General features: G+C 31.8%; 2 protein-coding genes across 3 annotated transcripts in view; both read right to left on the bottom strand.

The window, feature by feature from the left end:
- Positions 1–39,329: 39,329 nt before the first annotated feature.
- On the bottom strand, positions 39,330–40,706 carry LOC114759604 (phospholipase A(1) DAD1, chloroplastic-like). The gene has a single exon (XM_028948810.1). It carries the CDS (start codon positions 40,704–40,706, stop codon positions 39,330–39,332), a length of 1,377 nt encoding a protein of 458 aa, XP_028804643.1.
- Positions 40,707–63,783: 23,077 nt separating this feature from the next.
- Positions 63,784–72,089, bottom strand: part of LOC114759653 (transcription factor UNE10) — a 9,255-nt gene continuing 949 nt past the window's right edge. The window contains exons 2-6 of one of the 2 annotated variants that reach the window (XM_028948863.1): positions 71,836–72,089; positions 71,102–71,203; positions 70,559–70,624; positions 66,667–67,071; positions 63,784–64,129 (exon numbers count right to left, since the gene is read on the bottom strand). The exon at positions 71,836–72,089 is cut by the window's right edge and continues 506 nt beyond it. In XM_028948863.1, the coding sequence (XP_028804696.1) occupies positions 64,046–64,129; positions 66,667–67,071; positions 70,559–70,624; positions 71,102–71,203; positions 71,836–72,089 (911 nt within the window). In that variant the 3' untranslated portion in view covers positions 63,784–64,045. The remainder of the gene's footprint in view (positions 64,130–66,666; positions 67,072–70,558; positions 70,625–71,101; positions 71,204–71,835) is intronic. The other variant, XM_028948864.1, reaches the window with a different exon arrangement.

Here is a 72,089-nt window from a genome sequence, read left to right as displayed (position 1 = left end):
GACTGACTTTCTTAAGTTTATGGTTCTTAATATAAGACTCAATTAATTAATTTGTGAAAATTAAAAAAATGACTAAATTACTTAATTGTAACATATGTTACATAATATCTCTAAAATGCATATGTGTATTATTAGATTATATATCAATTTATAAGTGAGATAAATTAGTTTGAAGAAAAATGATAAATATAAATACTTAGAGTGATTTAGTAATTTCTTCAATCTACTCAAATTAATTAATTAGGTCTTATAAATAGTATTATCTCCACACACATTGAGACAAATTAAGAATGTTGATAGAATTGATTTTTAAGCATATACTTCAAGGAGAAATTAGTCAATAAGTTTGGTATCAATGATTGTAAAGGTTTGTATAATGGCAAAATATATATATATATATATATCTCTCTCTCTCTCTCTCACAAATGTGTTGGATAGCCGCAATTTCTTTGCTTTCTTGTGGGGAGCAACATGACAAATACTGTAATCTATTTTATTTTGTTTCATTTTATTTCACTGTTCATTTCTTCTTTTCTGATTTTTCCCTCTTTCTCTCTATTTGTATTGTCAATTCTAATTAACAGAAACTTGATAAATATTTCCACTAGGTTGTGAGTTTTATGTTTCATTTAGTTTTAATTTGTAACATTTCGGGTCCGCCTTTGATGGATCAGAATATTTAATGAGAGATTAAATATAATTTATATTAAATTCCTTATTTAATTTACACTATCTGACTAATATAATTATCCTATATATAATTTACTTTAACGTGTTTGCACTTAAATCATATTTATGAGTTAAATTGGGATTTAACCCATCATCCAATATCATTAATATATATGATAAAAGTTTAAATATGTTTAAATTCAAATCATATATATTGTCTCACCAATTGAGATAATGGAGAAATAATCATGATAATTCTATTAATTGATAAATATCTTAGGATATTTTGGCTTTCGACAATATTCTCCACCTACCTCTATATATATAGACTCGGTCATAACCCTTGAATTTTCAGTTTGTCTCTCATTCTTTTTCTTTTCTTTCTATACCTTGTCTGGTGCATTTGCATTATCGGTAACTCGAACCGGATCCAAACCCAGCAAATTTCAATTTAACAAACAAATCCATGCCATATAATTATGCTCTTGTCATCATATTTATAAGTTATTTTTAACATATTTCACACATATTATAAAAATTTTAAACTTTATTAGCTCTTCTTTAAAATCCAATATAACTTTTGAGCTTTGTCCCTATTTAATATATATTATACTTCATGAAAACAAAATCAATACAATAATAAATAAAAGGTAAAATTATATATTTATATGAAAAAGTTTTCTCTTGGCCATGTAAATAAAGAAAAAAATTCTCTTCTCTTTGCCCTATAAATAGGATAAAAAGGGAGGACTATATATTTGCTCTTGTGATTCGTGAACTATTTAACATTTAAGAAAATGATACTTGATTCAATAAATTCCACGAATTGAAGCACGATATAAATATAAATTAACATAAACTTATGTCATTGAGCCCATCTTGCATATGGCTGTTGGCTAGGGGGATGTATTGGGTGTCAAATCAGAGTGAGAAATTGCAAACTCAACTACAAAAATTTGTTTGGTGTATATGGACCCATGCATGACCCGTAAATTAAATGCCAACCTCAACTTTTTTGAATGTTGTGAAATAATACTATATTGTGTTGTTCAATAAGAACACCCTGTGAATCCTTCCAAGTTCCAATATTTTTCTTTTTGCATTTGACTGATTTCTACTCAACTCCTTAATCATCAGTAAACCACCGACTTGAGGACCAGCTGAACCATTAAAACATGTGTTTCAAGGAAAACACCCCACGGTCCCAAATTTTATGTTCATTTACTCACATATTATTGTTAGCATCAAATCAAACTTTCATGATAATAGACAGAACTGAAACAATTTATTTATTTACACATTTATGAGCACTTTTGTACTTCTAAAAAAACATATGGTGTTTGATGTACTTTAGTTAAATATCTATGTTTCATTAAAAAAAAATTTCATACTTTATGGGTATTTTTGCTTTTTTATTTTTTTATTTTTTTAAGTAATTGAGGTTATTTTAATAGTTTCATAATATTAGCATGGATCCTATCGCAAAAAGTAACTGCCATCAAATAAATTTAATAGTTATGTTATTTTTGCTCTTATATATGTTGCACTTTACGAGTATTTTGATACCTCTGAAAAGAATATTGTGCTGAGTGCACTTTAGATAAAAATTTATGAATATTTTACATCTTTGTCCTAAAATATAATCATCACGCTAGTATTTAACAGATAATGGATATTCCTTATAAAAAGCATGTCATTTTTCCCCCTAAAAAAAATCTAGATTTATCAAGATCATGTAAATTTTTTAAAAATTACATGTTGACAAAGATTTATACTCAATGTGTTCCACTATTCTTGCAAAAAAAAAAATCTTAGGTTAATTTAGTTTCAAATATATGTAATTCAAATTATGATTATGATTAGTCGAAGTCTTTAAAAACTTTTGTGATTAAACACTTGCGATGAAATATATAGCGCAAAAACAATTAATTTAGAAATTTTGTTGCCTTTATTAGGAACAGTGAAATTTGAATAATTAATTGCTACCAAATTGACATTCTGACCAAAAGAAATAGGGTGATTTTGTGGCAGTTGTGACATCCCAATCTTTGATGCTAGAAGCCCAAGAGTAAGATTGAATCAAATAGTTGATTAGAAGTTTTAGCAGTGCCCAAAAAACTAGAGTATAATGGCTCTCAAGGACAAAATTCAAATTAAAAAAATTTTTTAGGCCAGAGTGTAAATGTATTTAGAATGGAGCAATGCCCACTAATAGATAACAAGCCGCTTAAAGTATGCATATCCAAGATAGGCCACGAGGAATAAGTAAGGCTTATAAGAGCTGCAGTAGCATCTAATTAAGGGGTCTTGGAAAATTCATCAATACAATTACCACTTGGAATAGAGATAAAGTTGTTTGTAGATAAGAATTACCACTTGACAACTTTATAGTGGTTAGAACTCGAGATTGCAGTAGATCTCATGGTCGTAATAAAGTGAGTAAAAGGTTACTGAGCCAGAGCATAACAAGTTTTTGGGAAGATAATGACTGATGATATGATGAGTTTATAATATGCCTTGGAGAGCCTTGGAAAAGGAAAGTGTGCATGTTGCATATATCAAAATCATACAAGACGTACATGAGGAGGTAACAACTAGTGTTAAAACATTAGAAGGTGAGACAAAAGACTTCTATAAAGATTGGCCTATATCAAGGATTATTTTTGTGCTCTTATTTGTTTAACCTAATTCTAGGTGTTCTAACTAATTATTAGAGGAAAAATTTCTAAGAGCTTTTTTTTTTTTTTTTTGCAGAAAATATACTTTTTTTTGGTTAAATCAAGAGAAAAGATTAACTCTAAACTTGAGTTATAAAGAAAGACCCTAGAGTCAAAAGATTGTCACTTAAGTAGGAGCAAATAAAATATATGCATTGCAATATTAATAATCGACAAGTTAGAAGTAATTTTAAGGTTAAGTTGGGAGATCAAATCATTTAACAAATGGTAAAGTTTAGATATTTGGGATTAATTATACAAAAAGATGGTGATGAAATTCTTGGAGATGTTAATCAAAGAATTCAAGTTTGTTGGTTTAAATGGATAACAACTGCCAAAGTTATTTGTGATTGGAAAGCACATAATAAGTAATAAGGAAGTTTTATTGCATTGCAATAAGACTAGTAATATAATGCTATTAGGGGTGGTAATATGGGCCAACTCATGGGTTGCGAGTTTGCTCGTGACAGTTTAAAATTATATGGTACGGGCTGAAAATGCCTCATGGAATGGTGAATTGGTTTTTAACTAACTCTAACCCGCTATGGTGAAATTGACGAGTTGGCCTGTCATTGGTGAGCTTTAATTTTTGTGTTTCAGACTTTCAGGCAAGAACATGTAAGGGAATTCAGAATTTGAATAAAGAGATGGTATAATAAATTACTTTCTACATCCGTTAGGTAAATGATTGACGTAAAAATCTAGTAAAATTTAGTAATAAAAAAGCATTTCTGTTAACCGGTGAAGAAGGCAGATAAAAAATTTATTTTAATTTAAATATGAAAACCTTTCTTCATTGTCACCAAAATTAATTAATTCAACAAAAATAAACACCGGATTTTTCCCATAGGGATCACGCGGGAGGAGTGGGGGACATGGATATATAAATTGTGCACACCGACCATGTATCAATCATCATTTAAAGTCTGGAGTTTTTCAAACCTATTCCAATTCTCAACCAATCATTGCTCTTTGATATGATATTAATAAATCAGGCCAAAATTGATGTCACTTCTGCTTTTGGAAGATATAACAGGTCCCTAGCTTCTCTACCTCGCCCTAGCTAATGCGCGTGCATTTCCAGTCTATCCTGGTGTGGGCATTCCTTAAACTAGCTTGCCCGGTTGCCCAGCGGGACCATTTTCATCTTTATATAATACATATTTTTATATACTTAGGTGTTCAACTACGTCCTATGGCGCTGGTTAAAAAAAAAAAAAAAAAAACCTACGTCCTATGGCTATCTCAGCGTCTCATTTTAATCCCAGTCATTTTCATGCGAGGAGAAATAGTGCCGAAAATTTTTAGGGCTAAATGAAAGTAGGATAAGACAACTGTTTCCAGATAGGACAAGAAGCAGCAGAGGAGTATCCTATCGCAATGTATTATCTTCCTCATTTTTAATTTTATAATTTTATTTTACTTATCATTATAATAATATAATTTGCACACTACAAAAAAATATGACATTAGTGACAGAAATTCTGTCACTAATCCGTGGCAAATTTTGTTGTTAAATTTAACAACGGAATTTAGTGACAGAAAATTTCTGTTGCTATGTTAGCGACGAATTAGTTGTAAAATTTTATTCCATCACTAAATTAGTGATGAATTAGTGACAAAATTTTACTTATTATTATAATAATATAATTTGTACACTACAAAAAAAAGGTATTAGTGACAAAATTTAGCGACGAAATTTGATGATAGAAAAATTTTATTACTAAATTATCGATGAATTAGTTACAAAATTTTATTCCATCGCTAAATTAGTGACAAATTAGTGAATGAAATTTATTTTATCCCTAAATTCTGGTACTAATCCATCGCTGATTTTGTTGTATAAGGATTAATGATAGAATTTTTTGTCACCAATTTCTGTTATTAATCCATCACTAATTCTCCTTCACAAAACATTTTGTGACCGAATTAGTGACAAAAAAATTTCGTTACTAATTTTTGTCATTATTCCGTCACAAGTCCATCACAAAAAATTATAATATAAATATATTACAATTGTTGTTTAATATTTATTATTAAAATAAAAATATACTATATTATATAAATAAAAATACATATATTATAAAAAAATATAATCTACTTATTATTTCATTTAATATTCGAATAAAAATATTAATGGTTAGTTATTTTTCATAAAATACAAAAATTAAATTGAAGTAAATAATATATTAAATTATATATAATATTTATTATATATATTTGTATTTGTAATTAGAAATATTAGAAATATTTATTTTTGTGTAAAAATTTTCCATGTGCTTCTTAGCTCAACTAGCAAAGGTTTCAGAATGGGAGTAGGAGGTCCTAAGTTCAAATTATGATGTGGTGATGATATGGACAATGAGATGATGTGGCAACTCATAATGATGGACACATGATGGCGACGTGGACAAGGAGATGCCATGTCGGCATGGGAGATAGAAGGTGATGACGTCATGATATGGGGGAGAGAATGGGTGTGAGGTGGAGGCTGGTAATAACGTGGTGGCTGCTATGTGATATTTTAGATCTACAGAATAAAAAAATTTAGCGAAAAAAATTAGTGACGGAAAAGTTTCGTCAATAATTTATAATAAAATTTTCATTACAAATCTGTCACTATTTTGTAACAGAATTTTCATCAAATATGCGTCTCTAACTTGTGACAAATTAGTGACAAAAATTTTCCGTCACTAATTTTTATCACTAATTTATTAGTAATTAGTAACGATAGAATTAACGATGAGAAAAATTCCATTGCTAACTAAATTTTATCACTAATTTGTCACTAGTTTTTTTCCAGTGGTACTTATCAATCGTCACTTTAGTTTTTGTTGATTTTCAAATAAAAAAAGTCAAAAATTCAAAAAAAAATGAGATGTCTTTATCTTGTCATGTCCCGTTCTAATTTGGACAAGGCGGCATGCAAGATAGAAAGACTATCTCATCCCAATTATCAATTTAGTTGGGATGGGATCAAGATAGGATTATTCCAATTACGTTTCATCCCTTGAACACCCTTATTTAGCTTTAACTCATTTAAACACTTTGAAATTTTAGTTCAATATAACTAATTATCTTTTAAAAATTCTGAAAAATAGAAACTCAGCCTCTTTGTATTATGTGAAATATAAGTCACTTGGTTGTGTGTTTTAGTGATATTGTTAATTTATACAAATGTTTCACAGAACAAATTTATATGCACATTAGAGTGAAAGATGAATCTACATGTACAAATATGTATACATTCAATATTAACTTTTTTTTGGGGGAAAAAATCATATCAAATTGGACTTTATCAATAACTGTTTGGAAAGAATTTTATCAAGTGTACATCAAGATATGATGATTCAATAAAAGGATAACAAATATCCAGGAGAAGATATTTTGCAAATCATCGTTATTCATTGCGAATTTTGATGTTTACATCGCAACTACTCATTGCATTTTTTCTAGAACGTCAACGTACGTAAACTTCAAATAACGTGTTGCCAGCTACATGTGCATATAAAGTGTAGGTATAAATGGAAGAACGTGCAGCCTAATAAAACATGAGTATAGTACTTATCGAATAGAGGAATCCAGTTCGCTGCAACTAGCTGGCTAGTTAACGCATGTCAATGTCCAATGCTTTGGCCTGGGGTCTTAGTCAATATCGAGCCGTCAAGTACCATGTGACGCATGTTTACATAAATTTAAGTGTTTCAAAATGATACATTAGATGGTTCACACTAAACAATGCAAGAACTATGCAACAAAAACAAGACTTAACCAAGGTCTCATTTGATGAGAAGAATTGAAAATGAAAAGTGATGCTTGGGATTGAGATTAAAAAAAACATATTAAAAAAATATTTAATATAAAGGATTGCTTACTATTTTGAATAGGACAAACTCATGTATACGGGGTTATAGAGAATACAACTTCCTTCTATGGTATTTTTCAATTCCACCTATATGGATTTGTTCCATTTCAAGTAGCAAACAATCTCTCAGATTAAATACTCTTTTGATGTGTTTTCCTAATCTTAATCCTGATACTCATATTGTTCCATTTCAAGTAGCAAACAATCTCTCAGATTAAATACTCTTTTGATGTGTTTTCCTAATCTTAATCCTGATACTCATATCTCATTTTCAATGCTTCATATCAAATAAGACTTTGAAAGTGAAGATTACAAGTCCAAATTTCTAATTCTGATATAAGAATATGCATTACTCATTATGCAAAGTCCCAGACTCTTCAATCCGACCATTTTGAGGCTAGTGGTTATATATATATATATATATATATATATATATATCCTAATATCAAATTGGATTAACCGATTCAATCTCGCTTTAGTCAAATATAGGACTATGTTTATCTCCCTACATCCTAAGTTCAATTAAAATTCTGAAGTCTACCATAATATTTGGCCAAACAATAAGAAAGCATTAATCACATAATCAAGCTAACAAAATCACAAGCAAACTAATCAGCTGGAGATAATGTTATCTTTTTCACTCAATAATTTGTATAGTTATATGCTGAAATGATTTTAATGCATCAGATCTAGTCAAGCTTCCCAACCAATGGTATTTTACATTTTTGTTGCATTTAAAAGCGGGCATGTCAAACTTTCCGAAAGAATCTTTAATTGCTATATTTTTAGGCCTATAACTCGACATATGGGGATCTGAAGTTGAATCTTGCAATCAGAATTTTTCTTGGGCAGAGTGCTTTGGGCGGCAACCAATAAAGTTTTGGCTGTGTAGCCAACTCACAAAAATCGAGCACAAAGGAAAATGCATATATAAGATTGAAAGTTTAGACGGTTTCTAATTTTTTGAGAATTTCCATGTGAATTTCCTTAGGTGACTTTGGGAATTAACATTGATTGTAAATAATTGGCTTGGAAAAGTAGATTAATTGCCGTGAATAATCTTGAAATACTTGTTGGAACTTGAATAAGGGTATAATTTGCAAGTTGTAACAGTTTTTATTTTTGAGGTGTTTATTGCGAATTTTTGGGAGATTTTTGGTTTGAACAATTGGATCATTGCTTAGCAAAAGAGTTTTTATTGTTTACAATCTTATATGTTTATAATGTAGAAATGGTACATAGGGTCTAGGTTACATAGGGTTTTGAATCAATGTAATAACTTTTGCAATTAAATTTGAAATCAAAGCACAATAGAATCTTAAGAGGCGAGAGTACTAATCATTTAAAATCATATATAGAATAATTTTACGTTTAGAGTTGTCACGTATTAGTTAATGTTTTCTCTTACTAAAATATGTCAAAAAATAATTAAGTGACAATTTGATATGTTAATCATCACTTATTTGTTACAAATTCATGATGATTCATTTGGTAACCAATATATATTGGTTTGTGTGATATCATCTCATTAAATGTGACGACGCTTTGCTCTAACTTTCATGTATTGAGCATTATATATTTGAAAATTCATAGTATATAGTTATTGACAAATATGTTAAGTCAGTAAGTCCACATGTTATTCATTTGATTTTTGCTTAGATTAAAGTTTAAATTTATCCTGAAAGTTTTCAATAAGAAACGATGGGTATCCAAAAGTTCTTGCGGGTTCAATGTTACTGTGGAAGTTTTCAAATCGTGGGAATATCACCTTGGCTATTATTCAAGTCTAATCATTATTTGACCAAATATGTTGACTGAGTTGGCTGATTAAATAGCGAAAAAGAATAATTATTTGAACCAGTTAATTATCAAATAAAGTTAGAGAGTATACCACTAGAACTAACTCAAGTTCAAGGCAAAAATTGATAGATAAAGCGCGCACGAGTTTATCCCAGTTTGGCCTAATCCTCAATAATCTATGCTAGTTTATTTGCCAAAAACCTCCTAAGATTTTAATTCCATTGATCTTCCTCAATTTTAAATCAGACGCCCAGGTTTAATTCCACCGATATTTTATTTAGGAATCATTAAGGTAAACTTACAACAATTATCAAGCTTCATCGAACAAAAAAAAACTGGGAAAGAGGGAGTAAGCTAGTATCGCCATCTTGAATGATCAAAGAAAGAGAGAAAGATGTGAACCATTAACGAATGAAAGAGTTGATTTTTTTTTTTTTTGCATTTTTTTGGCCTGAAGATTTTTTGCATGAATGACTGGATATGAAAATTAGGGTTGTGGCTAAGTTAATAATTTTGTAAATAATTTATAAAAGTAATTTATATTATATTATACATAATATTTTTTTGATAGGTTAGGCTTGTAAGCTAGCCTTATGAAAATAAGACCAGCCTATTTGTCTAAATAAGCTCGGCAATAAACCTGAATCTGAGGTCAACTTATTTGTTAAATAGGTTAGGTTATGTTTAAAATAAGCTATGTGGTGAATTCTTGATAGAGGCCTATTCTGCTTCTGTGATTCTATTCCCCCCACACAAGATGCAGTAATAGCGAATCAAGTTTCAAAAGCAAAACAAATAAGAGGCAGTAAAAAATTGGACGGATTTTAGGCTGGTGGGGCCTAAAGAGATAAAGACCATACCAATAATTAGACGGGCGGCAATGATGGGTACTGAAATTTTCAAAGTATTTGACTCCGAAAAAGGAGGAGGAAAAACCAAAGAAAAGATATATGGCTCATCCAAGATTTGGTTACGCTCACTTCTCTCTCTATATATATACACGGTTTTAATAGTTTAAATTTAAAATTTTTAATTAGTAATTTTTAAATAAAAAAATTATTTTTAAAAAACTTACAATTAAGAGATTATATTTATTTTGGATTATATACCTATTACAAAATATTTTTTAAGAAACCAAAAGAAAAGATATATGGCCCATCTTAGATTTGGTTATGCTCACTTCTCTCTCTCTCTATATGTATACATATTGTGTGTGTTTGGTAATAATTAAATCATGTCTTACTTATGAGTTACTTTGGCACTTTTAATTCTTATGGTTTATGGCTGGTATTCAATTTCCGACCAAGATAATCTCCACCAATATAATCCCCACCCTGTTCCTCCCTTGAATTTTTGTCTTTGCTAAAGGAAGCTAGCTTGTGTGCCATGAAGCTTTAATTCATATTTAAAGTACTAGTAGTAAAACATACAAATTAATGATTAAAGTACTAGTTGTAAAACATACAATTAATAGGTGGTATTAAATGAATTAAAGTCACCAAAGATAGGGGACTTTACTTTCTATTAATTGCATATAGTAGCGGAATTTCTATCAAAGACAATTACAATACTTATGATTAGAAAATGTATTCTGGGACCAATATATACTTGTTACAAATAACTATTAGTTTTTTTTTTTTAAAGGCTATGATACAAATTTATCCCCAAAGTTTTTATTTAGAAGTGTTGGATACCCCAGAAATATTTTTGGAAGTAAATCTGCTGGAAGTTTAAAATTGTAACAATATTGTTTCCTAGCATTAAAAGTACTAATAGTCAATGTGACTGTATTAACTATCAATATTAGTTTTTTTGACAGTGTAGATAATATTATCACAATTTTCAACTTTTGGGATAGATTTGCTTACAAAAAATTTTAGATACTCAACATTCCTGAATAAAAATTTTTAGAACAAATTTATATTTTAAATTTTTTGTCAATATGTTCAAATTAATTAAGCAGCTTTAATTTTGAACCAATGGATACTCACTTACTGACACAGGTTTTCCTTTTCGACACGCAAACGCGCATTCACGCACAACCCGTCAATCACAACAAGCCAAAGGCCTAGAGCCTGTTTGTTTTGTTTTGTTTTTTTTTTCCCTCCTGAAAACAATTTTATAAAATTAATTTTAGAATAATTTTTTTAAAAAAAATTTGTTTGGATAATAATTTTAAAAATTATGTGTTAAAAAATCATAAAAAATCATACTTGACAAGTAATAATTATCACTGATAGTGATAGGTAGTGAATTACAAGTAAAAAGAGAAAAAGATTTTTTTAAATTTTTTAAAATAAGAAATAAAAAGCTCAAAAAAATAAAAAAAATGTAAAATTTGTTTTATTTTTTAGTTTTTAAAAACATGTTACCGTTTTTTATTTTTTAAAACAATCAACTAAAAACAAATTACCAAACAAGTTTTTTTAGTTTTTCTATTTTAAAAACAAAAAATTGTTTTCAAAATAAGAAAAGCCCTTAATGTTTTAAAAACCAAAGAGTTGTGCTTTCTCACAAAAAACTCAAGAATAAATTTGATGGAAATTTCTACATTGAGTATAACAAATTTCACAATTTATTTATAATTTTAATTCAAAATATTTTAATTTCAATCATATTCAAATGAATTCGATGTCATATATATTTAATTTTTATTTATAAAGGAAAGCTCTTACGATTTTAAAATTCAATTATAAGTTTATGTTCCCATTTTGAGTTTTAGTTTAAATCTTGACTTTAACAATTTGTTTTAAAGAATGTTTTTTATCCTTAACAGCGTACATTAAACTTTTCTTATAGAAGCATTAAATACTAAATGTACCAAACTTTGTATATGATCCTCAAGTTGTTAATGGACTTAGCTTTGACACGCTTTCCATATCTCTTGCCATAAACATTTAAAGAATCAATTTAAAGTCCAGCTTGGCCCCCGGAAGCGCACTTGTTGGGAGAAAATTTTAACCTTAATACCTGCAATCTAACAAATATTAGTTTCAAGTTCAAAATAACTTTGGGAGACTTTAAACTTGCATTAAAAAGGGGGTAATACAATTTTGGTCTCTCAAGCTTATCTTTGTTTTGGTTTTGGTTCCTTAAATTTTAAACCATAGGTTTTGGTCTCTCAAATTTCTTTTTATTTATAAAATTAGTCCTTCTAATCTAATAAAAACTCAAACCATTCTGTCCCTTCAGGAATTAAAACCTATTGTTTAAAATTTGAGGAATTAAAACCAAAATGAGAGCAAATTTAAAAGATCAAAGATTATATTAATCCAAAAAAAAGTTCAGCTTGACCTACTTATAATAGGTTCTTGTTGTGATCAGAATTTTACCCACAGCTTCGCAATTGATTTGATTTTGTTTCTGGGCATTTTAGAGGGTTTCGTTTTGTGAAACATGCAAGTTTACAAAGAAATTATTAAATTATTAATTATTAGTAATTTTATATTTAAATTTCTAAATGACATATGGAAAGCTTATTATTATTTCTTAACATGCATTAGTAAATTAATCAAATCAGGGAATGACAACTAAGTCCTTTGTGACAAAGTTAATCCCAAAGAACCCCCCCCCCAATTTTGCATAATAACAAGTAGGTGGTAGGTAATAAGGAGATAATAGCCTTTTTAGACCCCATACATTACATTTTTTATATCTAACTCTTGTCAAAGTGAGTACATTACTGTCACATGACCGGATGAACCTATCGTCTTTTCATATTAGAATAGCCTTTTTAGAATATTGACAAATTCACTAAAATTTTTACTATCATTTATCAATTAAAATAGCCTCTAAATAGATCCTCTCGTATTTTCTTTAATTTTTTTCTTATTTTATTATCATTATTCGCCACACAAAAGAGGCTATTTTAAATTTTAATTCATAAATGATAGTAAAAACCTTAGTGAATTTATTGAGATTGTAAAAGAAGATGATAAGATTTTTTAAAATTTATTTTAATATGTGAAGGAGACGATTGGATCATCCAATCACGTGAAAGTAATGAGCTCATTTTGATAGACATATGATAGGATTAAAAAAAAAAAAGTAAAGACATGAATTTAATGTTAACAATTAAAAATTTAGAGATTTTGAATTAAAATTCTGAAATGTTAGGAAGTCATATGCAATTGGCTTAAAATTTAGGTGGTTTTGTAAAATTATCTTACATATATAGGACGTCATGTAGTGTGCTATGTGTGTTCAATTGATTTGATGAGACAATTTTTGTTAGTAAGATAATGATAAATTAACGTCAACGGGTCCATGATGAAAATTGTAATTGATCCAAAGTTCAAGAGAGCTTGTATAATTCTTGGTTAAAAAAAAAAAACAGAGAGCTTGTATAATTTAACATAGGTCAAATTTTTATTATAATCAAGTAATTATAATACTACCTTTAGTTCTAATTATAAGACCCAATTAAATAATTTGAAAAAATTAAAGAACTTAGTTAAGTTAGTTAATAGTTAAAAAATAGCACATGTTTTCCAAAAATACCCTCATCAAATTTTAAAAAATATCCTGCACGATCATGAGCTATTTTTCCGACCACACCAAACCCCAGCTTTACAGCACCTAATCAGATCTCTCTCTATGCTTCGATTTCCAATTTCTGGTTCGTAATTTCAGATTTTCCTCGATCTACAGTCATGAGGCACCAGTTTATAAATGCCCAGGATTTCATTTTTCTATTATTTTCTTTCTTAGTTTTTTTTTCAGATATAAATTAATGTTTTAAATATTTTTCATTGCGTTTTAAACAGGGGCGGTTAAAATTTAACAATTTGAGTCATCTATATATTTATTTTAATAATTTAAAAGTGTATTAATATATTTATAAAATATTTAAACTAACCTAATCAAATTTTAATTCAAAAATGAGAAGTGGAGAGAGGATTTGGGAAAAAATGGATAAAGATAAGAGACAAATTAAGTATTTGATTATACTTAATGTAATACAAGTAAGGGTAATTTGGAAAAAAATGGATAAAGATAAGAGGCAAAGTAGATTGGGGTCTTATATTTAGGACTAAACTAAAAGTCAAACAGGGTCTTATAATTAAGACCGGAGGTAGTATATCGTTTTTGATAAGTTATTGATATAAACCATTTAATCTATCTTATATGATAGTTAATCTCAAATAGGATTTAATTAATTTTGAACTTGTTTACAATGACAACTATTACAAATATTTTCAATATATTTTACAAGCAAATACACGCATTCGAAAAACAGCATACTTTTGACCCCAAAAAAATTAGGAAAAAGAACATACTTCTTTAATATTGTTTAATATTTTCATCGAAGTATTAATATCTGTTAACCTTTTTCTTAGTATGTTCAATTATGAAAATAAATTAAGACCATTACTCAAAAACATCTCAATATTGACATAAAATTTAAATCTCAGGACCGGAGGTAGTGTGTGTGTGTGTCTGTGGCATGAACCTGCCTTTCTAATAGACTTGGAGTATGATGAACGGGTCTGGAATACTCTTAATAAATTTTCATATTTTTTGCGCAGATGTTTTAGTATCGCCAACTTCCATTAAAAAATAATTTGAATATTCGTTAAGATTAAATTAATATTAATTTTAACAAATAATGCGACTAATTATATATACATGAGGTGGAAAAGAAATTATTTCATCTACTAAGGATCTATTTGGTATGAGGGAAATAGAACTATAGAAGGGAGGAGGAGGAGGAGAAGAAATTTTTTTATGAATTCAATATAAAAACCTGGAGCAAGAGGATTATAATTTTAATTAATTTTTTTATTTAGCAACTTTACTTTTTTAATTTTTTTAAATCAAACTCATTAAAATTTTTCTTCCCACCCTCACCTCCATTACTTTCATACCAAACGCCCCCCACCCAAAAACAATATTACTATGGTTTCTAAATGGATAGCTACATCAATCTCAGAATAATACACTATATATATTTATAGAGAGAAACATTGTATGATTTTAAGGAGGAGGTCCAAATCCAATAGTGGGATATCCAAGATCTTGACTTTGAAAAAGACCTGAAAACAAGAAAAATATGTGAAACGATGTCATCATGCAACATTTTACGTGTGGATATGATTCTAGGTATTACTGTTCAAGATATCTAAAATAAAACTATATCATCATTCTACACTTTACATGTAGAACTATTAATTGACCTGCAATGCATGTATTAATTGTCATATATTCGTTGGCATAAAAAATAATTATTGTAGATTCATGAATGAATTCTATATACATGTATCAAATCCATGCAAATATCTATTAACAACACAAACAGAAAGTTCAGGTACCTAATTTATTTCATAGTATTAGAATTTAGGTGTAATTACATCTATATCCTAAAGTATATTGTGATGCATCTAGTATCTTGAAGTATTTTTTTAAGTACGTACAATATCCTGAAATGTTATTTTTTAAGTGAGTCCAGCACCTCAGATTATTTGTTAGTGCATCTAACACCATAAATTGTCAAGCGTAAAATTACACTAAAAAATACTTTAAAGTCGTAAATGTATTACAAAATATTTTAGGATACTGAATGCAGTTGGAAAAATATATTGGGGTGCTGAATCCACCTTGATCGTAGAATTTATCCAGGCAAAATTCAAGATTGATGACAATACCAATATGTATAATTTATTTTTTAATTTTTAATTACAATATAAATTTATTTTAGCAAACCCCTTTCCTCCCTCTCACACAAAGACACACATCATGTTCACTCACGTGTGGATCACATCACTTTTTCTCTTGATGTCACCTTCTCTTAGTGCTTGCTAGAGAGGCACAATATGAGTGGCAATCAAAGTTCAAAATTGTGTGTTATAACACCTCATATTCAAGAGAAAGGCTTAGGCGAAGAGGGAATATTTTTTATTCTTGATGACTCATAAAGCTTTATTTGAAAATGGGATGAAATTTAAACCAATGTGAACCTCAAAGCAGTTGTACACAAACACCGTTCCCAAAGTTAAAGTTAAAATTGCCAATTCTTAAAAGCTCAAACGAAACCATATTGGAGACGACAATAACCCAAAATAAGATACTACTCGTGGAGATCAAGAATTGGTCTAGACCTTAGCTCTGACAAAAGTTGCTCTATATCGCACTTTCGCAATACCCAAGAGGCCATTTGTCCTGGCAACACCGGGTCGATAGCAACAGATGAAAACAGCTTCGAACGACGAAATTCTGATGACCATGACTCAAGTCACAGATGGACCTCAAATCTGAGTGATTCAAAAGCGTACAGATATGTTTATTACCCATTTGAGTTAGTTCAATGTATTTTTTCTCTTAAATTTATAATCTTTCTCAGTTCTCCTTATTAATTGTATATATACTAAGGAAATTTTTCATTAAAAGAATACCAATGCATATTTTTTTGTAAATAATTAAATAATTTTCTTATTTCTCAAATTAATTATTTAATTTTTATATTTAGGACTAAAACAAGTAAGATCAAACAATACAGCCCTAAATCATATGATCACAAGCCAATATCATATGACCAGGATGGAAACCAAAAAGCAATGTCCCCAAAATTTGAAATTTAAAAGAATTCAAACCATTCATATATTGGGGGAAAAAAAGAATTCAAGCTGATCTAAAACAAACCAAAACCTTACAAGAGCTTACCAAAACAAATTTCAAATGCTAAAACAAACCAAAATGATTCTTTACGGGTCTAGAGCCATATGGATCAAAATTTGATACTCTAAGATCAAACTTTCTAAAATGTAATGACACCCAACTAAAACAAACCTCAAAAATTCAAAAACATCAATATCAAGCCAATACTCTTGAGTGAGACTCCCCAACCATCATAACATGCATCCAAAAACTTTCCCACATGCAAAAACCACCACAAAGAAACGTGCTCAACCTCAAGGGACCACTAAAACATATTAAACTTATAGGGTTCATTGTATGCACACAAAAAAAAGCTCACGCCAACTCATTGCTAGCAATTTTCAAGTAACAATTACTAAATTTTGTTTTAGTAGCTAATTTGATTAGGCTTGTGTAAAAACCTGAAGGTCTAGGTATATCGGTCAAGTCAAGACAGCTTGGCCCATTCTGCTCTAGGAAAAATCAATTCAAGAAGGAAATCAGACCAGACCAGATTGACTACTTAGGCTGGATTGGGTGTCAAACCTAGTCTAGCATGCGTAAGCAACAAGCTTGAAGAAACCCCAGTAATGGTAGCTGATCTCCTCCTTCCATCACTCAGTCTCTCAAACTCTATCATCTCTTTCTCTTCTAGGCATCACTCCCTTTGGTTCTTTATCGCCGTCGCTCTCTCTACACTACAAAAAAATATGTATTTTGTAGTGGTTAAAATAAGACAATTCTAGCGGTTTTAATCACAACAAATAATATTTGTAGTGGTTACAAAAACCGCTAGAAAATCAAGTGCAAGAAAAAATTTCTAGCGGTTATGGCAACCGCTACACAGTATGGTCAAAACGCCAGAAACTTTTTAGCGGTTAATTAACCGTTAGAAAAATCTAGTAGTAGGAGACGAAATTTCTAGCGGATAGAAACTGCTGGAAAAAGCAAAAAATTTTGTAGCGGTTATATAACAGCTAGAAAGTTCTGAACCAAATCAAATTTTGTCGGGAAATTAAATTTTTGAATCGGTGCCAAAATATTTCTGGCGGTTTGAACCGCTAGAAATTTGGCGCAAAATTTAAATTTCACAAAATTTGTCCCGCTATTTTTTTTATTTCAAGCAGTTTTGAACCGCTAGAAATGTTTTTCCAGGCACAAAAAATTTGTGATTTTTTATTATTAGAAAATATAATATTATAAATTTAAAAACCATTAAATAGATTATATTGGAGAATTTTTGTTAATTTGTATAATTAGTTATGTATTACTTTTTACATATTTGAATTTTGTAATAAACAATATGTAATTAAATTATGAGTGTGTCAAAAGAAGTGAATTTAATTTAATAAGATAATTGAATTGAAGATTTAATAAGATAGTTGAATTGAAGATGAGATAGTTTGTAATATTGAACCTAAACTGTTATGTTGAGAAGTATTTGAATCAGTTGAGGAGGGCATAACAAGTGTGAAGAAGAAAAATCTAAAAGAAAAAAGAGAAATAAATATGTTAGTAAATTATAAGTAAAGACAAATAAAAGATATAAGGACTTATAAAATAAAATTCACTTACCATATAGTGAAGAGAAAGAAACCACCATATGAGAGAGTAAGAAAAAAAGAGAGAATTATGAGGAAGAATAGGAGAGGAAAGAAAAGATATGAGGTAAATGAATGTAGAGGTGATATGATATTTATAGAGATCAGCGATACATTTGTAGCGGTTTTTTTGTAGCATTTTGGTGCATTTTGTAGCTGTTTGTCCATTTTCTAGCGTATAAGTAACCGCTAGTATTTGTAGCGGATTGAAATTTATAGCGGTTACCTAACTGCTACAAATTATAATTTTTTATTTTTTAAAAATCTAAACCAATTTTAATTTATACATATGTATTTATGGGAGGAAAATTTTTTTAATAATAAATTTGTAGCGGTTATGTAACCGCTACAAATTATAATTTTTTTATTTTTTAAAAAACTAAACCAATTTTAATTTATACATATGTATTTATGGAAGAAGGAAAAAAATTTTTAATAATAAAATTTTTTGATGCTGCTATTCTTCATCATCATCTAGCCTAATAGGACATATTTAAAAAAATTATGTTAGAATTATAATGTATTTAGAAGAAATTAGTAATTAGTAGTTAATTATTTAAATAATTTAAGAAAAGATGTATACCTGATAATTGGCAAATTATCGTCTCCTTGAGGAAAGAAGTCTTCAAAATTCAGGGGTTGGAAGGGTTCGCTGTCGTAAATAATGTCACCATCACCTATATCATAAAGATCCCGTGGCTTGAGGTGAATGACCATATTCCAATCTTTATGTTTCTCGTCTTCGACATAATAAACCTGGTGTGCCTCGAAAGCAAGGATATATGGCTCATCATCTTCAGATTCCCCCGTATGAATGAGTCTAGAGAAATTAACTGAGGTGATGCCCAAGTGGTCAGTAGCGAGTCCCCGTGAAGTTGTCGTATTTGCCCAGGAGCACTTGAACAGTGTCACGGTGAAAAGCTGGTAACTCAACTCAATAATGTCAATTAGCTTTCCATAGTAAGTAACGCCTTCAAAGCGCATATCGCCATCACTGCTGCTAGCATAACATCTCGTCCCGAATGTCCCGTAAACTCCAGAGTTTTGTGTGAGCAATCCCTGATCACGTCTAACTGTACAGAACTTGAAGCCGTTGACATTATACGCTGTAAACCTTCGTGCATGGTCTAACAGACCGAGGGAAAGAGCTTTGAATTCATCTGTGTATGGGCTGTTGTCATTACGTATTCGACGTGTAAACCAACTAGGAAACTCTTTGTGGACTATTTTATCAATGTCAGCAGAACGTGCACGCCCCAGTAGCTAACGCCTAAGGTAACTTCTAAACTCACTACAGTAAAGTATAATTTGTTAGAAGAGTCAGTGAGAAACAAATATAAAGTGTAAAAGTTAGTGAGCTTATATGATATACTTACTGCATGAAGGGTTCAACTTGGCTGCAATTTATCAAAGCATGTCTGTGTGCCTGGAGTTTCTATGTAGGAGTGAGTCTGAAGAATTCATATCTCCAACTGGTTTCCCGACATGAGGAATTAAAGTTGACATGGCAGGACCAGGAGGAGAATCATCTACGTGACGTGGGCAGTTAAAAGATGTCTCTATATCATCAAAGTACCTTGAACAGAAAGTTAGGACCTCATCTCCGGAATAACCTTCTGCTATTGACCCCTCAGGCCACGCCTTATTCCTAACATATGATTTTAATTTTCCCAAGTACTTGCAAGTTAATATTGCATTAATAATTGCGAGCAAATGAAACAATAATGTGAAATTTAAAGAGGCGGGGATAAAAGATAATCTAGTACCTCTCTACAGGGTACATCCATCGATAGTGAACTGGGTCAGCAACCTTTGCTTCTCGAACAAGGTGGACAGTCAAGTGAACCATAACAGTGAAGAATGATGGAGGAAATATCATCTCCAAGTGACAAAGTGTAAGAATAATTTTATTTTGCAGCTGATCAAGCTCTTCCGCTATCAAGACCTTTGCACACAACTTCTTGAAAAATGAACACAATTCCATCAAAACCACTGATACATCGGTAGGAAGTGTGTTTTTCAAGGCCAATGGAAGTAACTGTTGCATAAGAACATGAGAGTCATGACTTTTTAACCCAGTAACCTTTCGAGCCTGTAGATCGATACACCTTGAGATGTTGCTAGAATATCCATTTGGTACTTTTATGTTCTTTAGTGTCGAGAGGAAGAAATCCTTGTTCTGCTTCGTCAAGGTGAATTTAGCTGGTTGAAACTTGTCGTTTTCATCAGGCCAAGCCTCTTCACAAATTCCCCAGGCCCGTAAATCTTTTCTAGCTGCGAGATGGTCTTTAGACTTTCCAGCTTCGTTGATCAACGTATATAGCACATTATCGCACACATTTTTTTCAATATGCATAACATCCAAACTATGTCGTAGCAAATTAGATTTCCAATAAGGAAGAGTGAAAAATATGCTTCCCTTCCGCCATTGCATAGGTTGCGTATCAGATGTCCTACGAGATCGTTGTCCCAATCGTTCGAGATATACACTCTTACCAAACTCGACATTAACATATTCTAACTACCGCAAAATATCCACACTAGACAAAGTAACAGGAGGATCTCTCTTCTCCTGTTCCTGTTTCCCATCAAAGCGAATCCGTTGCAATCTAAGTCTGTGCTTGGAATCGAGGAACCATCGATGTCCTATGAAGCACCACTTACGACTGTGTGGAAGGCAACATGGCATGGAATCAAAATTGCACTCAGGACAAGCCAACCCAGTATGCACGTTCCAGCTGGACAAAGTTCCCAAATCGGGAAAATCACTTATTGTCCACATCAAGGCTACATGGAGATTGAATAGTCGCTTGTCATATGAGTCATATGCCTCAACACCATTCGTCCACAAGTCGATCAATTCGTGTATCAACGGTTGCAGGTATACGTCTATATCATTTCCCGGTGCTTTCTTGCCAGGAATGATCATGGAAAGCAAAAAGGAGCTCTGCTTCATGCACATCCAAGGTTGTAGATTGTATGGAATTAACACCACCGGCCAGATACTGTAACTTGTGCTCATGTTTCTGAAAGAACTAAAACCATCGGTTGCCAACACAAGATGTACATTTCTAGGATCACTGGCAAAGTGTGGAAATTTCCCATCAAATGCTTTCCACGCCTCCGAATCTCGTGGGTGCCTTAACCTGCCTGGATTTTCCTCAGTCGCATGCCACCTCATATGCTGAGCCATTTTTGATGACATATACATTCTTTGCAACCGTGGTTTCAAAGGAAAGTATCTAAGAAAATAATGTATTAAAAATTTCAAATACCAAATATTTAAAGACTGAACAAGTAACACATCATAATCAATTGCATTGAGAATTTCAAATATCAAATATTTATAGATGGAACAAGTAGCACATTGTAATAAATTGTACCTAAGAATTTTAGCTGGTTTCTTCTTTTGCTTTTTCCCCTTCTGTACCGACTTATAACGTGACGTCTTGCATCTCGTACAAATCTCCTTGTTTGCATCATCTTCCCAGTATAAGATACAGTCGTTTGGGCATGCATCTATCTTCTTGTAGTTCAAGCCAAGCTTGTTAATAATCTTCTTTGCTTCATAAAAAGATGGAGGAAATTCAGCTTGGGGGAAAGCATCTCCCAGTAATTCCAACAACATGGACTTTGCCTTATCATTCATACCACACAAGCATTTGATATGATACAACCTCACCAAGAATGACAACTTCGAATACTTTATGCACCCAGAATAAAGAGGCTTGTCAGTTTTGCTCATGAGGTCAAAAAATTCCCAAGCAATTTCGTTTCTAAGAAACTCCGGTTGAGGCCCCTCTACTTCATCTTCGTTGGGATTCGGGCTTTCGTGAATGCCAAAAGCATCACACACAGCATCGTTCACGGCATCGGCTTCATCCACTCGAACTCCCATCCGTGAAACTACTGGAACTGACTTAGCAACCGTATCTGGCTGTTCCTTATGTAGTTGCCAAAATACGTACTGTCGCGGGAAGGGCTTAAAGATCAAATGTTCTCTAACAATATCTCTGAGATGCTACTTCTTGAAATTACATTTAGGACATGGACACTGAATCTTAACATTTACGACGGCATTGGCAAAAGCAAAATCTAAAAAATAGCTTAGACCAGCTAGGTATTGCGGAGACAACCGGTGTAAGTTGATCCATGACCGATCCATCACTAATATTGCTCAAATTTTGTGAACATATGACACAGGAAGCTCAAAGAGAAGTTAAAATGAATTTCAGTTGAAGTGTTTTAGCTTATAAAGGAGGTTGCCAACGGTTATGTAATGGTCAATTTTTTGTAGCGGTTATTAATCACTAGAAATTTCTAGCAGTTTCAACTAATAGAAATTTTTGTAGCGGTTCATAACCGCTAGAAAATTCACGCCATGACGAAATTTGAATGTGACAACGGTTATATAATTTCCAGCGGTTTAGAATCGCTACAAATTTTATTGATTTTCTAGCGGTTATAAACCGCTAGAAACTCGAATTTGGCTTGAATTTTCTAGCGGTTCAAGTAGAAATAATATAATATTTTTAAAAATTAAATATTCCAAAAGTACTTTAAATACTCCGCAATAAATTATTAACATTTTTAGTATAATGTATTAATTAATACTTGATATAAACAAAATTATTAATATTTATAAATATTTATCAAATTAATAAATTATATGATTTGTTAAATGTTAAAATACATGTTTCAAGAATAAATTTTAATGTTAAAAGAATATATGTTTAACATGTTTTATATAGTAATTAATAAATTATAGAAATACTTTAATTATACAAATAAATAATTAATAAATTTAATTAATAAATTAATAAATAATTATAGAAATATTTAAATTATAGAAATAAATTGTAGAAATATTCTAATTAATTAACATGTTTAATAAATTTTAATGTTTCTATAGTAATAAATTAATAAATATTTTAATGTTAATTAATACTTGACATAAATAAAATTATAGAAATAAATAATTAAAGTAAACAAATAAACATAAAATTTAAATAAATATCTAAATAGAATATAAAATCATAAAATCAAAATTCAAATAAAATCCTATAGGAAATCAAGGGTAGGGGCAGAAGCAGCATCATCGTGATCATCCTCCGCTGGATCCTCCTGCTGGGGTGGGCAGGCTGCTAAACGTGCTGGGACTGGATTGGCTGATGGGGGGGCAGGGGCGAGACTGGTGGCAGGCGTATGTCGGGATCTCAGGAATGAGGATGTTTGGAGCCATACTAATCATCACACCATGCATAGCCGTAGTAGCTGCCTTGAACTAGTCAAGTTGCGACTGGAACTGAGCATCACGCTCCTGCAACTGACGATCACGCTCCCCGATCCTGGCCTCCACCCTAGCCTTGATGCTAGCCTCCAACTCTTGTCTGAGCTCTTCTCGCAACTCCTTTGAGGATGAGGAACCCGGTCGCTTCGCTCCCGCGCTCGCCCGAGAGCTCCCCGCAGTATATGAAGGGCCAGCGCCACCTGAGCAGGGCAACCTGTAACATCCTAAGTTTTTATCGGGTTTTAATAGCCTCTTTTGGGTTGATTTTGAGGATAGATTAGTGATTTAATTTTGATCTGGGTGTTTGGGTTGAATTTGAGGTTTGTTGGAAGAATGGGTGAACGTACCCCTCTCAGGGTATGTTCGCCGCGGCGCACCGGGAGTTTCAGAGGGGAGTGTCTTCTTGGGAAGGTTTGGCCGCGGCGAAGTCTAGGGGACGCCGCGGCGAAGTTGTTCAGGTGAGCGAGGCTTCCCTTTCGGGAAGGTTTCGCCGCGGCGAAGGTAGGGGTATGCCGCGGCGAATGTTTTCTGGGCGAGCGAGAGTTTCCTCTCAGGAAGCTTTCGCCGCGGCGAAGATTGGGGTTTGCCGCGGCGAAGTCGGGTTTTCAGGCGAGTAATTCTTCTCAGGATTAGTTCGCCGCGGCGAAAGGTCGCGAATCTATATAGTCGCGGGAGGGTTCAGCGTGCGAAAATAAGAAAAATCTGAAGGAGGAGAGAGGAGCTCTGCTAGGGTTTCGAACTTTTGGCTTGGAGGAGACATTTCTAAGGATCCATTACCTCAAGTAAGTGATTTTAACCTCTAATCTATCTTCTTGATTGGAATTTCTGAGGATTTTTGGTGGAACCCTAGGATTTTCTAAGTTGTGATGAAACTGAGGTTTTTGACCGATTGTTTTGAGTTTAATTGATTGCATTGGGTTAGTTTAAGTATTTAATTGGTGTAGTTTTCTTGGATTTAAAGAATCTTGAATTTTTGGAGCTAGGGTTTATGGAATTGGATGATTTGGGATTGAGGATGACAATGTAGAGGTTGATTCTGAGTTTTGTGAATTGGGTTATGTTAAGGAGGGTTAAAATGGATGTTTAATCGGTTTAGATTTGTTGTTGGAACCTTAATTGCTCAAATGGGATGTTTGGGTGTAGAATTCCATAGTGGGTCCTTGAGGTTGTGAATCTTAATTGATGTTTGGAAAGGAATTAAGGTTTTTATGGATTGGTATGACTTTGGAGTGTTGCCTTGATAGTTATACCCTTTGAGTTGGGTAGAGTTCGGTGGGAGATAGGAATTTTGTGTCCCCAAGTGTTGTTTTGGCCACATTATTAGTTTGAAAGCTAATATATGATGGTTGTGTGTTTGTGTGCTTGTGTAGACCGGTTGTGAGTTTTGGTGGTGCACGGGGCCACATCGTTGGTTTGTTGTTCCTTGCTCAGGCGAGAGGTAACCACTTTCCAATCCTTAGTACTTGCTTCTGTGGTATTGTGAGTAGATTTGTGTTTTGTGCTCCAAGTAGTAATTGTGTTCAAACTATATGTTGTGTATAAAAAGGAAAACCGTCTTGTGGGGTTTTGATTGATGATGAATGAAATCTTGAAGTTGTGAAAGATATGCCACTAAATGAGGTTAATTGTGAAATGATTATTACTCTTGATTATGATTTGAGAATGATGCATGATTTGGGATTTGGTGAGAGTTTGATAGTTACCACCACGTGGTAAGGCCTCCATTAATGCATGATGGTTGGCTTAGTACGTCCCCCATAGTGAGGGATAGGCCTTTTGGCTCCTTACGTCCCCCAGAGTGAGGGATAGGCCTTTTATGGCTCCTTACGTCCCCCATAGTGAGGGATAGGCCGGCTTCGGCTCTTGAAAATCCCCCAAAGTGAGGGATTTGGTTGATGGGATTGCATCATTGCACTTGCATGAATTGTTGTGGCTATCGTTTTATATTATTTGTGAACTGCCCCACTTGACACCTCACGAGCACCTATTTAGTAGTACCTAGTATTGGAAAGGTTGGTTACTGGGACTTTGTCTCACCCCGTGGTTTACAATGTTTTCAGGAGAAGGTTCTAGGCGTGCGCCTTCGGGAAGAGACGCAGAGGCTTGAGCTTGGTTAGCTGTAGGCCTCTTGCTTTTGTATATGTATGATCTGTTGTATATTGCCACAGTTAGGGTCTTTTGTGATATTTTGATTGTTGATCTATCGTAAATTGGAGGATACGTTATCTCCTTGTTTAGTTGGCCGGAGGCCATTGCCATTGTTTTATGGAATTTGTTTTACTTGGTGGAAAACTAATTGGATGGGCTGATTTTTGATGTATGTGTTACCCGGGCCGGAGGCTCGGAGGCCCAGTAGATATGAATGGATTATTTTAGTTGCATGCAACGTCTATCGGGTTGACCCGAGTTTGAAAGTCAATTTCTAAAAATATGAAATTTTCCTTCTACTATGGTAGCTCATTTTAACAGCTTTTCTTTTCTACCATAGTAGTGGACTTTATGATGATTTATGATGTTTTTAAGGTTAAGGGTTTTACACAACCTAGTCAGTATAGGTCCAAGTTCGAGCCCGCTAACTCGACTAGGGTGCTGCGCCTGGCCACAACCCGCTAAATGTGAGGCGGTGGGATCCAAGGCAGACCCCTGAGACTCACATAGCTCGGTATCAACCTGAGTCATCCATGCCTATCAAAATTAATATAAAGAGGCTAATTAGTATGAAATGATATTTATATTGTGATATTATATTAATATTTAATTCATTACTTACCGCTATCTCCTCAACCTCATCCGACGCACGCCCTCTCGAGGTCTATACAAAATCGGCCACATCTCGCCATAAGTGGGCGTGTATCCCCGCTCCTGTTGTGTCTTTTCCCTCTGTAAATGAAATGAAAGAAATAAATAGTTACAAATTAAATACATATACATATTTAACAAATTTATTTCAAGTACTCACAATCTCGTCATAGGTGATCGCAAAGCTCCTGGATCCAGCCTTATGACATATCGTGTGATACCTGATGCTCCCAGCATTTCTCGCAGAAAGAGCCTGAAGTAAAATGTAAAAAAATTAAATTAAATTAGTCAAATTGGACAAAAAAATAAAGAAATTATAATTAATACAATATTATCATACCATCTGGTCAGCCGACATCATAAAATAGATGTAACTAGACAAGTCTTGCTTCGGGACTCCACTAGGTACATCTGCCAGTATCTCCTGCAGGGGTCTCGTCCCGTCACCTTTCTTCTCCCCCCACAGGTCGGCCCTCTTGTTCTTCCATGCCACCCTAAGCCTCTTGATCATGTCGGCCCTCAACTCCTCCCCTAGTATAAATTTACTCTGTGATTAAAACAATAAATTAAGTAAATAAAAAATTATAAACAAACAATTAAGCAATTTCAATAAAAATATATATTCATTTAACTAATTTAAAAATATTATAAATAAAATATAAATTATATCAATAACAAATCATAATTAAACAATTAAGTAATTTAAATGAAAATATATTTTTACTCAACTAATTTAAAATTATTATAAGTAATAAATTAATGAAATCAATAACAAATTATTTTCAAAAAATAAAGCAATTTAAATAAAATATATATATTCATTTAACTACTTTAAAAATATTATAAATAACAAATAAATTAAATAAATAAAAAATTACAATCAAACAATTAAATAATTTGAAAACAAAATATATAATCATTTATTTAAATTAAAAAATTATAAATAATAATTTTATATTACCTTTATCATTTCCCAACCTTGCTGCTTCTTCTCTGAGGTGATCTTCTTCCAGTTCTGCACATAGATGGGGAACAACATCCACTACTAACCAAGGAGGCGCACGTACTTGTTGTACAGCTGGCCACCTTTCTTCGTCGGTTAACCCAACTCATTGAGCGGCACAACCACCCGTTCGCTCGTCATCATAGACAGCTCTTTGGCTGTCAGCTCCTATAGGACCTGTTCCCCTTAGATTCTCCAAAATTTAATTAAGAAATAAATTATATATCAATGAATTAAAATAATTTCTATATAAATTTAATAGTTGTCAAATTTAAAAAAGTTAAATAAATACTTACCCTCAAAGTCCACCTCAAAACCGGCCTGACGTCTAGGAGCAGGATGCTGCTCAGTATGGGGATTCTCATTCCCCTGAACCTGCTGCTGCTGCTGCTCCTCCTCCTCCTCCTCCTCAGCAGTATCAACATCAGAAGGGGTTGGTCATCCCCAGTAAAATGAGTCTCCTCAGTCTGCTCGATATCATCCTGCTCCGTAAAGCTGAGGAGATCCTCCTCGTTGAGATCGTAGTCATGAATGCTGGGGAATGGCTCACCAACATCATGACCACCATCACGACGATCCTCACTGGGTCCTGCCCTCTCAGGATCAACTGGCGCCTTCCCTGGCCGACGAATCATCCTAATAACAACAAATAGTAATTATTTATAAATAAAATAAAAAGAGAAATTATTTATAAACAAAAATATAATAAATTAAATAAAAAAATAAGAATAGAAATTATTTATAAATAAATTACTATTTCTACCTGAAAATAGGGATCTGCAACTGAATCCGAACTTGGATATGTTTCGTGGAGAGAATTCGGCAGAGCTTCGCTTCATAAACGAACAAAACAGTGAAAATGATCGTGGGGGGTATATATAAGTAGTGAATTTCTAGCTGTTTTACCCAAACTGCTAGAAATTTCTAGCAGTTGTCGCTAAAATGCTAGAAATGTCTAACGGTTGGCCGCCGCATTTAAGACACCTTAGGAAATATACAAATTTTCTAGTGGTTTCTGAGTTAACTGCTAGAAATTTCTAGTGGTTTTGGCGACAACCGCTAGAAACTGCTAACGGTTATTAAAACCACCTCAGGAAAATTAAATATTTTCTAGCGGTTTTCGATAAAACAGCTAGAAAAATATATGATTTACTAGCGGTTCACTGAACTGCTAGAAAATTGGACGACTCTTTGCATTCTCTAGCGCTTTGGTCACCCAAACCGCTAGAAAATAAATGCTAGAATTTTGGCGCCAAGTTCACGCCAAAACCCGGGAAGAGTTCTAACTGTGATTTTCTAGCAGTTGGCATATAATTGTTAGAAAATTGCGGGGCCCACAGTCTTTATGGTCAAAGCGATGCAAATTTCTAGCGGTTTGTCACAAAACCGCTAGAAATACGTAAATTTGTAGCGGTTTGTTTGAACCGCTAGAAATGTTTCGCTGCTAACTTGCTATTTTCTTGTAATGCTAGTACTTATTGTCCTTTTCCATCTTCTCTAGTCTCATCTTTCTTCTTGTTTTTTTTTTCTTTGTAAGGGTGTGCATAACAACTTGCGACTCTACCTATTTTGTTTGTTGCTGTATTTGAGAAGGGATCACTCTCATTTTAATCTCTTTTCTAAACCCAACTACTTACAATCTCTTCCATCGCACGAGTGAGGAACTATTCGTTTCCTTTCTTCCAATGAAAAGTTTTGCATTCATTCCCCTCTTGAACGCAACTATTCAATCTTTTCTGAATGTTTGGCCATATGATTGCAATTCCTTTTCTGTATGTTTTAGAAATCAAGGAATTTTAACAAATTAAATTAGAAGCTGATAACTAGAAAATGCAGTAATTATGGTTACTATAGCTTGAATTCTTGAGTTGAGTTTATATGATTGAAGATGTTTTTTGATGTGTTAATTGAGTTGATGAGGTTAAAATCTCTCCTCCATAGAACAAGAAAAAATCAAGATGAAGTCATGGATTGCCAAGACCAATATAGGCAGTCTACCAGACCAAGTCTAGTCTAGCCCGACCTCAGGTTGGTGCTAGACCAAACTAGACTATGGGCTAACTTGTGTAGCCTAAAGTCTTCACCATACTAAACCTTGGGCTGATGCTAAATGCGGTCTGATCTGGTCCATGCGCACTCCTAATTTTGATTAAACCACAACAAAAAGAAGACTTTCACCAACAGTTCCTAAGTCATCACTGAATGTCGACCTTTCAATTGTGACAACAGAAGTTACCATTGAAAGGGAGACTTTTAGAGAGCCACTAACAAAAGTTTGTCTTTTAGTGACACTGATATAAAAAAAAAAAGCTTTTACGATGCTAATTTACGTGGTTATTTGACAAAACACTATACAAAAAGACAGTAAGGTTTTTGTAATTATATGAAAATAAAATTTACTTTTTACGGTGGTTATCTAGAAAAATACCATGAAAAGTTCTTTTTACAGTGGTTGAAAAGTCTTTTTTAAACTTCCTTAAATAGTTGATTAGAATTTTAAAATCCTATCCATCGTGTGATAGTTTTTTACTTTTTACAATCAAAGCTTATGGTTCCCTACTGTTGTCCCCACTCGATTTTCTACCTCTGCCCACCTTTGCTGGTGTTTATCTCTTGCTTCTATTGTCTCTGTCATGTTCTTCCATCATCATTACATCGCATCATCTTTTTCATCATTATTTGTGAGCTTTTCATCCTGTTTGCTCCATTCTTTTCTTTGATTTCATAGTTTTTATGGTCCAATTGTTTGAAAAGATGTGGGTAATGTTTTCTTTGATTAAAAATATGATGCTTATTCAAAGTTTGAATATATCAAATTTTTGTTCCTTCTTTGCTTAAACATATTTTGATAATAGATCTAATATGTGTTCCCCTCATCTTATAGATCTGAGTTTGACAGGCTGAAATTCACATATTTGATTAGATCTAGGTCTTTGATTTTACCTTCATCAAATCTTAATGGTTTCGATCTGGTGGTTGAAGGCAAAGGTAGGTGGTGCTATTATGGCAAGAGAAGGGTTTACTTTTGTTCTATCATAATGAATTTTGATGACAGGTTATTGATCAATTAATTCTCACATCCCATCCCTAGGGACTTTGTTCTCCTATTCCATCTTGATCAATAGGACGAGAGGGAAGCTAAAAAAAAGAAAATAAACTTTCCAATGTGATTATTTGAATAATCTCCATAAAAAGTCATAAACCATAGCGGTTTAAGAAATTCTCTATTTTTTTACATCGATGGTATAGATGTTGCTCTCAAAGTTGCTATGAAAAGCTCATCTTAGCCATCGTAAAATGTCTTTTTTTCAATAGTGTGGTGACTTTAGCTATCACTATTGAAAGTTTCGCTTTTAACAGTGACTTTCTAGAATTGATGTTGGAAGTCTAACTCGAAGTTAGACTTCTAATGGTGAATTCACTTCTAAAAGGTAGATTTTTAGTGGTGACTTTCTAAGGTTACCACTAAAAGTGTCGCTCAAAAATAGAATTCTAGTGATGATTTTCTAGAGTTATTACTAAAAGTCTCACTTTCAATTGCATCTTTTAGAGCCACTTCTAAAAGGTAGACTTTTAGTGGCAATTTTCTTATGATTTATAGGATAACAAGCGAGTAACACAACTAACTTAATCATAAAGTTATATTAAACCTATGTTGTGCTCTTAGTCCAAAAGAATATTTTAGAGTTTTTGTTAGCTATAAGACTATGTTAACATATGATTTAACCCAAGAGGGCGTGAATTAGGTGAGGATAAATTTTTAAAGTGAACTTGAAATAAAAAACTAGAATGATAAAGAGATAGAGTTAGAGATTGTATTACCAACATGAAGGCCAAATCAAAGGGTAAAGAAGAATGTACAGTGATCTTATCATGGTTCAATCTATCCATTGACTTACATCCAATCCTCAAGTAAATGTTGAGATTTCAATCCACCATCTGACTCAAATTTAACAAAGGTACTTGAAAACCGCTATAACACACAAGTTTACCTCAGACACGCCTTACAAAACACAAGTTTACAATGGGCAATTGTGAAGCCTTACAACACACAAGAATCATCAAGTCTATGAATACCTTTTTACTCCTTGTAAGGTTATCTCTTAGTCTAAAAAATGCTTGCAATCAATGTACTCTCTGTGTCAAACAATGTGTAATGATAAACACTAAAGTATTAAAGAGCATAAGTGTCGAGGCTTTGAATATCCAATTCGATGAATTGAAGTTTTTGTTGTTCGTTTACTCCATTATTTGTCTTGAATGGCTTTCAATTATATTTGATGGTAGTTGAATGGTTATTAGACTTATTAATCTTCTCATTTGAGTTTAGGCTTGTGAACATTGAAGCGTATTAAATGTGTTTGACTAAAAGAACTTTGTTGCACAACATACACTACAAAAAAAAAAAGTTGATTAGCGATAGAATTTGCGACAGAAAAAAATTCCGTCGCTAATTTGTGACAGAATTTGTGACGGAAACATATTCCGCCTCTAATTTCTGACAGAATTGCGACAGAACTTCCGTCGCTAATTTTTTCGACGAACTAGCGACGGAATTTCTATCCGTCGCTAAATTCCGTCGCTAATCCATTAGAAAATCTGTCAATAAATGTTTAGTGACGAAATTAGCAACAAAATTTTTTCTATCAGAAATTTCCGTCGCTAATTTCGTCGCTCAATTGTTTGTCGCAGAAGTTTTTGTCGCTAATTCTATTCCGTCGTAATTCTGTCACTAATCCGTCGCTAATTTTAAATTTTGTTATTTTAAATTATGATCTTACAAAAATTCATATAATAACAATTAAGAATATAATGATTTAAAAACATTTTTAATTATAAAATAAATTGATATATTTGTGGAGTTGGTGTTAATGAAGATATCGTCATCATTCATGTCATCATTATGTATATACTAAAAATAGAAAGACAATTTCTTAGAAAAATTGTTTATGTTTTGTTAAAATAAATTCCTCTTGATTATTAATAATAATTAAAAAAATATAATAAGAATATTAATAACTTTCTTATACAAACTGATTTAAGAAAGAAATAATTTTATCATATGTAAAATATATTGAAATATATAATATATGATAGAAATTCAAAACCAAAAAATGAATTTATATGAATGCAAATTAATATTGAAGTGAATTTTGAATTTCAATCATTAAACAATAAAATTTAATCACGATATAATTAATACCCATGATATATATATTGATTTTAGTCTTCAATACAAAAACAAATGGTATATACAAAGAATTTTAAGAAAATAAATTACATAGGATATATATACAAGTAGGAGAATACTATTTATCATAATCTATTCAAATCATTTAATTTTTTATATAGAATAATTTATTATACTTTATTATAGTAGTTATTTTTTGAATAACAAGATTTTTTGACTAATTGTAAATGATTTTCTTCAAATATATAAAACACATATAGATAATATAATATAATGTAATATAATACATATATAATTAAATTGTATATCTTATCAATGTTAATTAAAAAATAAATTTAAAAAAATATTTATAAAAAATATTTATGATTTAAAATTCAAAATTAGTGTCGTTAGAAATTAAAATTATATTAAAAATATTTTTTAAAAAAATAAAAAATTATAAAAAATAGTAAAACAAATATTTAAAAATTATTTTTTCATTAAAATAGTTATGATTAAAATTATCATATAGTATATTTTTAGTTTTTAATAATATATATATGTATATATAATTGTTTGTGTAAAATAATATTATATATATAAATAATTTTACATAATAAGTCAACAGGTTCATTGCAGCTCAACTAGTAAAGCCGCACACGCGCACAGAGGAGGTCCTGGTTCAAGCTATGGAGAAGTCACTTTGAGAATGGAATTATGTAGTGGCGACATGTGGCGCACACGTGGCAGGCAGAGGTAAGGTGGCAACACATGTGGCAGTAGAGGTGAGATGGCAGCGACACATGGATGTGGTCCCCAGTGATGACGTGGCAATTGGTAGAGATGCCACGTGACATTTTATTTTATTTTTTAAAAAATCGGGTTAGTGATGGATTAGCGACGGAATTTTTTCATCGCTAATTTGCGACGGAAATTTCTGTCAAGAATTAGCGACTGAAAATTTTCGTCGGCAATTAGCGATGGAACAAATTATGTCGCTAATCCGTTTTCGTCACTAATCCGTTGCTAATTCTGTCACTAAATAAAAAATCATGTCGCTAAAAGCATGTTTTTTTGTAGTGATAGTTGTTGAGCTTCAATCCTTGCTTAAATGCCTATGAAGTGTGTTCTAATATATTCTTTCATGTTATACAATACTTAGAGACATTTACAAAGAGTTAGTACAAAATTTAATAAGACCGGATGACATTTGAAAATTTTGAGATGTTGTTATGAGATATACAGCATTCTAACTCGAGTTGGCTATGAATAATGACAGTAAATCTTATTATTCCCTAATAATACAATCAAGTAATGACGTCAAGAATAAGTGCATTAAACATGTGAGAATCATAGCCGCAATATTTGGTCAACAATAATAAATATCTAAAGTTACTTTCTGAGTAACTTCAAGTTGGCATGAATCAGAAGTCCTAACTTAAGGTTGGTTATTCATAACTTGAGTTTACAGACTAAGTGATGAGTTTAACTAGGGTGAAGCACAAAGTAACTTGAGGCTAAGAAGGTCAAGTGACAGAATAATAAGAATTAACTCGGGTTGAGAGTTGACTTGACTCAAGTTGAAAGACAAGATAGACAATGCATGTGCACGCATAACTTCCAGTTACCTCTCAAATGCCATAAGGTCAGATGGTGAGTTAAGTTAATTAATCTCTTGACTTGAGTTAAGAGCATATAATATTAAGAACATATTTGAGAATTATTTATCCTGCAAGATACTCTTTCTTTAGTTTTCCTTGTCATCAAACTATTAGATCTAATAGACCACAAAGACTATGTGGTAAGCATTAGAACTACCCCCAAAGGAAATAGTTTCTCATGTTTGATTAATCATCTCATGCGCTTGGCAAGAAATAAACCTAAAAAGATCAAGTCAAAAAGATCTTTAGCATCCTCATGGAGGATTGACGACCTAAAGTAACTGTCATTGAAGAAACGAAATTAAAATCAAAGAGGTCTATAGCAACCTTATTTAAGCATGCTTTGCGAGTTCAAATTATTATTATAAAATCCTAGATTAGTTTATTTCTTTCAAACATGCTTGTATGTGCTGTGATCATTGTATATGCATGACATGCACTATAGTGATGTCTTGAAGAGATAATGATCTTGATATTTACATGATACAGTAACCATGTGCTGTAACCATGCTGTGATTGACTTTGAGTTACCTTTTTTTTTTTTTCACTCTATGTTTCATTATCACACCCATTTATTATTTTTAAAACTTTTTTATGTTTTAAGAACTTCAAAAAATACCAAATCCATCCTTTTCTTGGATGATTATCCATCTTTTAATTCAAATCTCAAGTAGGAGTCTTTATAAAACTTTTTTGACAGTTGTGATCTTAATTATTTAGAAATATATACCAAACTGTTATCAATATGCCCATCGCAAAATGAGAGATAAAATCTTATATTCACTTTTGTAACAGTTTAAATCCTCTTAAGTGTAGTTGAGTGCAGTAAAAATTTGTGAAAGATATTGAAATTAAAAAAAAAAAAAAGAAGTCTAAAGGAAAGCGCTTCTTAGCTTGCAAACAGCACGATCTTTTATCAACTTTATATTTTATATTGTCTACCAAAAAAAAACACTTTATATTTTATATTAATATTAATATTATTAAATGTGAGTATAACAAAATTACATGGCAAAAAAAAAACAAAACAAAATTAGACGCATTCACATAAAATTAAAAGTAAAACTTTAAAAATCAGAAAAGCAAAATATCAATATTTAATTAGTGTCATAATGTTCATGTGATTCATATGTTACATTCAGGATGTATTAGATTTTGACCATCCATTCAATTTTCTTAGACCAAAAAAATGACGGAAATAAAAAAAAATAATAGTCACTTGTTAGCATTGACAAGAAAATTTTAACGAACGATATCTATGTAATTACAAAGTTTATAACAAATAAATGATTAAAAACCAACCCTAAAATTACAAGTTACATAATCTCCTTTCTATTGTAATTGTATGATTAAACTTTCATCTACCTAATTTTAATTTACTATTAACACATATTTTGGATTAAATAAAATTAATTTTTGGTAACCGAAAATAATTTTAATCGATATGTATTTACTTTTTAATATATTTTATTTTTTATATATAATTATTTAGTTAGATTTTTTAACATTTAAATATACATAAGCTGGCTATAAGTAATATTTCAAACATGTATATTTAAAGAAACTTAATTAATTGAGGATTGCATTTAAAAGCGATCCATTAATCAATATAATTTATTTTTATTTTACCATAATTATTTGAAAAATTTTATTTAAATATTAACATAATTACTATTTAAAATTATTTAAATTGATCAAAGAGAGAAGACGATTAGATTGTGAGGGAAAATTAATATTTTTAATTTTTAACATAATTTCACTTAATAAAGTTAAATATTTTAAAGTATTAAAAGATATTCTTAAAACTGATAAAAATTGAATTAAAATGTAGGTTTTGAAAGAAACTGGGGAGGTCTTCAATTTTAGCAAGCAAAACAGAGGATAAATTAGGCTTCTCTTGGATGTACTATAATCTTATTTTATTTAGTATCTAATAATATGTAGTATTGTTCTCCATTAAAAAATTTAACAAATTAAATCAAAATTCTAGGGATGTTAGTTAATCTATTTTATCTTTTGTCGGGGGAAAAAACTCGGTAGATTTTTCACAACACATCTTGTATAATTTTAAATTTTAAAACTAACTCAAGAAACATAAATACTCCATCCCGTTCTTAATATAAGAGCTACTTAATTAATTTAAGTATATTAAAAAAATTAATTAAATTAGTTATTTGTAACAAATATGAGTTGATTTTCCTAAAGTATTTTTTTTTATCATAACCACCCTTAAATAGAAACCCTTTGACAGTATAATTAAGAGGGATATTCTAAAAAATAAATTACAAATTTAGAAAACGAAGTGAGTTGAAATTTTATATTTAAGACTAAAGCTAATTCTCAACTAGCTCTTATATTAAGTACTAGAAGTAGTATTTCCCTTGGGTATTCTAATTTAGCTAAAAAGTCATGAGAAAAGGGAGGCCAAGAGACTATACATGATCTTAAGACTTCAACATATACATGAATGAAGCCATATTCTTGGAGTTCAACATTACTAACATGATCACGCCCCAGGTGAGTTTGGCCGTCGCAAATACAAGAACAAGAAGAATAAATGCATCAAGCATCGACTATTTAAAAAAGTCAAGGTTATTTTGGTCATTTTGCATGAAACCGACGTCCGTGTGAGGTTTGGTATGGACGGCGCGCTGTTAGGTAAGTGTTGCCTTAGTAGAATAACGAGAGGCGAGGAAGGAAGAATAATGATGAAGAAGAAGATTACTTGTAGCAGAAAGTGTTCTTATTTTAACACTTTTTAGGGTCGGTGCTGTATATATTTGTACTGAGGGAAATTTCAAATTATTATAATCTTTTTTCTTTTGACCAAAAAATTATTACAATCTCAGAATATATGATAAACCCATGATTACTATTACTGGTCAATAAGATCTTAGACAGTTCATATTATATTCTTACCGGAGCACGCCCAAACAAGTTTTGCCTTTTTAAGATCATCACTCCAATAATATGGCTAACGTTAGCGTACGACCCGCCAGCTGTGCCACCAACCCTTTTTTTTTTTTGGCATGGGTTAGATTATTAAACAAATAATCATAAACACCTTTTTGGATTTATGGATTTTGTTTATTGGAGCTATTTTATTTTTTTTCAAAAAAAGTTAAGTTTGAACTGTCAAACATTATCGCCACTCTAGACATATATAGAACAAGATTTTTATAGCATACAGCAAAGTATACATTTTACTTTTAATTTTATATAAGATTTCAATTTGATCTCTTAATTTTAACAAGTTTATTTTTAGATCTTTAATGTAAAACTATTAGTGCTAAATGATAATTTTTATAACAATCATAATTGTTTTGCAAATTAAACTTAATATAATAACATTTAAAAATGATTTATCAACATTCAAAATCTCAATATCATCATTTTTTAACTGTTTTAAGGTCAAACAACTAAAAATAAATTTTTTAAAGTTAATGGACCAAATTAAAATCTTATATTAAGTTAAAAAACTAAAAGTATACTTTACTTTATAACATAATTTGGATAACATTTTTTTATTTTAAATGATAAATTATATAGTAACGATATTTTGTTAACTTTTCAAACTTGAAAATGAACCTAGATATTTTATATGGCTAAACTAAGTTAGCCCCATATTTGAGGACGAATAATTTGTTATTGACTACTTTTGAGGTATGGAATATAGATTTTTATATTTTATATTAATAATATCTCTATCATTAACTAATTTTTACTTTTCTAAGAGTGTTGGTGCAGAAAAGAGAAAAATTAAAGTTAAGATAATATACCCATAAAATTATACACCTTTCAGTTATATATATCTGTGCGTGTGTGTGTGTCAGAAATAACCGAAATATATAGATACAAAAATTTTAAAAATTGGTTAAAGGCAATAAATTAGGTGTAGAAAATGGATTTTTTCTTAAATATACCCTTATTTACAGATATGGTTAATTAAGAGAGAAAATGAGTATGAAAAAGATATAAGAAATAATGAATGGGAATAAAAGGAAATGTAATGGACATAAAATTGATTGGGGTAAAAGTAAAAAGATAATTAAATTTTCATATAAGTATAAAGTGTAATCTATAATAAGCGCCAACCCTATTTCAAAAATTGTAACTTATAGGACCAGATGGAGTATATTTACAGATATACTGTCGTAATGATATTTTGCAAAATGCATATTATTCAAACAAATCTTAATAAAGGGTGCATTAGGAAAAAGTATCATTGCAAATTTTATCATTGAAAATGACTTCAGTCAAAATAATGGTATGATTTGTGCGGACAAAATTTGCAGAGTATCCATATTTTTTCGTGTATAAAAATTTATCAACGCTTCTCACCTATAAAACTTTTAATGGTGAAAATTTTCCCTAATTTCCCCATAATAAATAAATAAATAATGAAAAATCCGGCTAATTCTAATGAGTGGATCGTTAGGACAAGAAATGGGCCTGGCATTTTAGTTATACCTAAATGCTGTAAGAAACTTTCTCTGGTTTTAAAAGCAATATGCTTACGGATAAGAACAACGTGATCATGGACAATCTGCTAATGTTGCGGATAAGAAACCTTTTAGCACTCAGTTGGCAAGTTATATTGCAGTACATCCCGCGAGAGAGAAACAGAGTAGCGGATTTATTGGCGAAGGAAGGACTAAACAAGTCTGCTTTTTTGCATTTTTGTCCCCCTCATCTAAGCACTTTAGTTGCTACTGAATGTATGGGATTTAATCCCCTCATGAGTAATCTAATGTAGTTTTCTGGGCTTTGCCCTCTTTCGTATCAAAAAAAAAAAAACAATATGCTTACGGCATGCTCTGACGCTTGCCAGGTTATATAGTCTCCAATTATTGCCATTGAAAATTCTCACTTTTGCTTTTCCCATCATCAAAGAATGTCTCTGATTTACTTACACATAATAATAATAATAATTAAAAAAATTACATTTAACCAACTTTCTGCCTTTTCTTTTATTTCTTTCTTTTTACATTCTATTTTCCTCAAGGTTAGGCCTGGGGTACCACCCACACACTTTTAATTTGTATGGTAAAGGTCCCTCCTCACTCCTATGTTATTTACATATATAACATAATATAAATATATACAGGAAAAAGTTTTAGCTTCACCGGCGGAGGAACCTCTTTGCTGTGGCTCGGAAGGGACACCTAGAGCTGACGAAACCGTCGACGAGATGGAGATAGGTGTCGAGATCGTGACACGTGGCAACGTTAAAACCTCTTAGGTACGGAGAATCCCTGCTACTTAACCGGAGCTCCTTCCCGACCTCCGCGTACACCCACTGTGCATCCTCCGCCCGCTTCTGTATCCAGCTCGGGAGTCCCACCACGTTGACGTTCCCATCGGCCGCCACGTCAGCACAAATATTTCCCTCTCGCTCTCCTTGATCAAATACAAATCCTGGCACCTTCGTGATCACGTCGTCTGAGTTCACTATACGTAAAACCTTCGTCCCTTGTCTCTCTAACTTCTCTCTAAAACTCCGGTCACCCACCCTCGGCCCTCCGAACGATATCACCGTCACCATCGGCGACCGGTTGAACGTCGTCTGTATGTCGTACGCCGTGAGGGTTGCCAGCGCCGCCCCGAGGCTATGTCCGGTGATGGTTAAGCTTAACGGCTCGTCGCCGTAAGTTTGGAGAATCCGACGAATCTCCTCACGAACCATCTGTTGCAGACTCAAGCTGGACGGTGTAGAAGAAGTGTATAAACTCAGGAACCCACTTTCAACCATGGCTCCAGTTCCATCGATCCCACTATTGCAAGGAAGGTCGGTGAGGTTGGCTCGCAAATTCTCGAGCCATTCCAAACATGTCGTTGTTCCCCTGTAAGCTATAACCACGTCACGCCGACCAAGTCGTTTTATCTCTTCCTTGTTGTCACAGACTGCTACATAGCCGATATAGCTGGACTGAGTAGCTACCCAGTTTGGTGCTTTTTCGAGCCAACGAGGTAGCTGAATTCCCGAGGTTGCACGCAGGTGTTTAGTAACCTTGTAACGAGTACTAGGAAACCCACAGCCATCGAAAAGCCTGTTCTTTGGGTATTTACAAGTCGCATAGGAAGATGAAGAAGGGTCGAACTCGAAGGATTTATATGCGGCCTCTACGAAATGGCCATACCGGAGAATCTCGGCTCGTAGATTCTCGTCCAGTGGATCCAGCATCCCTTCCCAGTCGCTGTATCCTTGATACTCCATCCACCTTTCTCGAACCTTCTCTTGTCTGACCTCAAACCGAGATGACGAAGAAGAAGACGGAGACGAAGAAGATGATGGAGATGACGCAGAGGATGAGAGGTCAGTTTGGTCATCGGGATTTATTAATTTCTCCAAGTTTTTTACCACCTCGGACACAGACAAGGTGTTGTTGGGTTTGGTCGGTTCATGGGTGAAGGTTATGCACTTCGGTTTGAGGACATGGGTGCTGGAGGTCGCGGCTGAAACAGGAGGGATTTTCGGAGGTCTCATGGCGAGCCTCATCATTGTGCGTTGTGGGTGATCTCGGAAACAAAGGCCACGAGAAAGAAAGAGAGATATAGAGAGAGAGAGAGAGAGAGCGAAGAAGAAGAAGGTTCGTATATTGGTTGAGTACAACTCAGTAATACTCTGTGCTGTGATTGGTGTGATTGGAAGGATTTGGCGGATGGGGCCTTTTATAATGGGAAAAAAGTTTAGAGAAACTAGTACGGTTTATGGGGGGTTGCTTTAATAAGTGGAGCTTCAATTTGTCGTCCGCTTTAGAGAGAGAAAATGAGTGTGAGAGGGAGAGAGAGAATGGGATTTATGTTGGTGGGGACATTTCTAACTGGAAAAACTGCAGTGGGGTCCAAAGAAGGAAACACGATACGGATACGAATGTTCACACTGGGATCCAACGGTCAATATTTGATCAGATGGATCCAACGGTGAATGGTTCATCAACGTCCCAGTGTTTAACTCGAGCTAAGGAAGGAAAAAAAATAATAAAAGAGAAAGAAGCACCCTCTCCGATTACGTAAGGCCACGTTGACGGACACATTACAGAAGTGTGTTCTCTTGTGGCGCAGTCTCGGGCTTCGGCTCTGCTCGGCTCGGCTGGAGCCGGTATATAATGACGGTGGGGGATGTTTGATGTTTCAGAGAAGAGGCGGCAAGCATATGGGGGCACGACAACTGTTTGGCCAAACAAGGCAGTGATACCCAAAGAAAAAGAAACAAATTGGTTTTTTGTAAATTAAAAATGGTTGTATGTGCAGATCGATGATGCAAAATAAACGAGTATGAAAAGGTATTTTTACATGACAAACGCATGCTTTGATACATCCTAGCACGTTCCATTGATATAATTATGGCATAAACCTTTTCTTCTTTTTCTACGAACAAAATGAGGATATAGATGCAACTTGTAACATCAAATGCCATTCATTGAGTACAATTTAAGAGATAAAAGTAAAGAAAGTTGAATGCTTTATAAAAGCTTCAAAGTGATCCAAGTTTTTTATTTGTTTTCCCATTTATTAGAACTATATACTCCTCTGATCATATTTATAGAGCAAAGAGAGATTTTTTGTATGGTATCCAATTTTACCCCTCATTTATTATTATATTGACTTTGTCTACATGAGGTATAATGTATATTAAATAGGAATAAAGTTAGAAAGTTATTAAATTTTAAATGAGAGTTAATAAAGTTTAAAGTTTTTCTTGGTCTATGTAAAACATGCTCGAAGTGTTTTATAAATAAGACTAGAGGAGTATATCAAAAGAAACAATTGTCTCCTATATGATATTTGGCATGATTTTATTTACTTATGAAACGATTTGACGTTATGATAATGTTTATTTGCAGTCAATTGAGATATTTGTAAAATGAATTGTTAAATAAATTAGGGTTAATACTGCGTATACAGAAATCAAATAGTGAAACTCTTTAGGTGTTCCATATGTGTGTTCTTCATTATTTTTGGAGTAGATGAGTATGTCATTAATGAAAACCACAACGAACTGATTCAAGTAGTGCTTGAAGATTTGTTCATGTAATACACAAACACTGTAAGAGTATTAGTCAGCCCGAATGGCATTACTAGAAGGTCATACCACACAGTGTATACAAAATACCACCTAAGGAATGTCTTCAATTTTGACCCTTAGTTGAAGATACCCTAATTGTAAGTCGATCTTTAAAGAAAATCAAGGATCCCACTAGCTGATCTAGGAGGTCATCAATCCCTGATAAAGGGCGCTTATGCTTATTCGTTACCTTGTTCAATTATTAGTTTTTAATACACAACCTTATGTTACCATCATTCTTCTTTACAAATAAAATCGGTGATCCCAAAATGATACACTTGGTGGAATGAACCTCTTTTTTAGTAGCTCTTATATCATCTTTCTTAACTGAGCTAAACCAGAAGGAGGCATTTGGTACAAAATGTTTGATAGCGTGGTTGTTCTTCATACCATCTCAATAGAGAACACAACTTCACGTACTATAAGCGAATCCAAAAAATTTTTGGAAATACTTTTGGGAATTTGTTCACTACCATAATTTGTTTGATCCCATCTATGGATGAAGAAAAGAAAACCATATAAGCTTAATATCCCTTTTAGATGCACTTGTTATCAGATTTGATAACCTACATGAATAGTTTGATGGTGCCAAATATTAGCAAAAGGTTTGCATCCTATATTTATCTCATGTGTAACATGCTTTTATCACTTAAATAATTTGTTATGAAAGTTCAAAATAACTAGAGTTATATTATATGTACTCAAATTTGTACATCACTTCTCATTATTAAGATTTAGAGTAGTTAAACTTGAGTCATTAATTTGAGCCATGCATTACTGTATCTTCAATAAAGTAATTTGAGTCATTCACTTGATTACACAAATATAATGTATATTGTTTCTCATATACTCTATTATGCACTACTAGAGAAAAGACATTTAACGTCGCAAAATAACGGCGGTTATGAAGAAAAACACCATGAAAAAAAGACGGTGGCATTTTTGTAAATAAGTGGCATGACGTTTGATTTTCCACAGCGGTTATTAAGAAAATCGCCATGGAAAGTATTTTTAACAACGGTTATTTAGCCGTGGAAAGTATTTTTAACGGCGATTATTTAAATAACCGTCGTTAAAAATACTTTCCATGGCGGTTTTCTTAATAACCGCCGTGGAAAGTTTTAAAATAACTTACGATAAGGTTCAGTTTTACTCATTTTCATAGTTTCATATCAGTGCGCTGTGGTCCCCCTCTATCCCACCACCAACGAACTTTCATTGTTGGCCATTCCCCCACCTTTTCCACTGTTTAAACTTCTCTATTTAGCTTGTAGTGTCTTGCCGCTATCCACCGCCGTTTGAACTCCCAACTTCGTGCCTTTGAATCATTTCTACTGTGTGAGTATCCTTTTCTTTCAATCTTTTCATTTTTTCTTAGTTTCTTGAATGTTTTGACTATAAAAATCTGTTGTATTTCAAATAGATTTGTTAGTTTTACATTGTGGTTGGCTTGCATTGTTGATTTTGCGTTTTTTATGTGTTTGAGTTGTTGACTGATAACATTTGGTGTGAGAAAACCTCAATTCCTTTCCTATATACAGTATTAGAAACATGTTTAAATGTTTGAAGTTGATTAGTTTTGAAGTTTTTGATTTTTTAATAATTTTTTGATATTTATTTCGAATTTTTGGTAATTTTTTGGTAATAAATTTGATAATTTAGTAATAAATAATATGTTCATTGTTTTGTGAATTTTTTTTTGTTATGAACTTTGATTGATGATAAAGTGTTGTTTAAAATTTCATTGCAAATAGATATCATTTATGTTCCCGTTTTAGATTTAGAAGTTTTAGCTTTGAAAATCTTTATTCATAGAATTGATTTGAAATTGAATTCTTATTTTTTTTATTTGTTATATTTCTTTAAATTTATCTTTTTTTTAATTTCTTTATTACATTGTTAAGTTGGTTTGGTTGATTGATTGATTTCTTTATTTTTAAAATAATTTGGGATTTGTTATAGGAAAAATTAGAATGGAGGACCTAAAGAGAATAATATTTTTGCAAAAATTTACTTCTTTAAGTATATATGTGTTTTAATTTATTTTTACAAAAAGCTAAATTTTATATACAAATCTATTTTTATTTTTTTCTATAACTTTAAATTAAAAACAAGTGTTTGGAAAGAAATTATATTAAATTAATTTAATATTTTTATAAAACTTTATGCATGTTGAAATATGTTATGAAGAATAGTTTTAATTTTGATTAAAATAATTTTTTTTAACTATTTTGCAAAACTTATATATGTTTGTTTGATTTTATATTTTTATCAACATTTTCACTCATTCACTATATATACCAATTTTTAAGAAATTACTTAATCTAATTTTTAAAAGTAATTATATATTTCATTTTTATTATAATATATTTAATATATTTATGGTCCTTTTAAATAATTACAATTTTTAATATTCTTTATAATAAATATAACTTTTTCTTGGTCCTTCACTCTAATTTTTCTTTTGTTAAATATTTAGAGGGAAATTCTATTGAATTTTTTATTTTTAAAAACGAGACATTCCATTTAATTTGTAATTAAGTGTTAGTTAATTTTAATTTATTGACTAACATTTAATTATTTTATTATTTCAATATTTGAATTAAGGAGTTAGAATTGAGCTTGACAACTATGTTCATTGATTCTGTAAAACAATAGATCGTAGTTGGATGAAAGCTAAGAGAATTAGCAAAGAATATGAGGATGGGTTTGAAAAGTTTCTTGAGTTTGCTCGGAGAAATGCCCCTAGTAAAAGAGATAGATTGTACTATTGTCCTTGTGTCAAATGCTTAAATAATAGTTAGCAGAGTATTTATGAGATAAAAGAGCATCTTATCTGTGATGGGATAAATTTGATGTGTACAAATTGGATATGGCATGGAGAAATTAGAAAGACTACACTGTCTGGAAAGGATAAGGTTGTAAATAAAGACTTTGGTGATAGAATTTCATATATGTTTCGTGACATAAAGTCTGAATCCTCTACATAGTTTTCTGCCACTTTTGAAACTTTGTGTAGTGATGCCTTTATACCCGGGGTGTAAAGATGATTACACAAGGTTGACAACCGTGTTGAAATTGATGAACTTGAAAGCAAAAAATGGTTAGATCATTGCTAGTTTCACGGAATTGCTTGAACTCCTGAGTGATATTCTTCCAAAGGGGAATTCACTTTCAAAACGGATGGTATAAGGCAAAGAAAATTTTGTGTCCGATGGGTTTGGAATATGAGAAGATACATGCGTGCCCTAATGACTGTATATTATTCAGAAATGAGTATGAAGGGTTGAATAAATGCCCTAAATATGGGACTTCAAGATACAAAGTTAAGAAAGATGATGGTGATTATAATGAGATGACCAAAGGTTCTCCTTTGAAGGTTCTATGGTATCTTTCAATAATACCACGATTTAAGCGTCTATTTGCTAATGTCACAGAAGCAAAGAACTTAAGATGGCATTTCAATGAGAAAATATGTGATGGAAAGCTTCATCACCCAATAGATTCTCTTCAATGGAAAACAATAGATCAAAAATTTTCTCAATTCGATAACGAGCCAAGAAACCTTTGGCTAGGGCTTTGTACGAACGGAATTAATCTATATGGTAATCTTAGTAACACACACAGTGCGTGGCTGGTGCTCCTCGTAATTTACAACTTGTCTTCTTGGTTATGTATAAAAAGAAAGTATATCATATTATCTGTGATGATCTCGGGGCCAAAACAGCCGAAAAATGATATCGATGTGTATTTGGCACTTTTGATTGAGGATCTGAAGAAATTATGGGAGGAAGGTGTTGATGTGTTTGATGCATATAAACAAGAGACCTTTAATTTATGGGTCATGATCTTCACCACAATAAATGACTTTGTGGAAAGACTAAGAATGGAATCAATGCAAGATGAGACTTAGTTGAAATTGGAATAAGAAAACTCCTCCACCCACAAGAAAGAGATGGTAAGAGGGCTTATTTACATTCAGCTGCGCACGTTATCAAAAGAAGAGAAAAGAAGTTTATGTGGTTTTGTTAATAGAATTAAGGTGCCACAAGGTCATTCTTCTAATTTGAGCAAACTTGTTTCAACGTAAGATTTGAAGATAACAGGGATTAAGTCTCATGATTGTCACGTGTTGATGCAACAATTACTTTCACTTGCTATTCGAGGCATTATGTAAACCGAAGTGAGAAGTCCTATTGCAAGACTTTTTCAATAATTAAAGTTAATGTTTATAATTAAAGTCTAATATTCAATTTTATATTTTATTTTGTTAGCACTGTTGTCAACAAGAGAGTGTTGAATGTGGATATTATGTCATATGCTACATGAATGCCATCATTGAGATAGAGGTGACTAAAAAATTAGTCGAGGTAAAGATAAGTTACATTGCATGTAATTCTTCAATTCTTTTTACAATTTTGATTAAGTTGACTATGTTATTTTTGATTTACAGGTATTTCAAAATGCTGCGCCATATCAAATAGATGAAATCAACTTGATGAGGGACACTTTGTCAACAACATTGCCACAGAGTTTTGAAAATTTGAAATAGTTGGGTCATTTCTTAAAGAATTCATTGTTAGATTTTTCTTCTCTTATTAGTTTCCCCTATATATGTTACTTAGTTCTATTTGCAAACAGAATTCACTTAGCTTGTTACTATTCTTTGAATTATGCCTTTACTTATTGTTAGGAGAAGTAGCTTTAGGATTGGTTTCTGTTCTGCCTAGATATTTCAATGCTTGCTGCACTATATGTATATATATTAACTAGCTAGTTGATTATTAATTCATATGGTCATCTTGAAATAATTCTACATAGTCTGCTTTGTCTGGATTTATTTGGAAATGTAAACTACAGGGAGCTAAAAAGAAATTCACGCAGTAGTATTAAAAAAAACGGTTTTTAACGGCGATTATTTAAATAACTGCCATTCAAAAAGTTTATCATGGCAGTTCTGTGAAAAACCGCTATGGAAAACTGAATTTCCACAGCAGTTAAGTGAAAAACCGCTGTGGAAAGTTCAAGTTTCCATGGCGGTTTTATTAATAACCGCCGTGGAAATTTGATTTTCCACGGGGGTTTTTAATAGAACCACCATGGAAAGTCTATTTTCCACGACGGTTTTTAACCACTATATTTTATTCACCTTTCAACGTCAACTGTATCCACTGCGCCTCCAAAACTATCATGAAAAACTCTTAATAACCGCCATTAAAAGACTTTTTTCTGGCAGTGGTTATTTCTCTTTTAGCTTTGACTTTTGTTCAACATTTATACAACATCTCACAAAATACAAATTCTTTTAATGTGAAACTTGTTGCATATGACATTAGGCTCAAAACAAGGTTTAGGGACACCTATCTCAAACTCAGATATCTTCATATAAAAGGGATATGCTTTTCAAAATCTAATGCTTCAATTTCTACTCAGTAGACCACTACTACAAAAAAATCATTTTCATCTGTTCTGGAGGCCTGTTTCGTCTGTTTCAAAGGGGAAGTTGATACAGGAGACATGGATAGTAGATATATATTTGTTTGTTAAAAATAAACAAATATTATAACTCATACTCATCTTCTCTTGAGAACAGATGAGTATAAGGGGAACATACTTGTATGTTTCCATGAGAATAGACGAGTATGATGTTGCATGCTCGTCTATTCCCGTGGGAATAGACGAGCATGCAACATCATACTCGTATGTTCTGCTGAACAAATGAGTATATTAATTGTTTTAAAAAATAAAATTTGTTAATTTGTATATATCAGTTTTCATTTGAACCCTGCAATTGAAATGGAACCAAAACATACTATAATAGCAGCAGCAATTCAGTAGAGACAATTCATTCATCGTAGTTTCCATACAAATAGAATTCTAATGACATTCTAAACAATAACTTATCAAAATGACATCCTACTTAACTTAATTAAGCAGGAAAAAAACTAAACTCCCTAACATAAACATATAACACAAGTAACTTTAACCTAAACATGTCTAAGCCTTCCAACCTCATATATAATTTTGAGAGAAAAAATCTTAGAGAAATTGTCCTACCAAACGATCTCGAGTAGTATCAATCTCTTCATTAATGTAAGAGCTTTCATCATTAAAAATATGTTAGTTTATAAATAAAAAATTAATTTAATCAAGATTAAATAATTAAAAAAAAGCAAGAAATCAAATGAAAAAAGCAAATAACTATAATCAAACTAATTATTACCATCTTAAAATCTTTATTACATCCAAACTCAATTATTTCATACATGAAACAAATAATATAGTATCTGCACAATGTACTTCCTGATCGCAGATGATACTGTAAATCAAAAGTGAATAACAAAGATAAATATATGTATATATGAAATAATTGTTGATGAAATTAAAGAACTTAAATTGAAACACTTACTATTGATTTGTGCCAAGTCGTCTTGCCATTTTTACCCTCGTACTTCCTACCCTGTATATAATATGTTTTCAAAGGCCTATGACCAAATGAAAATGACCAAACATTATAACAATTTAATGAAGTAAGAAAACCATATAAAAGATGACAAAAACTTACGTTTTGAAGACACATTTAATATCGCCACTTGGGTAATGACCTAATGAATCAAACCAGTAAATGACATTGTTTGTGGGACAAGCAACGTACAATGACCAATGTTTGTTGAAATATAAAAAGAAGTTAAACCAGTAAATTCATGGGAAATTGAATACATATAAATAGATATAAGCTACCTATAGTTCAATAACTGGGGCAAAATAAAAGGCAATTGGGTTTCTCCAATGGTGTTATCCATGTATCTCATCCGCTTATCAATGAGGTTCTTAAAAGTTTGCAAAGCAACGGGACACATAAATCCATATAAATCTTCCTTTCCTGTAGAAGTGCACAAGTTGTAGAAATAACTATAATCAAGTTGAAATGGGTCAAAAATTAGTTCATATGTATAAGTTAAAAATGAGCACATAAAAAAATCATAGAATAAAATCACATTATTACTAACTAAATCAATGAAATGTCTAAGTCATCCATAGATAGGAAGTCTTTGATGTCCTTCTGGTCTAATGCCCATAGGTATTGTCATTTAGACCTTGTTAATTGATTTGTAGATGTCATATAGTTGTGCCAAGCAAGGAAATTTAGTAGCCCCTTCAATATCCTAATGAAAATTGAATAAAAAAAAGTATCATAAGGAGGATATGAACAATTAATTAGAAAATGCTTGAGTATTTTGTACTATCAGAAATATGACGTTAATGAGTCTTTTAGGCCATAAAATAAAATATCCTTTTGCTTAGCCTAGTTTGGCAACCTCATCACTAGGGAACGGGACATCTACATCTGCTTACTCCTCTCAAATAGTTGTGATCGTCACTTTAACCAAGTCCGCTTCAATTTTCTTATAATGAATTTTAGACCCTTGTGTGTATTTAACAGCATTGGTAACATCAAGCATATTTGAGTTGTCTAAATGAGAATGCAAGGTTCTCTATTATTTGGTGTGGGACTAGGGTCAAGCGAAGATGACAGCACTTGTGGATTAAAGCTACCTCTTGTGCTTCCAAAGGCTAGGGAATTTTGGATGCATGACACAAATGAAAGCATGGAATTAAATGATAAAAATATTGGCTCAACACAGAGAAAATTAGACTAGGATTAATTTCAAACCTGGGGTGTACATTCTTTTTATTGAACTTGCCTGATTTCATGCTAGAAACCAAGGATCTCATCTCCTCACAAAGCTCAGACATAAGCTCATTTTTGAAGAATTGACAAAGCTTTACACTAGTCATAATCTTTTGATGAACTTGTTCTCGAACTTTAACCATTAAGTAAGCACTTGGGGCATTTCTTCCTTAAGAGCTTTGTAAACTTGAACTAAATAATTTTGTTATACCAACTATCTTTGATAATCCTCTGACTCGACCAGGATAACCTAACTTCCCAGTTGCTATTGTCAAAATGTCCATCCTTCCAGTTAGAGTGAAAGATCCTTGACTACTCTACTCCTCAAGTGCATCCTATAACATTCAAATGATAAATAAAAATGAATTACAATTATAGTAGAACATGAATACTATTTCAATTTAAATAATTTAATTTAACTACTTACAATCTCATTAGCAATGTCAACAACAGTCAGATTGATATATTGACCTTTCTTTATCCTTGCATGCTTTCATATTCTATGCCAAGATAGAGGATCAAGGGCTTGAACGATAATACTGAGGTTTGATTTTGCATCTTCTTGCAATTGTTTTAAATCAGCTTCCATGACCTCTTATTGTGCCTTCTTGTAACACCCACGAGACATGTAATGCTAAAATAAATTTTTTAATTGCTTCTCTTTATTTGAAGCACTTAATTTCTACAAAAAGTAAACAAAATAAAGTTAGTTAAATAAAATGATATTAATTTTTGTAAACAAAAAGGCAATGATTAGGAGAAGTTTACCTGAAATTCAGGATCTAGCCGTGAAGTCATAAATCTTCTCCAAGTGTCTACCTTAATAAAGGGGTATGTTAAATGGATTTTCATCCTTTTTGGCTCCTCGAATGTAGGCGTGAGTGAGAATTGTCTTAAAATCTTTCCACTACTCACATATTTGGTCTAGCCAACATTTTCTCATCTCAGGGGTGGGAGGAACATCATAGGTTTGTTGCAAAGTTCATGCATAACAAAGTTAGAATTAATAATTATAACTATTTAAATGTATGAAAGATAGAAAGTTACATACCAATATATCTAGCCAAATCACTTACTTCGTTTCAGGTGGTACTTCTTTCCAGTTAGCATATAAAATGTTAACTTTGCTTCATCCCATAAGTCCTACATAACTTATGAACTTATCACCCTCTGTACCAACTAGATTCATGTCATCATCAAAATCCACATGCTTCTTCTAAATATGCCCACAAAGTACTACAAGCTTTAGCATCCCTATTGTCCCTCTACCCCTTTTTTTAATAGGTTTATCATTCGCTTGATCATCACTAGATTCCTCATTATTTCTATTATCGTCCTCCATGTGCCTGTTAAGAAGCCAAGGTCAAATAGGTCAATAAATTGCAATAAAATGAATAAAAATAGCATGTAGTAAACATAAAATTAAATTAAAGTGCACAACTATTTTATTATGGTCTTACTTTATGTATTTTCCTATATCTCTTCACAATGATCATCTTGAATAGCATATTCATCATCATCTATATGTTTTTTTTTTGTTCATTTCATTGCAATTGGTTAGCTTAGGGGCCTCTAATTCTACTTTGCTCTATGCAGGTGGATTCACAGTAAAAGGTGGTGTCTTATCAAGGTTTAAAGTTGGATCACCATCTTTTTGTTTTTTACGTTAAAGTATAATAGACAATTTTTTATTTACTGGATCAGTGACATAAAATACTTGTTTTGCCTGGCTTGCTAAAATAAAGGCTCATCTGTATAACCAACCTTATAAAGATCAACTAAGATAAATCCAAACTGTTGATCTATTTCAACACTATTATTGTTAACCCACTTACACTTGAAGACAAGAATCTTGAAGTTGGTGTAACTTACCTCCCATATCTCTTCAATAACTCCATAATAAGGTATGGATGCCAATTTAGAGTTTTTATCTTTGGAGCTAGAAAAATGCATCGCTTCAACTACTACCATTATTCCACTGTTCTACATAGTATTTTTGTCATCTTAAGCCTTTATGTAGAAAGAATACCCATTTATATCATATCTACTCCAAGTGGTAATATCAAACCAAGGCCCCTAAGCTAACCTTTTTATTATATTAAACACATCGTTTTCCCTTAGGACCTTTTCATTGAACCACGCTATAAATGTTTTGTTATGCTCATTAGCAATTTTTATATCACTTTTCTTTGGATATTTGTCATTTAAGGTCCTTTTATGATCATCTAAGTACAGTTGAACTTTTTTCATATTGTTTTAAATGTATGAATGCGCTGAGAACAATTCGTCACGACCTATTCTCTTCACTTTGAGCCCACATGTTCCCCTACCTATTCCATCGTCATGTCGAGACTATGCTTGTACCCCAAATAAATATCCTTTGTAAAAGTCTATAGCCTCCCCAGCTACATATCTTTGAACAATTGATGCCTTAGGGTGATAAAGATTCTTAGAATAGCCTTTTAAGACTTTCGTATATCTCTCGAATGGATACATCTATCTTAGATAAACAGGGCCACAAAGCGTTACCTCTCTTACCAAATAGACTACCAAATGTACCATGATATCAAAGAATGCAGGAGAAAAGTGCATCTCTAGTTAAGACAGAATATCATACCCCTAATTTGCTAACTCATCTAACTTTTCTATGCTAATAACTTTGTTACAAATAGCATTGAAGAAAATACACAGTCTAATTATGGTGCTTATCATATCATCTTTCATTATGCCTCAAATAGCCACTGGTAATAGTTGCTGCTTAATTACATGGTAATCATGAAACTTCATTCCTACTAACTTCAAATCATCCATCGAGACAAGTCTTTTCACATTAGAAGAGTACCCTTATGGCACCTTAATGCCATACAACCGGCATAAGCTAGTTTTCTCTGCTTTGGACAATATGTGTGCTGCTGGTTCAAAATAAACCATCTTACCACCCTCTTTCAGTTGTGGATGTAACCGTTCTTTATTCCCATTTCAGTCAAGTCTAATCTCACATTGATTCCATCTTTAGTCTTTCGTGGTATGTGCAAAAGAGTACTAATCAAGCTATCACGGAAGTTTTTCTCCACATGCATCATATTAAGATTGTATCTAACATCTAGACTGCATCAATATGAAAGATCAAAGAATAATATCAAGGGCTAAGGTGTAATTTTAACAATAAAGTTTTGTGCAAGAGCATCTGGTACCATTTACTTTTGAAAGGTGCAAAATTAGATACAATCATTTAAAAATGGAGCAATTTGACCCATTCCATTAATTTGGCCAAACGTCCGTCTCTTTTTCTAAAGTGAGTCCCAATTGTTTGAACTCATTTCTTCTCTCTCGCCATAATGTTCTTCCTTTCTAGTATCTTTTTTTTCTCCTTGAAATACACACTCTTTGCCCCTGGTTAGCACCAGCACTACCAAATCTCTCCAAACCAGTGACCAACCTAAATCCAACGTCCATCAACCGCAAACTCGCTTTCTTGATCACAACAACTGATGAAATCTTCGGTGATGTTGATGATTCTCTTGGACTCCTTAACATGACAAGTGTTACCCCTTGAATTTTGGTGGTTGAGTTCGACACACTCATGGATATTGAGTTCAACTGCCTTAACGTAAACCACCTCTGGACCTTGACAGCATGGTTTTAATGGAAGTTGGTGACTAAAGACACATTAGAATCGATCTCAAGCACCCAACAAAAGGACAATAAATTGTCCTACCACAATGAACTCTACAAGGGCTTGGACCTGTGATGCTAGGTGCTTTTGGTCTAGCTCTGTTTGACGAAGCGTTATTTTGGGTGTACTGCAAAATAGTTAAACAAGTCAACAAGCCCAAATAGATCATCAAAATGCTGAAAGAATTCAACTACCAAGATCTCAAGATAGCCCCCAAGTTCTTTAATGCCAATAGAATAATCTATCGCAAGGCATTTGGGACAGTCAAAAAGATATATTAACAGGAAAAGAAGGAAAAGTGATGAAGACGAAATCAAGGAATAATTGAACTACTAAGAAGCAGTTATCACATGTTAATTGGAGAGAGAAGAAATGAAGGAGCAAATAAGTAATCATCATGGGTTAAATGAGAGAGATGATATAAGAACTTAATAGAATGCTAAGGAAAGTGAGGAAGAGAGGGGAGAGTCTATGGAAACATAAGAGATGAAGAGAGAGAATAATAACGAGGAGAGAGAAGAAATGTGAAAACAAGTGGGTCTACTGTAAAAAAAAAGTGATGGACATTTAACCAAGTTAACAGAAGTGGTAAAATTGCTTCATTTTTAAATGTTTATGTCTAGTTTTGCACCCTTCAAAACTAAATGGTACCAGATGCTCTTTGCATAATATTTTATTGTTAAAATTGCACCTTAACCCTAATATCAATGATATTTTAATTGAATTCAGCTTAATGATAAATGGGAAAGGAAGAGAGAAGAAATTTTTATTAGTTCAAATGTTTTTTTAAAAAAATCACATACACATAATTTGAAGTTTAATGTAAATGTTATGACGAATATGTTATTTTTTCATTATTATATACAATCTACAAACTTCAATGAAATCTTCAGTATAATAAAATGAAAAAAAAATAAAAAATTAGCTTAAATAACAAAATGAAAGACCATAAGGCTAAAATGAAATTAAATAATAATGTCATGATGTTTCAACAAAAACTAAAGTATTTCAAAACTAGTTAAAGCAATCAAGCAAAATTATGCCTTACAACGATTTAAACTTACATGTGAACTATGCCTTACAAGTTTTGAAAAAATTTTGATATAGTTTTCCCTCAAAAGTAACATATCCAAAAATTTCAACAAAAAATTTTAAATTACAACAATAAAATCTAAAAAATCTACCTTGAACATAATATATAACTACTGATTCTAACAAGTCCAAATACAGCAACACAAGTTATAAATTAAACTATTCTTCCTACTATTAGAAAATAATTATACAACTCACCAATTTATTCAATCTAATCATTGTTCCTAGCTCAAATTCATGGCTCATACACACATAGGCATTTCATCAAACACCTTAAATATGACAATAAAATATCAAGAAATAATCTTTCATCATAACTCATAGCTACTGATTCTAACAAGTGAGATAGTAACAAATATGCCATCAGCCACACCCATTCAATCTCAAATTCTCATATTATAACAATTGACATTTCATCAACACCTAAAATGAAACAATAAAATCTCCAGAATTCATCTTCAATCATAATGCATAAACTATTGATTCTAGCAAGTCCAAGAGTAACAAAACAACTTATCAACCACCTTTAGTCATACCTATATGAAGGAGAGTCAAGCTAACCACGAGCTAGAAGACCCACAAGCTACCCACGACAACAATGCAGCACCAACCAAGGACGACGAGCTAAGGGGGAGAGGCAAAATGGAAAGTTGAGAGGGAGAGAACAAGACAAGCTGAGGAATACGAGCTGACAGCAATGCGAGCTGAGGGATACCACAAGCTGAGGGGCAAAGAACGCGAGGAAGTGAGCTGAGGAGCGAGAGACAATGAGATGAGGGAGCGAGGAAAGAGCAAGAGATCGCGAGCTAAGGGAAGAAGGAGCTGAGAAGTGGTTTTGACTAAAATTTCTTTCAAAAACGAGGCCTCATACTCATCTGTTGGCCCTGAATAGATGAGTATGGGGCCCCATACTCATCTATTCAGGGCCAACAGATGAGTATAAGACCCTACACTTGTCTAGTTGAGCTTAACGGACAAGTCTAAGGTACTTTTCTCCTCTGTTCTCAATTTCAAACTAAAATAAGGGGCGAAAATAGACTTTTTTCCAGTAGTGGACAGACATTACAAACCTTTGCTCACTATTTTATCATATCTTTAAGAATACAAGGCATTTTAGAATGGATATTGTTGTGTTAGAAATAAGACTAAGCTTTTCTATGGTATGTCATTTTTCCAAATTTGAAGTTGAATTGAGGAGAGTTATAGCCGCTTAAAGTTTCCCATGATCTATCATCACATAATTCATAGTTTCGCACTATATCTTGCTTTTCTGTTGCACAACTTGAGTCACTCACTTGAGTTTGCTATGTTTCTTTCTCAGAACTTAAATTCTAAGCTCTGCAATTCGAGTCAAATACTCAACTCAAGTTACTCTACTTCTTGAACGCCATATCAAATTTTATAAATTGATCCTAAATGCTTATATCTTTGTTAAAATCCTTTGCAATATTCATTCTACTATTTATTTTTGAAAAATGTATTTCACATTACTTGCATAAAACTAGAAGTTTGCAAGTAACCTTACTTTGCTAGAATTCATTTGTGTTAACTTGTAGTTAATTTGAGTTTCTATCGAGTTTAGCTTGTTAAGTGAAAAACCACTTTTTGAAACTTGTCTGTAATTGGAAGTTGATACATTGTTTCTCAAATTTTTTTCATAATTACTTATAGTTAACTGGAAGTTACCCTCTTTTAGTTCTTTTCTTTCACTTTGTTTGAACTTTTTGAAAGACTAGAGTTCATATCAAGTTCTTTCTAAAAGGCTTTGCATAACTAGTACACAACTTTCAATTAACCTTAAGTTTTCTCTAATTTGCACAAAACTTGCAGTTAATTTGAAGTCATCCTCATCGATCATTAAATAAGAAAACTTGAGTTTAGAACTCAAGTTGTGCATGTTTGATTCTTGAACTAAAAGGGAACTCTAGTTATGCATTTATGATTTTATGAAAACTCGCACACAACTTCAAGTTTTCCTTTGAATTGAAAGGGAACTTGACTTTAACAATTGAGTTTTGACATTAGGTGTAATGACATACTTTTCTAGAAATTATGAAAGTTTTTGGGTTATTTGGCTTTAGGAATTTTAAGGATTGTTTTGGAAGACTTGTGTGAGCAAAATAAAAGTAAAAAATGGGCTCTGATGCTAATTGATGCAGAACAGAGAAGGGGAAAGGAAAAAAGACAGAATATAGAGAAGATAAAGAAAGATAGAAAAGAAGAAAAGAAATAGAGAAGAGAGACAGAAAGACTAGGGATGAAACGAGGGAGATAAAACAAGAAATGAAGAAAAAATTAGACAAATAGAAAGAGAAGAGAAAAAACCCAAAAAGGAGGCAAATGCAATTCTTATTGGATTCATCAAAATTGTACAAAGCAAAGAGGACATTCTACAATACTAAAATTAAATGCAAACAATAATTAATGATAAAAGATAACAATAAATTAAAATAAAATATTGTGATCTTATGATCAAATTAATCGTCAAATATGCTTGATCCTTCTCAAGTTTTTCAGAATCTTCTCATTAATGTTTTCTTCCATTGATTTCTATTTCTATCAAATGGACCATTATTGGTTTGGGGAAAGTGCTAAAAATATACAATTTACTTCTAGGGGCTGCTTGGTCTTACATGAACTTGGCTGGCTTTAATTGGCTTGAGAAAATGGAGGCTTGTGAGCCATTTTATTACAATGCTAGCTGGAAAAATTTGGTGAGTACTTACTAGAACCTATTGAAGAGTATCTTGTTACAGAGGTCCAAATTAAAATTGAAAAGGATAGAATTAGGTAAATAATGGACACAACGTTCTTCTGGCAGTAATTTGCTTTCTCCTCGGTGGGGTTATAATTACAAGCCTTTAAGAGTTGTTTAAGAAAATATCCATCTTTTATGATACATAAAAGACCAATTTTGTTGAATTTCTTAACAAAATATGCATGTTATTATTTTATTATTTCATTTTTTTCAGGTAAAGAAAAGTTTAGGTGAGTTGAGTCTCAGAAACTCACTAAAACAAAGTATGCCTCCTAATTCAGAGAGCACTTACAAAAACACTTACAGATCACCTGCTAATAAGATCATCAACTTATGAAGTTTTTTTTTTTTTTAACTGAACATATCTAACTAACTTTTTATTATTGCCACTCACTATTTTACTTTATAGTAGTCAGTGTACTTCAAGCACCTTTATAAAGCACGACACGGATGGAGCTGAAACATACACAACCCCACACTTTCTCTAGGCTATGTGATTGGGTGAAAGTTTTAGCACGAGCCCCGGGGGCTTTTAGGGTTCAATGAAACGTGAAATAACCTGAATTGGAGTGAATAAACTGTTGTTCTGATGTGACCTTATATTTCATTTTCATGAAACAGAAATTTCCTGCGCTTCATGGTTTTTTTTCTTCTCATCTTATTTTTGTGGCAAATATTTTTTTGAATTTGTTGTTGATTTCCATCTCGTGGATCAGCATGATCTTAGTGTTCTTGTTGTTCATGTGAGACTGCTAAAAGAAGAAAAGGGTCTTCTCCCGCATTGCCACCTCTAATAATGGTATTTTTAATTAATAAACTTGATTAGTAAGGATATTTTAAGAAAGATAACACATATTTATTACAAATAACAAACTTAACTTATTTCTTTAATCTATTCAAATTAGTCAACTGATTCTTATATTTAGGACCGGAAGTAGTGATAGTTTCTAGGCATATACCTTTTGATCCGATTCAACAATCAAGTTTCCCAAGCAATAATAAAACATGATTCAGATTTTGATGCTTTAAACAGAAAATGCACATAATGAGAAGGAAAAGGGGAGAATAGTGTTTTTCTTTTAGAAGGAAAAGGAGGAAAACTAACCACTTCTTAACACCTATTTGGTTTAGCTGTGAAAACTCTCATAAATAAATATACATATATACATACATATATATATATATATATAACCTCGTTTGAGTTTTAGAAAATGATTATGAAGCTCATTCACACTGTTGCATTTTGAAATCCTGATCAGTCGTGATTTCAATTCTTTGCAATATGTTTAGCGATCAGAATTTCTCCTATTCACCCTCCCAACTCTATCCTAATAAATTCCAATAATATTATTCATTTTCATTTATTTTTTATTCAATATGTATGATGCCCTTTATTTACGATTTGAAGATTTGTATTTCACATAAACTTTTAAATTATTTTGTTAATAATAATCATTAAATGAAAATTATATTTAATTATACATATTATTTATTGAATTATTTTACTAATATTTATTATTATACTTAATTATAGAAATATAAACAGTTTTATAAAATTCATAAACTTTTTTGGGCGGGTAATTATACATTCATAACTGATTATAATAAATAAAATCTAAAGATATATATTCAAATTTCTTAAAATCATTTATTAAAGGAAAAATTATACAATTAATCCTTTAACTTTATACAATATTTCAGTTTGGGCTTTAACTATAAAAAGTATATCTATTCCTTTGACCTAAAATTATCAATCTTAAATGATATTTTTTGTAATTATAACTGTTTTGAAAATTAAACTAGTATGTTAGTATTTGAGAATGTTTTGTTAACATATAATACCTCAACGTCATCATTTGTTAGCAGTTCTACAGCCAAAGAACAAAAAGTATATTTTTTAAAATTAAGAGATTAAACTAAGACTTGGTATAAAGTTAAAAAATGAAATATATACTTAAGTCTTTATTAAGAAAATGTATCTAAACAAGCATCACAATTAATCAACAGTAAATAATGAATATTACTTACAAAAATCATGATTATACAAAAATACATTTGTTGATTGTTAATCCCAACAAGCATTTAGTTGTAAACCTCCTATGTCCTCTCCCTCATGCCCAAGTATATCATAGCCATTCCTTCCAAATATTTTGAATACCTTGTTTTAAGGCACTATCGAGTATTAAATGTAAACACTTGTTTAGGCCAAGATTAAAATCTTGATTCACTAAGTTGTGAAGGACTAATTCATTCCATTAAACCGAACCCTTATTGGTTCATAAATATCGTTTTTATAAAAAGCAACAAGAAGAAACAAAAACATTATCATACATCACATTCCCAATATAAAACATTAGCCTACAGGCCAGCCCTAGTTGGCTAGGGCCTGACCTTGTAAATAACATATCGCCTAGTGTGTGTAAGTTTGTATTAATTAAGAGCTGTTATTTATTTTTTGTTAATATCTATTTTCTAGATTATTAACAAATGGTAGTATATACTTGTGAATCAAATAACTAATAGTAATTAGCTCAAAGTCAAACTTTAGATACACAATCACTTGTAGAGTTCAAATTTTATACTTTTGTTGAATTGATATAAGTAATTGATTTAGGGGGTGTTTGGATTAAACCAAACCATGATTTGGAGAATAGATTCTGAGGAGAATAGATTTTGTGAAAAATAGATTTTGTGAAAAAGTAATTCTAAGAAGTGAAAGTGTTTGGATAGTTGTTATCAAAAGTACTTTTTATATATACAAGTTACTAAAAAAGTATAAATTAATATGATAATTACATAAAAGATAGATTTTATGATATATTTTAATTTGAAGGAATAAAATTGTTAATAATATATTTTTAACCAATATAATTAATAATACATAAGATAATGTAATTAATAAATAATTAATATGAATATATATTTATAAGATATAAGATTAAATATGTTTATAAAAAAATAATTGAAGGATGTTAAAGTCATATTATTGTTGAGATCTACTCTGATGGACACAATCATACTCTCCAACTTGAACCAAAAACAGAATGGATTCACTTCTCCTGAAACTATGGTTTTGGGTTCCAAAACCATGATTTTGGCCCAAACCATGGTTTCATATTATTGGCCCAAAATTGATGCTGTTTGGATGATATCCCTCCCAAACCATGGTTTTGGGGGACATCCAAACAGGCTCTTATATAGACTTTTTTCTTTCATATACCCAAACATATTGGTATGCTTTTAAAGTAGCAAATAATGCAGTGAGACAAGTCGATCCTAATGATGAGAGAAACACTGCCTTCTCTCTAAAATGAGAAAAGACTACTGGGCTTCTAAATGATGATAGCTTGAATTTATTTTGTATACAATGCTTTCTTTTAACTTCTTGGTTATTGATCCTGGTAAAAAAAAAAAACTTCCTGGTTATTGATGCATCTTAGTTTCTCAGGGTTTTATGATCACTGTATCATTGCATGGTTGACGGGTGCTTCTATAAATTTCAATTACATGTTTTTTTTTTCCCCTTGGCTCAATGTGTCTTTTTCCAGTTCCCAAATGGGTTGGATGATGATTTTTTTGCTCTTCACTAACTAATATTTCTATTCTTATCGTTGGTCTATTTATATCTTCTACAATCTTATCTAGAAGTTTCCTTATCCGTCTAAAGTTTTTCATGTATCCGCTGTTGTGAATATGTGGTTGTGTTAAAGAAGCAAGTCCCGTGTGACTTAGTGGAGACAGGGTCCAAGTGCACATGTTATATGTGATTCTGGACAAGCAAATGGGTCAAGAGGAGGAGCAGGCTCGTGTGAACAATAACGGGCCTTTAAGAGGAAAATGCAGTTGAAATTGGGCAATTTTTGTATTGTGTGTGGGCTAAACATGAACTAGCTACCTCAAAACATATTTTTTGTTAAAATCGAAAAATATTTTGGTAATTAAGTATTTATTTTTCAATTAAAAGACCTTACATTGAAATCTTGTTTTTATTAAGTTTAAATTGAAAACAAACATTGGAGCCTGTCATGCGTCATTAACATATTGATGTGCCTCTTCGTTTCATTTTAATCTTGTGTCACAATGTTTGAACGTCCTTATCCGTATGGCGCTTCCGAGCCTGTTGGGCATGGTATTTAAAATGACTTATAAACACATTTCACGTAAACTAAAACAAAATTCCTCTCACATACTTGTCTTGTATTTCATAAGTCATCATTAAAAAATTACTTATAAGTCATTCTAAACAGGTTCTCCATCTCACAGAATGACGTCTATTCTAGTAAGAGTTTTGTGGGACAACGTCATTTCAGCGTCTCTAGTGCCCCTAGGTCTCATCAATCTACATCTATAAAAAGGGTATTATCCGTAGTGCCTAACACACATATCTTCAAACCTTCAAGTATTCTTTCCTCCTTTAAAAATTGTCGAGTTCATTCTTTGCTTCTATTGTTTTGTCACCCTATTACAAGACGGGTGTATTTAATCCTGAGGAGTGTCATGTTTTTCAGCCCATCGGTAATGTGGGATATCTCTAAAGAAGATCCTTAGGGCATGGCTCAAACCATTTGTTCTTCAGTGCTATCGCCAACAATCTTAAAAGATTCAACGTCATGGCTCCCAACAATGACATTGCTATTAGTGGAAATGTTGTACTTAACAACATCCTGATGGTCATGCCGCTTCCCAAACCATTCCCTAATACTTCCAAGACATGAGTTTTTTATGGGAAGAACTTTAGGCTGTGGCACGAACAGTTTTATACTATCACAGACTTGCATGGTGTTCTTAATACGCTTACTTAGACTGAAACTCCCCTAAACACAGACCAAGCCCAAAAATATATGTGGCAATATGCTAATAAGGTATGCAAACTTGCATTGATAATTACTTTATCTAATGACCTGTTTAATGTCTATAATGGTTACAACAAAGCAAACAAAATATGGGAGTCACTGGTCCTTAAGTACACTGCTGGGAAACAAAAGTTTGTGATTGGAAAACTCTACGAGAGGTGACTGATGACAAAGACATTAGACTCCATATTAACGAATGTTACAAACTGTTAGAAGAGCTTTAAGCTGAGAAGATTAATCTACCTGACAAGTTTGTTGCTGGGATTCTAATTAAGAAAATGTCAAATACATGGAACGATTATAAACAACAACTGAAGCATACCAAAAATAATTGTCGCTATCAAACTTGATCAGCCACATCATCGTTAAAGATACCAACTAGAAGACTGTCCCAACAGCAAAAGCAAAAGAGATGGCTCCCAAAACAAACTTCGTAGAAACAAAATCACCCAATAAGAGGTACAACTCTAACTCCAAGAACCAAAGAAAAATAAGAAACCTAATTACAAACTCAAGAATTTTAATCCCAAGTTCAAGAAGGGCCATTGTTTCATCTGTGATAAATCAGGTCATCATGTGGCATAATGCAAGAAGAGGGATAGAGGAAATCCTCAAGGATAATAATCCTTCCAAGCCAAAAGTAAATTTGGTTGAGGAGATGACAGCAGTAGAGATGAAAACATTACAGCAATGCTCTTATAAGCTCTCCTGTTTGATGTGAGAAAATAGGTGGTAGATGTACACCTTCTTTGAAGAAGGAGAATATCAAGTTATCTTGCTGACTTTCAAATTAAACTTCAAAGGTTCAAGTAAAAGATGAACAGAAAGATGCACATTGCGAACAAGGCAGACCTAGAAGGAAATGAATGTGAGCGAAGATTGAAGTTCTAGAACGCGAGAGCACGAAGGCAAACACGAACTCAAAGGCAATAAGTTACAAAGATAAACACACAATTGGAGATAAGCGTGAAGACGAAATTGAATATTGAACTTTGAACACAAAGTTTGAGAGGCAACTAAGATTTAAAAGGAGCTAAGGTAGAGACAAACTGTGTGCGCTCGCACGCAAAAGCAAGAATGAAGGAGGCATGAGCTCGATGTTATTTTCTAAATGGTTTTCAAGAATAACTGGTCTAGAAAATATATATACTCCTCCAATTCTAAATATAAAATTAATTTTGTGATATAATTTATATTATAAAATGGATCTTATATTTACGATCGGAGACGTATTTTTTTAACATAACTTTCTATGACGTTTTCTAATATAAGCAGGTTAGAAAGTAATCAAAATAATTGATTCTAGAAACCATTTAAAAGATTTCTACGCTGTTTAATTGTATAACCAAAATAATTGTATAATTGATTGTATCAGTCGCCTTCGTCATGACATCCTCTTTGTCTTGTACTAGTGAAAAAGTAAAGAAGGCTGGAGAGGGGAGAACAAGATATGAATATATCACATAAATATATAAAAATACAAACACAAATTTGTTGCAATTAGTATGAAACTTTTGATTAAGATCAGAAGACATGGAATCAACATTATCATCCACCTATCAGAAAAACAAAGAAGCAACAAATGAAGCTGAAATAATATTCATTTTATACATATTTTTCCGCTAATCAGAGAAGATCCCCTCTTCTCTATACAGTTCAGAACAGATTACAAACGGTGGAAAAGCTTGCAGCTAATAATCAGCTCTTGGAAGTAGAAGCTGCGGGTTGGTATAGCTGCTGATACATGGCAACCATCCTATTGTATGCATCCATGTTCATAGGCTGCATGAATTATTAATTTTTTGTATTTATTACATATATCCTTCAATATATATATAATATCATCAAATAATAATATTTTATCTTCACACATAAACTAACACAAAAATAGTTAAGAATTGAAATTAGGATAATTACTGTAAAGTCCCCAAAAAATATATTGAGTAAAAAATCTCATAATAGCTTAACAGTATGGAATAACAAGTTTTGGTGCAGAAAATGGCAATAGGTTCATATTCGTCATGTGATTGGAACTTTTTAATAATTACATTTTTTTGAGAACTAATAATAATTATCCTATTAAAATATTACTTTATAATGAAATCTAAGGGAAAAGTTTAATTGGAATAAATAATGGAGGTTACTTTGCCATGCATGTGAATATTATAGCCAAACCCAACTCAAGGTAATAATGATGATCACTAAGATGAACTTTTTTGTGAGGCTGATATATATCATAAAACAAGATACAGATAAGGACCTTCATTAATGTTACAATCAAAAAATTTATAAAGTAATGAAGTCCGTGGACAATTTTGTCTTTGAAACCTTGTGATAAAGGCCTTTTTAACCGTTGTTAATTGGCAATTATGGAAGAAATTCTTAGAGATTACTATGTCATTTATGCTCTAATTAATTAAAAGCCTCCCGAGTCACATGGTATGATATGACCCATACTTTTTTTTTTTTTAAAGCACCATGATATGACCCATCCTTGTTTAGGGTTTTTTATCTATCCACATTAATTTTACACACAGCCTCTCCTTTCATTTTTTTTTTATTTTATTCTCTCTCTCTCCATTTTTAATTTTATTTTCTCTCTCAATTAAATAATGTTACTTCTTCCATCCTATTTTCTATTTTTTGTGCTTATTTCTTGAATTTCGAAATCCCAAATTTTGAGATAATTACTTTAAAAAATTAAATTTTGAAATCTGATGGATATTTTAATTTATATTTTACAATCTACTATTCCACTGCTTAAAGTCTCTCTCTTTTTTTAAATCTTCCTTATTTTTATGGTTCATTTTATGTAGACATGCGAATATTATAAACAGATTTTGATAAAGGGAATCAAACTAAACAAAATATCTAGCCCGGGGGGGTCCTCTTATACCTTCAAGTGTTATTACTTATGATAACTTGTTTGTACAAAAGTATTTTGGTTTCCTTGATTTTTCCATGGAGTCGCTAAATCCAATAAGAAATATGGGACTAACTGTAAGTTAGAGGCTTTTTATTAGTTGAAGCAAAAAAAAAAAGTAACGTCATGTTCTTTAAGTACCTAAGAATTTTTCCAAGAAGAAAATGGCGGAGACATTCACAGATACGCTATCAAATCTATGACAAACAAAATCCAATTATATTGCTGCTTTCCAAATTGATTTGACTGATTGATTTCATTCAACAGCCCATCTTAATAATGCATATCACGCTTTTTTCGCGACTAAAAGCAAAAGGCAAGCTAGGAGGTTAACCAACAAAATTATTTTAAAATACTTATCCTGTTTTTAATATAGGACTTAATTATTAAGTTAATTTTGATTCTAAATATAAAACTTATTTTTCATATTTATCAATTTTTTTAAATTACCCCTATAGATCTCTATCAACCATAATTAAATAGAAGAGGAAGAGAGGTATGAAGAAAGATGATTATAGTATTTTATGAAAGACATGTCATATTTCTTATAATTATCTAACTTACTTAACTTTCTTAATCTAATTAGTTAAATAGGCCTTATATTAAGGATCGTAGGAGTAAAATATAAAAATTACCTAATAAGTCTTCTAATTTTTAAAGAAAAAATTAGTCTTTCAATTCTTAATTTTTATAGTTTTGACTTAATTGTAACTCAATCTCTAAATTTTAACTAGGTATAACTCAATTCTATAATTTTGACTCATTATAACTTAATCACTAAACTTTGATTAACTACAACTTAGTCATCACTAAACTTTGATTAACTACAACTTAGTCCTTATAGTTCACCATTTAAAATTTTAGTCTCTAAGTTTATGAAATATTTAGTTTTATTTTTTTTAAAAGGGTTAACGTGTAAATTTATGCCAAAAATTTTCACTCAGGAGCACTGGGTAACTGAAATTTTTTTGGGAGCGAATTTGTCCCAAAAATTTAAAATGTAGCAATATTGTCTCTTACTATTAAAAAACTTATATTGACTGTTAAAATAATAATGTTGACCAATAACATTTTTAATAGTAGGGACAATATTACTACAATTTTAAACTTCTGAAGCAAATTAGCTTCTAAAAAGACTTTTAGATATCCAATGCTCTTAAATAAAAACTCATGGGATAAATTTGCACTTTAGTCCTTTTTAAGATAGAGGGACCAAAGTATTGAATAGTTAAAATTGTACTAGAGACTAAGTTACAGTAAGTCACTATTCATAGACTAAATTAGAATTAAGTCAAAACTATAAGAATTGAACTAAATTAGGTTAAAATGTAGAGATTGACTTAATTTATAAATCATGACAACATGATAAAAAATTAAACAAAATAAGAATTATCACCTGTGATTGGCCTGCGAAAAATGTGGATAATGGGTCAGGCATCACTGTAGTTGGTGGAGCTGCTTGGAGTCGATCAGAGCCAAGCGATGATGCATCCCATGAAGCCATAGGCATGAATGAATGAGGATGATGGAAGACAGCAGCAGGAGGGATGCCAGCAATGTTATTAGCACCACCCATGGCATTCATGTCAATGCCCATTCTCATGCCCAAACCCATGCCCATGCCCATACCCATACCCATGCCCATGCCCATGGGAGGAGGCATCATGGACATCTGAAGCTGCTGTTGCATGGCCATTGGTAACATCATGGCTGACATATTCATTTTACTCATCATTTGCACTTGTGCTTGCAATTGCTTTAGATACTCTATCACCTCATCCAGCATTGAAGCTTTATCTGTCTGAAATCAATAATTGTCTGTTTTCACTTCACCAAAATCATAACTAAAATCTAAGCTAAATTACACAAAATTCTCCCAAACTTGTAATAACTATCTACAAATAATCCCCTCAATCTTTAAAATTTAGTAACAATCCCACCTAAATTTTTAATATTGCATGAATAAACCCCTAATTAACCATCAATTATATAATCCATTCAAAAAAATATTTTTGGAGTGTATATTACTTCCTCAAACTTTGAGTTATATACATTTAAGCTACCTAAAGTTTAAAATATACGCAGATAAATAATGGACAAAACAACTAAAAATGGAGTTATTTGCATAAATATGAGAATTTAAGGGAATTTATTATAAAGTTTCAAAATTTAAGAAAAGTAGTATCCATGCACAACGTAAACTTCAAGGGAAAACAGATATTGCAAGTTTTTACACATATTTCCTTTACCTTTTTTGGAAGCCTTTTTACAGTCAATATGAAAAGAAAAGAAGAGAGGGGGAAAAAGTGAAGACTTAGCCACCCTTAACATCCCTAAATCTCAAATCTTTACAAAGTTAAAACTCCTTCTGCACTTTCAAAACTTTTAGTTATGTTTTTCAAATTACAAATTCAACATAATCTTGATAATTAACTTTGAAAACAAACAAATAACATTAACTTCTTAATTAATGCTTTTCCCCCACAAAGCCATGAATTTGGACGGTTTTGATTGGTTAATTGTGTTTTGGCCTTTATTTAGATTTTGTAATTTGGCTAAAAACAATGAAGAACAAATCATATACACAAAGAAAGGGCCTACCACTAGAAAGGACTTATATGGGAGCAGTTGGCTGTCACCTCACCTAACAACCCAATGTCAAAGTGCTACTATGCGTTCCAGAGAGAGTGTTTTTTCGTGGACAATAAATGCGTGGCTGCCAAACACTGCCTTATTATTCCCACATCCACCTCATTGGAAGCAAGTTTTGAGCCACATTTTCCCCAACCCCACTTCTGTCTCCTCAATCCAAATCTATGTCTCCTCATCTGACTTTAAAATATTATATAAAATATATTTTTTTTTTATATACAGACATATTTATCTAGTGGTACTTAAAGCAAATATATATATTTATATTTTTATATATAGACACATACTTATCTAGCGGTACTTAATGCAATGATTAAGACTATCTGTTTAATTAATTAACAGCAAATTTTGTGTGATGTCAAATTAAAGTTCGATGATCTTATCATGCGTGCAAGTTGTGACTAAATAGGGAAAATTACAATGAGACTCCAAGGGAAAAAAATAATTACAAAACAAATTCTAAAAATTGTCATATCTAAAACTTGTCATTACAGGTTACTTAAGTTGTTATTAGAATTTTTTAATAATTATTTTACTTCTTTGAGACCTGATTATAGTTCTTCTGACTAAATATTTATAATAATAATAATAAAAAGAGAATTGATATGAAGTCTCAAGTATATAAAAACATACTTATTAAAAAATCTCAATGATAATAAAGCAGCCTGCAATGATAAGTTTCAAGATAGTAAATTATAATGGCTCAGTTGTCATTGAACTTACCGGTAATTATCATGCCCTTGCAAAGGTTTATAATCAAAGATATTAAAAAAAAAAAAAGGTAAAACTATTCTTTGAGAAGGCTTTTATAAATGAAGGAAACTTACATCAAGTGAAAACTTTTAGAAGTTTGAGTTGTAACATTTTTATGTTATATACCCTATCTTCGGTCTAAAATAAAAGCTTTTTTTTTTAACTTTCTTATTAGAATTAATAAAGGATATAGTTGAATTATTAAAATATTACAGGTTTATCCTATTTAAATGCACGGTCCCCCCCCCCCACCCCAAAGGAAAAAGTCTTAGGATATTATAAATAAGGATATAGATGGGATCATATATTTTCATCCTCTCAGTAGTGAATTCAAATACACACACACACATACCTACCGAATATTGTTGAATTTTCCAAACTCTCCCTTAGAGAATTTTTAAACATCCTCCTTCCACATTTAATTTTCTAAAAAGAAGATGAAAATCTTAATTGAGATTTATTTATTTATTTTAAAAAATATATTAGCTATAATTTTTTCCCATGTGAGGCTAAATGAGGACATCCATTCCATCTTTCTAATGAGGTAGACATCCATTCTGTCGTTTACAATGAGTAGTGAACACAGTACTTACAATTTTGATGGTTCAGCTCAGATGAGAAAAAGATATTTAAATAGTGGAACTAAAAAAGTTGGAATCGAATTCAACAAAAGAATTATTTCAGAAATTTTACCAAGAAAAAAAATAAATAAATCTGAATGAAACTGATTTTTCAGAAATATTTAATGTCAAATGGCCATAGGACCACTATATAATTGGGTGGGAATATGCATCACAAAAGAAAGATGCTACAATAAATTCTTTTCCAGTGTATCAAAAAAAGATACTACTATAAATTTAAGCATACCTTATCTTTACAAGGAGATCTCTAAATTGTTTAGATTTAATTTTTTTTTTAATTTTATTAGTTAATCTGAATAGTTTAAATTTAGTTTACACCATATACATCATTTCAAAAGTTAAAACTACTTTTTTCAAAAAAAAAATTTGCAGCTAGAATATTTTGATGTTCTTGTTTTTCCCCTTTTGTCAAGGATATTTTTTATGTTTCATGTTCTATTTGCTAAAATAAAAATTTAGAATATGAAAAATAATAAAGGGCCAAGGTGCATATTTCCCTGAGGTGGGTAATAGGAATGGCACTATGGTATGAAAATATTAATTTCCCAAAAAAAAATTTAATAAAAACTGAGTTGCAATATATTAGTTCAAAATATAGCCAAATATGACGCTTGCCTACACATCAATGGGAGTGACCTATGAAATTTAAATACTACCTCCGGTCCTTAATATAAGACCCTGTTTAACTTTTATTTTGGTCCTAAATATAAGACCCCAATCCACTGTCTCTCATATTTATGCATTTTTTCCCAAGATAGTCCTTCTAATAATTGTAGTCCTAGCCAATATAGTTGATTAGTAAGGATATTTTAGAAAAGGCAATGCCTATTTATTACAAATAATTAACTTAACTTCTTTCCTTAATTTCCTCAAATTAATCAACTGGGTCTTATAATTAGGACCGGAGATAGTACTTTATTTGCAACTAAGACATTCATATTTCCTAATATTTGAATCAGTATTTATGTGACTTACTTTCTCAATAAAATTTTGTAAAACCTAATCATCATTACATTCATTTTTTATGACCTAATTAATATCATTTTATACACACACATATACACACTCATTCTTAAGAATAGCATGGGATCATATTTATTCTCACTATTTTTTTTTTGTGTTAATTGATTGAAAATTTGGGAGATGGGACCATTATGGAAATCAAAATAACTGACTGACACTACTGATACAACACTATCATTAGTAAAAGCCATCAATCGCAACTATGTATTGAGTATGTACCTTGCTGGAATTTGGGACCAGCTTTTGCAATGTCTTCATCCTCTGGTTTATCTTATCTCTCCTTTTCTGAATAACAAATAAGTCAATAAATCAATACTTAATTAAATAAATATTAAAAGAGTTAAAATCATTATTGGTTCTTATAATTTGATCAAATTTTGACTTTGATTTGGGTAGATTCAAATTGTAATTTTTTTGTTTTTTACACTTTCACAAGACCTTAGTTTGAGTTGATGCTGTTTCGCATAGAGACCAAAACATAAACCCGTTATAAGTATAGGACCAGAACAAAAGCTCATTTAGTCCATATACTTTTAACGAATTTTAATTTTGATCCATATACTTTTAGTGAATTTTGGTTTTGATCAACATACTTAACGGTTTGTTAAACTATGATCAAGTTCTTATAAAATCTAAGAGACTAACAAATATGATTTGAAACTACATTTACTAAAATCAACATTTGATCAAACTGCAAGGACCATTAATATTAATCCAATATTAAAATATTAAATTCAATTAAATGAAAAGAGGTAGGCCCACCCTCTCAGATTGGTTGTGGATAGCTGCCGCCCTGCTTCTTTTAGTGGACACTGGGGATTTTCCTATTCCTTTCTTTTCGTCCCCTTCATCACCTGTCTCATTCTGTGAATTTTAAAACAGTGTTAAAATTATTTTATCAATTAATTACTTATTAAAGTAATCAGATGTAAAAGAATAAGAGAACTGAAGTCAGATGTGCCATAATTATTTCCCACATATACATAGTTTGTGTTGAGGACCAATGATTACTCGTTTCAAAAAGTTATGGCACTTTGTTTTTTAAAAAGAAAAAAAAAAAAGAGATGGTCAAAGTACAAGTTTTTTCTATAACAGAACGCAAAAAAAAAAATGTACTCCTCAATCAACAGAATAATTATAATATTTATAAAATATGAACCGTGGAAATTTTCAAAAATTTTTATGATATTTGAAATTCACATTTATCATATTATTAAATTTCCAATTTAATCTATTTTCTTAGGTTATTTTCAAACTTTTCAGCATAAATATTTTTTTTCAATTCTCATATTTCTTTTTATTTATAACATTAATCTTTTTAATCTACCGAAAAATTAAATCATTTTTTTTAAAAAAATAAAATTTATAGTTTAAAATTTAAGGAACTAAAATTAAAGTGAGAACAAATTTAAAGGATTTTAAGATTATATTAACCCAACAAAAAATGGTTAATAACACTAACGAAAATAAGATAGAAAACAGGGAAGAGAATTTGCCTGTGGTCTGCTATGGCCAACAGAATCGTGGTCATCGGCGGTGGTTGTTTTGGTGCACTGCTTGGCGGAGCTGGTGTTTTCCGGCGAACCCATCGACGTGGAAATGAAACCCATTCCCAATTCCTTCTCGCACGTGTCCAAAGTCACGTGCTGGCTTTCTCTTCCAAACGTGGCGCTTCCACTCACACTTGGATCTCTGCCACTCCACTCGGGAGCCACCGGCACACGCGCCACTCTGGCGCGTTTCGCCGCCA

This window comes from Neltuma alba, unplaced genomic scaffold, assembly GCF_004799145.2.
Source record: "Neltuma alba isolate B1F8T4 unplaced genomic scaffold, ASM479914v2 tig00010875_pilon, whole genome shotgun sequence".
Classification (NCBI taxonomy): Eukaryota; Viridiplantae; Streptophyta; class Magnoliopsida; order Fabales; family Fabaceae; genus Neltuma; species Neltuma alba.
The sequence above is the reverse complement of the archived record's forward strand: the minus strand, read 5'-3'. Positions and strand labels throughout refer to the sequence as shown.

Bases quoted from the DNA above. Each gene is read 5' to 3' on its own strand.
- LOC114759604 (XM_028948810.1), bottom strand. From the start codon at position 40,706: ATGAGGCTCGCCATGAGACCTCCGAAAATCCCTCCTGTTTCAGCCGCG.